This window comes from Euprymna scolopes, chromosome 46 (genome assembly GCF_053919585.1).
Source record: "Euprymna scolopes isolate OS-2025 chromosome 46, ASM5391958v1, whole genome shotgun sequence".
Taxonomy (NCBI): domain Eukaryota; kingdom Metazoa; phylum Mollusca; class Cephalopoda; order Sepiida; family Sepiolidae; genus Euprymna; species Euprymna scolopes.
This window is the reverse complement of record NC_136527.1, coordinates 38,727,188-38,799,276: the sequence shown is the minus strand read 5'-3', so window position 1 is coordinate 38,799,276 and position 72,089 is coordinate 38,727,188. Positions and strand designations below refer to the sequence as shown.

The window sequence follows — 72,089 nt, the reverse complement described above, 5'->3', positions numbered from 1 at the left end:
CGTTTCCTTGTCCGGCTAGTTGCAATAACTCGCAAAAATCATTGCCGAAATTTGGCCAGGCTTCCTTGTTGTTGACAGGAGGTGAAGCTTAAACTTAGAGTGTCTGGGAATTAGAGTGTGACCCTGGCCCTGCTCCTCCTTTCCAAGTTCTTACACCATCACATTGTATGCCCCTCTCCATGCACGCACTTCTTCCTGTCTTGGCGGATTCTTTGGGTTTTTTCTCTACTTCCTACAAATGCTTTCATTCGTTGAGGGTGTTGTATTTCTATTTGTTGTAAACATAAACCCCGCATGCGACACACTTATACGACAAACTTATCATACAAAAATCAGTAATTTAAAGCATCGTGCGATTCACACAAAATCCTCACTTCGTTAATCCTTCATTATGAACATTCAACGCATGAAAACAATTATGTTGGAACAATTTAAATTAATATTCCTCACACATGAACCAAATGTTCATTATGTTTTATAAATTTATGGGCATCTTACAATTGGTGACACCGCCATGAATTCGGAATCTGATGGACGCTAAGACGGAATACGGACCCTTCATTTCAATATAACATCGCTAAAATATAGCGACGGCGAACATTTTCTTTATTTAATACATCATAACTCCGCACACACATACACACACATACACACACGCATTCGCGTATGTGGATTTACAGACCGTTTTTAAAAAATGCGACACACTTATACAAAAATACAAATTTCAATCCTCGTGCTATTCTCACAAAATGCTCACTTCATTAATATTAATCCTTCATTATAAACATTCAACGCAAGAAAACAATTATGTTGGAAAAATTTAAATTAATATTCCTCAAACATGAACCAAATGTTTATTATGTTATATAAATTCATGGACATCTTACAATTGGTGACTCTGCCGTGAATTCGGAATCCGATGCACGCTAAGACAGAATACAGATCACTTCTAAGTCACAATTGATTAAACGAAAGTCGGATTCACAATAAAAGCGCCTCTGTTAAGTCCCCAAAGAAAAGGAGCAAGGTGATAGGAAGCTGGCTCAACGTTGAGCCCAAATCGTGTCTACTCGGGAGACGACACTGGCCAAAGGCTCGCTAACAAAATAATGGAGGTCACAGTATCAATCTCTCCAGTCGACCAAACTCCATCCCCGACCATCTCTCTTACTAAGACTGAATCGATGAAGACAACAAGGACGTCTAAGAGATGCTTAAGATCAAGCTAAACTCATACAGGAGTTGAGCAGTCAGATGCGGAATCTAATCACGAGGCAGCATATACCATATTGTCGATAACAGGACGATGTTTGTCGCCGAGGTTCTGAGATTCGAAACAGGTAATCTCGTCGAGAGTACAGACAGCGATGATACATAATTGTGCTTGTTTCATCGGCGTTATTGCCCAAATACTGTGAGATACCGAAAGCGCTGTGCATTTACATGAGCATCTAAATCGACAGAAAACAGCACGGCCAGGCGGCACATGCTACTAATACTCCTGGCTGGCTTTGTATGCGTCGCACTTTCTACGTCACTGACAGGAATTAAGACATACATTTTCTCACTGACACAAGAGCTGAAGTGAGCATTATCCCAAGCAAACTAATTAAGAAACGAGAAACACAGACACCGATCTTTTTACAAGCCGCGAACCCCTCTCCTTATTCAAACGCACATTTCGATGGATATTTACAGTGGCAAAGCTCACATTCACAATTCTAGGGGAAGCTTTTCTACACTGTTTTGTTATACTTGTCGACGTCAAGTGTAGGAGAATAATAGATAACAATAGCAGACTGTCAGTGAAATATGTGAATAATCAGCGAAAAAATGCCCAGTCGTATTTAAAAAACATTAAAGACGCATACACTAAAATACTTCGACGTTTAACAAACATTACGCAATATGGACGATACTGTTAAATATGATGTTACACATCATATACAGACTCCAGGTCCGACAGTAAACGCGGGAGAATGCAGACTCCGACCCAATTTCTTAAAAGACAGCTAAACAAGAGTTCCAACACATGCTGGATTTAGGCATCATTCACCCATCTCAAAGCAACCGGTCGTCACCGCTCACCATTGTTTCCAAGAAGATATTGGGTTACTTGCGCCTTTGCGGGGATTATAAGGCAAATAACAGACAAACAGTACCAAATTACTATCCAATAACTCATTTGTGTGATTTTTTTTAATTCACGCAACAGAAAATCAATTTTGTCCAAAATCCACCTTATGCGTGTGTACAATCATATCCCTCTCAACCCCAAAAACATCCAGAAGACCGCCATTACTACTCCATTCGGATTTTTTAAATTCATTAGAATGCCTTTCAAATTGAGAAACGTGGCGCAGGCTTTTCAACGGTTCATAGACAGTCACTCGTGAATTGCCTTTTGTGTACGTGTACATCTACCTCTTATTAGTTGCAAGCTCGGCTACAAAGGAGCATATTCAACACCTCAACAAATTATTTCACAGACTTTTGGATCATCAATCCGAACAAACGTGAGTTCAGTGTTCCCTCATTATGTTTTTTGCTGAGTAGGATTCGTCCCCTGCCTGAGAAGATTCAATCAATTGTCGATTATCCCGTTCCAACTTCTCTGGTTTAGTTAACTTTTACAATTTTTATCCAACTGTGTAAACTGCAAGGAGTCTTTGGTTTAGTTAACTTTTACAATTTTTATCCAACTGTGTAAACTGCAAGGAGTCTTTGGTTTAGTTAACTTTTACAGACAATTTTTACCTAACTGTGTTGAGTTAACCGTTCTTCTTTGGGATAGAAAAAGAAGAATAAAGCATCACATTAAGCGAACATGAATTGCAATTTTGTTCGCAGTTTTAAAAAAGACCTTAACAAATGCTGCATTGTTGGTTTTTCCCAAGACAGACGAACCACTTCTGTTATTCATGGATGTTTCTGATGTGGGCATCGGAAGAGTTTTACAACAATTCATTGATGGTTTATCGTGTCTTATGAATTGAAAATGAATTACTGACATATTTTTGTTTCATGTTTAATTTTTTATTTTAATGTAATGCGAAAGTTCGAACTGTTTTTTTTGTGAAAGTTAAATACATTTTTTACTAGATAAAAAAGTTACTTTTCTTGCCTTTGGTAACATTTGTTTTGTATTTACTTTTTTCTTTTTTTTTGTGGTTTTTAGTCTAGAAAGTTAACCAGCAGGCGAGAAATAAATAAAACCAATTTAAGAATTTAGAATTTAGGTCATTTTCACATGTAAATTTAATGTAAAATAAACCTCTATATCCGAGCTATTCTAGCGTTTTAGGACAGTTAAGCATAAAGTGATTTTCTTTAAATGTTTTGATTTTTCTATGGAAAAGTTTTTTTTTTTTGGGAAGTTTATTTTTTTAAAAACATAATTTTTTTCTAAAAAAATCATAATCATGCATGAAAAATAACGAAATGGAATGAAAAGCTTAACGAAAACAAATCAGCAAATCAATCGACTAATTTTGTTTCGATAAAATTCTCATTCTAGCAAGAAAAAACAACAATTAATAAAAAAGCATGTTTTAATTGTTAACTACTGTACTTGTTATATGTAAATAATGAAATGAAATAATAATGTTGTTGTTTCAACTAGACGGTAGTTTCACAAAACATTTTCATAAACAAAAGATAACATAAAAATTAAATTTTATTATCTGTATAATCATCAAAACAATGAAATAAAAAAATAATTTTTTCGTTTTTTACAAAATGGGTGAAACAATAAATAAACAAAATGGGTGAAACAATAAATAAACAAAATGGGCGAAACAATAAAATAAAAACAAATGTTACAAAAGGTAATCTAAGTTACGTTTTTTTTTACCTAATTAGATTAGTTTTTTCTTGTTTTAATTTATTTTATCTACATTTTTCGACACTATTTTATTCTTAACTAAAACACATTAAAATTGCTGTGTTGGCTATTCTGGAAAATTACATTCTTTTTAAAATTATTTCCTTCCATTATTTTTATTTTATTTTTCATTCCATTGTTTAGTTTTGGTAATTATGTATAAAAAGGATAATGAAATTCAACTTGTACGTTTTGTTTATTAAAATGTTATGTGAAACGACAATCCTTTTTAGAAACTATAGTCCTGTTTCTTAGTTATTTAACTCCATAGGTATATGTATATTCATGAGTTTTTATATGTATTTGTATATACATATTTCATGTTTGTTTTCATTTGAAAAAATATCGAAACAATAGGTAAAACTTTTTCTGGAGTAGTGTAATAGAGCACGTGTGTCAAAATCAGTAGCAGCTGTAGGGTCGTTGGCTTGTGAAGATGTGTGGAAATGAAGGCGAGAATGTTTGTCTGGATCAGCACTTCCACTAATTTTAGCCAGGAGTGGCCACGGTTTAGTTGAACATGTGTTATTATATATTACTAGTTGTTGGGTATATAAGTACGGGACAAACATACTAAATAAAACCAATGATTAACTTGGATAAATGTCGGTTTAGCACATAAACATTTTTGCTTATGTATTTTCCTTATGTATTCTTTATGTTGATAAACTTATTGTGTGATTTTAATCTATTTTTACTGTGCCATTTTTCCTATTAATTCACTTGTCACATTGTATTTGTGTCATTGTTCCCTAAATTAAATTTTGAAGCCAGATTATCGCCCCCTTTTTGTAGCTTTAGGTATCCTACTATAAACTGTGCCTAAACTTATTGTGTGATTGTTATCTATTTTTTCTTTTGCAGCCAGATTATCGCTCCCCTTTTGTGAATCCTACTATAAACTGTGCCTAACCTTTCTGCTATGATATACATATCAACAACTCATATATTAATTATTAATAACGGAGTATATTATCTGTGCTCCTTAAGCAAACTATCATCGCAAGCATTGCCCCGATCATACATAGTGTGGTTGAGTTTATTGCCTTTAACTTTAATAGCTACTTGTTTTGAAGAACTGCTAAGAGTACCGGCCAGGCTATTTTCGTAATTGGAACAGATTATCACTTTGCGGAGTATAAGATCAAGGGTGCGTCTTTTTGTGAAGCTGGGTTTCTTCTAGAAAGTGAAGTTGTTTCTAATATTGCTGGTATGGGAGGCATGTAAAAAGAAACGATCTCCGTTCCATCAGCAGAACTATTTTATTATTGCAGGTTATTTCATGATTGAAAGACAAATGCAAGTGTCACGTGATATGGCAAATAAGTATCTCACGTGTTTATGAATAGAAGAGAGTTTAACCAATTTAGCAATTCCCATCCTTCAGACTAAATAAAAAACCTTATTAAGAAGTAATTAATTAAATATTGGTGTTTCCTACCTAAAACAATATCCCTTTAAATAAAACATTAAAAAACAGCAAATCTTTATTGTACTTTACTACACATGTAGTTTTTTGTTTGATGAGTTTAATTAGTAAGAATCGTGGCAATGGGGCACTAGAATATAACGGCAAGTTAGGGACAATAATAATAAAACTTACTATAAAATAAAGACCTTAGTCGCTTGAAAGCAAAAACACATGTGAGGAAAAAAATATGCGTTTATGAAAAGAGTGCATATAAACTTTTGTTGAACATTAAAATGCTAAATTAAGTTAAATTAATGCCTTGGGTAACAAAATCTGATTTCTTCGAATTTCTCAAGCTGGTTGGGCTGAAATACTTAAGAATGTGTCTTGAGTTGGAGAGAGGCAAAAAGGAATCTTTAATAACTCGCATACACGCCTTCATCTCACGCACATATTCTTAGACATTAGCAAGAGAACTGAACATATTGACTCGGGCAGTTGTAGAAACAAACATGTTTTATTATATAATTTCGCTTTCCTCGATTTTTTCATAAAAAATTCTATTTATCTTTTAATTAGCACTTGTATATATTCTAACTATTTATCTTTTAATTAGCATTTGTAATATACTAACTATTTATCTTTTAATTAGCATTTGTAATATTCTAACTGGTTTCATTTATGCATGTCACCAAATGTAAAATAAAAAAAATGTAATAAAAAATTAAATTTAAAAAAATTAAAGTCTAACATTTTGTAAATTTTATTTCACATTTTGTTTATGTAACTATGGATATGGGATATGACAAAGGAAACGGTTTTGTTGATGTTTCCAAATATTATGTAATTTATAATGAGTATAGACACAATTAGATTAAGACATAAGATGTTTGTTGATGTTTCCAAATATTATGTAAGTTATAATAAAATGAGTATAGACACAATTAGAATAAGATATAAGATGTTTTGTTGATGTTTCCAAATATTTTGTAAGTTATAATAGAATGAGTATAGACACAATTACATTAAGACATAAGTGCGTACGTAGCTCATTAGAAGTTCACCAAAGTATTTTCATCAGATAATAGATCAATTATGTTATGTAAGTTATAATAAAATGAGTATAGACACCATTAGCTTAAGACATAAGATGTTTTGTTGATGTTTCCAAATATCATGTAAGTTATAATAAAATGAGTATAGACACAATTAGATTAAGACATAAGATGTTTTATTGATGTTTTCAAATATTATGTAAGTTATAATAAATGAGTATAGACACAATTAGATTAAGACATAAGATGTTTTATTGATGTTTTCAAAATATTATGTAAGTTATAATGAAATGAGTATAGACACAATTAGATTAAGACATAAGATGTTTTGTTGATGTTTTCAAAATATTATGTAAGTTATAATGAAATGAGTATAGACACCATTAGATTAAGACATAAGATGTTTTATTGATGTTTTCAAAATATTATGTAAGTTATAATAAAATGAGTATAGACACAATTAGATTAAGACATAAGATGTTTTGTGGATGTTTCCAAATATTATGTAAGTTATAATAAAATGAGTATAGACACAATTAGATTAAGACATAGGATGTTTTATTCTATTATGTAAGTTATAATGAGTATAGACACAATTAGATTAAGACATAAGATGTTTTGTTGATGTTTTCAAATATTATGTAAGTTATAATGAAATGACAATTAGATTAAGATAAAAGAGAAGTGTGTACGTAGCTCAGTAGAAGTTCACCAAAGTATTTTCATCAGATAATAGATCAATTATTTTAAGAAAAAAGTTTTCTTTACATAAATATAAAACAAGTATAAATAATCTAATTACTCATATGTTATGACAGGGATTCAATACATAATGTTCTGGTCTAATTTCTCATATAACAACGAAAATAGAACATTTATTAGTTTTTTTTTCTAGATAAGAACATCAGAGTTACACATTTCTCACATCGTTTAATGCATCTCCGGAGACAGTTTTTGCAGATGTAGAAATTCATACATAAGAGGGATATTTGCTGATCTGGCCCCATCTCTTGATTTTGATAGCTTCTTTAATTTTCTAAAAACTGAAGCATTATGTGCTACTGAAATTGTGGTAAACTTTGCCAGGAAATCTCTCATCTCAATTCTGGTAATAGAACAATGCAAGCATGGCGTTGCCAACAGCAAGTTGCAGCCTTAAATTTTTTTGGATATAGTCTGTTCAAGTGCTTCCAAGGCATTAACCAAGCTTTAGTGTCTGAATCACAGTAACAGACCCAGGTTTAATCCTATGCAATTAGTCTTACTTTTATAGTCCTGGGTGAATAAATCCAGAAAATACTTGTCACGATATTGTTTTGGCCGAACTTTCACATTTTATGTAATTAAACTTTTGGAGTATTTTTAACAACTCTTTTGGTAGCAGACTTGTTATCTATGCCTGTCATATTTGTAAATTAGACTTGATTAAAATGCCTGAACATTTGCGTGATTGAGATCGTTCTGTTGTTCTTGATTCATGAGACTGGTATACAATGTTGAGGTATCTATGAATTGATTGGTTTTGTGATGTTGTTGTTGTTCTGCTGGGATTTTTTTGTAATGCTAGTATACCATTTTGAGGTATAGATTTTGTGTTCATATCACGAAACAAATTTTACTTAAATGCAAAAGAAAAAGCACTTCACAATTATGTGGTTTGTCTCATCTATGTGTTTTCATTTGACACAAATTTGACACCTGTGCAAAAAATGTGTTTTTCTCTGTTTTAATTTTATTATCAGTGTGTTTTTCCAGGGGATAGGGCATTCTACCGGCTGCCAAATATTCTTTCTTTACTTTAATTACTCAAACCGAAAGATCTTTTTAAGATTCTAACCGTCCCTTGAACTGCAATTGTTGGTATTTCTTTTGCACTTGGTTCACCAGGTATATTAACCAGATAGTTTTTGAAAATCTATTTCATTAGCCTGGTTGCTCCTATAATGACTAATTTTCTTTTGTATGTGTTTGCATATAACGCAAGAAATATGCCTTCTATGAAAAAAACCCAACATAGTTCACAAGAATGTGGTTTGTCCCATGTGCGTTTTCATATGACACAACAAATTTGACTTCTGAGCAAAAGAAGAACCACATATTTCACAAGAATGTGGTTTATCTCCGGTATGCATTTTCATATGATGCAACAAAGTTGACTTCCATGCAAAAAAAGAACCACATACTTCACAAGAATGTGGTTTCTCTCCCGTATGTGTTTTCACATGACGCGACAAAGCTGACTTCCATGCAAAAGAAGACCCACATACTTCACATGAATGGGTTTTTTCTCCTGTATGTGTTTTCATATGACTCAACAAATGTGACTTCCCTGCAAAAGAAGACCCACATACTTCACAAGAATATGGTTTCTCTCCCGTATGCATTTTCATATGACTCAACAAATGTGCCCTCTGTGCAAAAGAAGAACCACATACTTCACAAGAATGTGGTTTATCTCCTGTATGTGTTTTCATATGACGCAACAAAGCTGACTTCCATGCAAAAGAAGAACCACATACTTCACAAGAAGATGGTTTCTCTCCCGTATGTCTTTTCATATGACTCAACAAATGTGACTTTTGTGCAAAAGAAGAACCACATACTTCACAAGAATATGGTTTCTCTCCCGTATGTGTTTTCATATGACACAACAAATTTGATTTCAGTGCAAAAGAAGAACCACATACTTCACAAGAATATGGTTTCTCTCCCGTATGTGTTTTCATATGATACAACAAAGTTGACTTCCAAGCAAAAGAAGAACCACATACTTCACAAGAGTATGGCTTAGCTCTCATGTTTACTTGCATCTTATTCCATAAAAGTATATGCAATGAAGGGTATGATTATAGGCACGCTAATAAATTCACTTTAGGAAGTTTATATGAAGAAGTTTATAATTATTTTAAACCTTTTTAAATCACACGTGACGAAAGGTCCTTCTTATGCATTAATGAATTCCTTTTCGTGTTCAAGTTCTGAAAATGTAAAATAAATTTTAGAAAATACATTGAATGTGATAAAACTGAATTTATTATGTACTAGCGGGGGTACCCTGCTTTCCAGGGTGTTTGGAGGTGTGTGTGGGGGAGGGGGTAAATCAAAACAAAATGAAAAATAAAGAATAAGTGAAGTAATAATTGTTTAAATATGCTAAAAAAAGAACAAACACCGATGTTAAAACTTCTTTAAAATATCGGAAAAAACAAAAAGAAAATGAACGTGTAAGTGAACGATGTTGAAACTTTTTTAAAAAATCGGAAAAACAAAAACAAAAAACGTGATGAAAAAAAAGAATGAAAAAATGGCATAAATAACCCTGTTCCAATATTATTAAAACTTTAAAAAGCGAAAAAAAAATAACGACTGAGCTATGAGCAAAATTGGGTCGTTTTTTTTTATATTTCAGCTAATTCAAGAAAAAACATTTTTTGTGCATGCGTATATGGTAACTTGTCATGAAGGAACATTTTTCTTGCTATAGAAAAGTGTACCGGTGAGGGTGAAGGAATTAATGCTTTGCCAATTTTTCAATATTTGTCGTCTAAAGGGTCGAGCTTTAAAATCATACAAATCTCGGGAAAATCTGTTGCCTCTGTTGAAAGTTTTTGCGAGACATACAAACACACACACACACAAACATTTTACCTTTGATATATACGTAAGTTATAATAAAATGAGTAGAGTTTTATTCAATACTAGTTAGTTAACAATTAGTTAATTAATTTGTTTCTATTTTAAATCACACATGACGAAAGGCCCTTCTTATCAATTAATGAATTCCTTTTCATGTTCAAGTTCTGAAAATGTAAAATAAATTTTAGAAAATATATTGAATGTGGTAAAACTGAATTTATTATCTACTGACTGAAAAACTATGGATGAAATTGGGTCGTTTTTTTAATATTTCAGCTAATTCAAGAAAAAACATTTTTTGTGCATGCGTACATGGTAACTTGTCATGAAGGAACATTTTTCTGCTATAGAAAAGTGTACCAGTGAGGGTGAATGAATTAATGTTTTTCCAATTTTTCAATATTTTTAGTTCAAAGAGTCGAGCTTTAAAATGATAAAAATCTCATGAAAATCTGTCGCCTCTGTCAAAAGTTTTTGCGAGACATACAAACACACACACAAACATTTTGCCTTTGATATATACGTAAGTTATAATAAAATGAGTAGAGTTTTATGCAATACTAGTTAGTTAAAAATTACTTAACAAAATTAATTTGTTTCTATTTTCAAAGATTTAATTAAAAATCTTTACGTTTCTTTATTTTTGAGATGAGGATTGATTAGTCATATTATTTGGATTGATAAGAGAGAAATCTCTTCTAAGGAAAACAACGCTGTCGGAAAATAGAAAAGACGGTGGCGATAGGAGATGGGTGGATCATGTTGAGCAGTATTTAAGCATGACAGGAGCAGTGGATGAGGAAAAATGTCAGATAGCTCTCTTAACCACATGGGACCTGGTCGAACAATTCATAAACACTCATATTAAACCATGAAAGTTTAACATGGGCAGAATTGAAGAGCTCTTTAGAGAACTATTATAGAATTGTTACAAAGCCTAAAAGACATATAGTCGAATTAGTTCACACGACACAGGGTAAGTTAGAAAGGATACATGACAATATATGCATAGATTAGAATAAGATAGTTGTGATGAGATTTTTATGGAGGATAAGGACTTGGGCAGAACTTGGACATGCATAGATTTTAAGGCCTTAATAAAGTCACAAACAAGTTTGCCTGAACATTACCAGTCATTGATGACATATTAGCCTCACTCAGGTTGGCAAATTTCTTCTTAAACTTAGATCTGAAATCAGGGTACAGTCATGTTAAATTGAATAAGAACGAGAAAGAAGAAACTTTGTTCACCTGCAACTAGGGTTTATTTCACTTTAACGTGATGCCGTTTGGACTCACAAACATCCCCGGGATCTTCCAGGAATGAATGTCCATAGTTCTACAGGGACAGAAAGATTATGCATTACTGTATTTGGATGATATTTTAATGTTCTAAGATACAATGTTAAGTTAATTAGGGTATTACTAGCCAATTTACATAAGTACAACGTCAGGTTGAAAGTTATATAGCGTGAGGTTTTAGAAGTACAGTATCTGGGGTTCAAAGTACGTGAACAGGGTATATAGCCAGACCCGGACAAAGTCAAAATCGATAAAAGCTCGAATCAAACTATCATGAGACAATTCAGAGATTTCATTGGTATGACATCATATTATCGGCAATTTATAAATTTTTTTCTAAGATTGCCAAGTTGTTAGTTCATCTGATGAGGAAATATACAAGGTCTAATATGACGACACGTCATTTTGCCTTTATAGCCTAAAACCGAAGCTCACAGATATGGTTATACTGGCTTATCCTGATCCTGAGAAGGACTAAAGACTGTCACAAATTATCTATGATTTGGGGGAGGGTAAATATGTTAAAAACAAATTTACGACTTATCCCATAAAGTTAGTGATACGCAGATGAGATGGTACTTGTAAATGTATGTGAGATAATGATAATGATGATTCCCAGTAGAAAGAGATGATAGCAATAAACTTGAATTGTTTTGTTTGAGTCAAAATAGTTTGCATTGTATGAGAAGGTTGTATGACCATTCTACGTTGTTGGATTTCTATTAAAGGGAACAAGAGTAAGATAAAATGTTTAGATTTAAAGAGGCGGTTGCAAAAAAGTTTATAGTGGACATGATAGTGTATTACTTGTCCCATCTTGACAACAAACTATTGATAAGGTTATATGTACCGTCGCATCTTAAAAAACGAGTGTTAGTACAGTACCATGACAATAATGGTAGTGAAAAAGACATTTCATGCAAAAATATTTTGGTCGTGTTTATTTAAGTAGGTGAGTGAATACATAGGAAATGTATCCTGTGTGAAACCAGAGATCTGAGGAAGCAACAACCTCGAATGCAGAAGTGCGATTTGGCTTCTTTTCCTTTCATAAAACTGGCATTGAGTATTTTCGGAGCTTACCCAAGGAAACTTTTGGGTAACCAGTACATAGTGACTTTCATCAAAATGTATGTTGGCTGGAGGCTTTTGCGGTTCCTAATAAGAAGGCAGAAACAGTGGTGCATCTGTTGTTGGATGAAATTCTCCTCAGATTTGGACACCACCCCAGCTGTTAAAAGATAATGGGTCGGAAAATGTTAACAAAGTGATGAAGAAAGCATTGGATGACCTCAACATACATCATGTGACCACGTCATTTTATCACCAAACAAAGAAAAAAGTAGAAAGATTTCATAGGATGATGCATGACAGTTAAGCAAAAAAGATCAGAAACAATGAGTTGTTATGGGATATTAAAAAAAAAAAATTACACAGGAATCACCACTTATCAAGGCCCAGAGACCACTCGAGGATAAGATTTAGTGAGTATACATTAGGCAATATATTTATAGGATAGTAAATATAAGTAGTGAGAATTTTGTAAATTGGATTACTTAGGAGGATGGTTCATCAAGAACTTGTTTACATCGGACTTGAATACAATCAGATTGTAGATAGCTGGAAAGCAGGTAATTGGAAAAGAGTTCCAAAGGCATGCAATTCTAAGAATGAAGCTTTGTTCCTGGAATCTGCATTTAGGTTTAGGCACAGATAAAGAGTGTGTTTTGTGAAAGTTTGGCAAGGAGGGACCATGGATTGAAGCTCAGCTGAGCATTTGCCATGAAAATAATGATAAAGCAGAAGCAGGCTAACAACGTCTCTTCTGTGGGAAAGAGGTTGCAGGGAAGAGAAAGGTAATCCCCCACTAAGCTACGACAAAGTCTATTTTGAACTCTGTCAAGGCAGTTCCTGCCTAGATGTGGCAAGAGTACTCCATCATTGGCCATTGTTGGCAGCTGTCAGATTTCATGTGAGCGAAACAACAAAAGTATCACCATACTACTTGTTCTACAACAGAGACGTGATCCTGCCATAAGATAATATATTAATGCCTTGTAGAGTATACTATGGTGATGAGCAACATGAGATCGCTCTAGAATAGATGCATCGATTTTTTACTTTGGTAAGGAATAACATTCAGGAAGTTAGGAAAAAACTGATAGAGAACAGGAATAAGAAAATAAAGTCAGTAGATTTTAAGATTGGAAATCTGTTTTTTATAAGAACCACCAGAAGGTGCATGTGAAACATCTGTGGGCAACGATCAGATAGTTATTGAGTCACAGAACAAACTGATATCCTAATATGAAGGAGTCAAGATCAACAGGAGAAACCGTTAATGGATCGTAGAATCATTACATATAGCATGACATTAAAAATTGCAAATAATTTGGACACAAATTATCTGCTGAATCATTGTTTGCAGATGTCAAAGACAGTAATAGAAAAGACAATAATCAGATCCATCTGGAAAGGCCTAGAGTTGGTTTGGAGTTTTGAAGTGGGGAAGAGGAACCAGTGAAAGGGAATTGTTTAGGTTGGATAAGATCTATATTCTTTTTTTAAAAAAATATTCTTTTCTCGAAGTTCATTTCATACGTGACATTTTGGAAGATGATTTCAGCTAACCATTTTGACAGAGTATGTGAAGTGTTAGGAATGAGTTATGAAAGAAAAGATTATGAGAACGACAAAAGAAATGAATTTTTTCTTGTTTATAAACTCGAGCATAGAAGTCATCAAGTGTCATCTACCGATGTTAATTTTAAATTATCAGATGGTATTCACCATGCATCACGTGTTCCCTGTATTAAGACATTTAACAAAAGAAAAAAGAAACTTATTCTTGGAAAGAAAAAATTGAGTTAATAAGATAATAACGAGTTTTCCAAATATTAAGCAATGTAATTCCTTATGTTATGAATGGTGGCCACTACTGATAACATAAATAATTACATAGTTTAATATCAATACAACTACTTGTTTGTGGCAATTTTAAATGTGATATTCGTTTTCATCATACCGAAAACCTATAGAATTCATCTAAAATATCACCATGTGGCCAGAAAGTGGGTGCTCATTTTATATTAAATTTATACAGAAAAGTCATCCTCATTTTTGAAAGAAATAATTTCCTTATGTCATGAAAACTAATTTTCTGCACCACTTTTGAAGTATTTATTCATTTTCAGCATCCTTGAAAACCTAAAAAGTCGTCATTCTAAATAATATTTATAATTTTGAAAGATTTTAGACATTGACCATTTTTTTATGTTTAAGTCAGTAGTGAAAACAAAATCTGATTTTTTGTAACTTGTGAAACAGTAGGTACCCCCAACGTGCGCCACAGTTTTAACCCCCTGTATGTAACACAATGTAACTGTAATTAATTTATTATTATCATCCTTACTTTTTACTATTTAAAAGAAGCTTCAAATAAACTAATATTTTTAAAAAAAATTTTACAGCTTACAAAAATAATGAAAATGCGAGACAAAAATCGTGTTTACATTTTCGACGCATAAAACAACGTTCCTATGTAGTAACATGTTTTAAGCTGTTGACCCACTTATGTTTTAAAAATCTACAAAAAATCAAATAATAGTCATATTTATCTGAAATTTTCGATATTTATTCATTATTAAATAAACTTACATATTAAAAGTAGGTTTCGATAAATATATTAGAGGATTTTTTGTAGGTGTTCTAGCCCCCCCATATTTTATGTTACAAAAACTGAAAAAAATAAATGTAGGTCGATAAAAATTTCAACATTTTTTAAAGATGGAAAGATCAAATAAATAAAAAATAGTTATATATATATATATATATATATATACATATATATATATATATATACATATATATATAAAATCCCATAATTTGTTTCACTTACCTCAAAGTTGTAAATAAAATTGGACATAAAATCATTAATATTATGTTAAAAACATATATATATATATATATATATATATATATATATATATATATATATATATATATATATATATATATATATGTTAAAAACATAAGATTAACCATTTTTCTGGATTTTTTTTCTCGGTAACATAATTATTTGAATTACAACAAAAAAGTCGAATTCTAAAAAATAATTATTTTTAAAAAGCTTTAAATTATATTAAATTCACATATTACGTGATATGAATTTAAACCGATTTTTTAAATAATATTTTTTATATGATATTTATATATTAAAAAAATATATTCATATAATATAATATATGATTCTTGAGATAATAAAAATTGAAAAAGACAAATCGACCAAAAAAAAATTCGTTTCGATTTGACTATTTTAAATGACAGAGGTTGAAATCAAAATTTGCGCTTTTTTTTTTCAAAGATATACGGAAGCCTGTAAGGACAAGCATTTGTAGATACATGTCTCAACAGAACAGGTTTAAATTAATTTTATCGTCTGTCTAGTTCATTATTAAAAATCTATTTGCTTTACAAAAGGTAAGTTTTATATTATTTTATATAGATTTTTATTGTATAGTTCATTTATTCAGAAATTTCTGATAAATTTATCGTTTAATGTATAAATTTTGAATTCTTTGCCAGGTTTTTTTCTTATATCTTCAAATCATTAACACGGACTAGTTGCTTTTCGTAATATATGAAAAATTACTTTTTTGTGAACTTATGCACTTATTTTACTGTTCTAAAATAATAACGATAGTAAAATAACGTTATTTGCAAATAATTTTTATAGTGCTAATGCTCTTCCATAGAAATTACAATAAACACACGAACTGATGACGTCGTGTTTTTTGTTTAGAATGATGACGTAGTAACACAACAGTTTGGAGGTACCTATGAAAAACATAAAATTTATAAAATTATTATTTTTTTTTTAGTATTGAAAAAAAAAAAACAATCGACAGCGAAAAATTTTCAACGATAAACCAACATTTTCATTAGGATAATTCGCATTTTTTTTTTCTGATTTCATGTTTTAATAAAACACAGGAAAATTAAAGAATTCTGTACGTGAAAACGCATACAGAATTGGCCACCACTGATAACATAAAGAATTACGTATTGACCATTTTTTTTATGTTTAAGTCACTTTTGAAAACAAAATCTGATAAATTAGTGACCATTCGATAATAATCCGATGAAAAAAAAGATGACAAAAAAAATACACATACGTGCGGTGCGTGCGCCATGTAGTAATACTTACGTTTTTAACGTATTCTGCAAATGCACAACAATCTATATTAAAATCATGTAGTAATACTTGGTTTTTTGTTTTATAATCTGCTTTCGATTAACTTTATCTGCTTTTATAAAGGAAACGATTTTTTTTAACTATGATTGACTTTACAAGCTCAACTTAAGATTCAAGATGACGAACAGAAAGCAAGTTCGCAGAAAACAAAATTGAAGAGGAAAAAAAAAATCATTTCGAAATAGAGCCGATCTATTTGGTGAATATCACGGATAAAATTAGTATTATTATATTTCACATTTTAATATTTATATGAGAGAGAAAATATTACAAGTTTCATCTTTATTAATTCTCTAATGATGCGTGCCATTTAATGGCGGAAATGGATAGTTTATAAAGCCGCTATTTCGTATTTTTATTTATTCATCTATTTATCTTTATTAATTCTCTATTTCGTTAACATTTTAATATTTACATGAGAGAGAACAGATGACAAGTTTCATCTTTATTAATTCTCTAATTCGTTGCACATGCAATTTAATGGCGGAAACTGATAGCCGCCTTTTCGTATTTTTATTTATTTTTTTATAATACAGATTTCCGATTATTTCTTGATTGTTTTAAAAGATTATTCTAAAGTTAATCTATACGATAAAAAATTAACTAAAGAGATTAAATGTAAAAAAAAATCACAGGGGGGAAATAAGTTATAATGAAAACTGTTATCACGTTGGAAGAAACTGAAAAATTCATCTAAATTGAAGCGGGGTGCTCGCTGGGCAAAACAACGAGCATCTCACTTACGATTAATTTTTCAAAACATTTATACGAAAGTAAACATCTGGAAAAATCAATTAAAAACAAACAAATCATCAGACTTAGTTCTTTGTAATAGATGTGAATTTATTTGCCTGGAATATCTCACTCGTGTTATTTTTAGTCCGAAAATAAAGAAAAGAAATCCTTCTTGACCGGTTCAATGTTTTCTTGACGTCACGTTGGAAATTAATTTTTTTAGGAAATGCGTCGAGTAAGGAGCTGAAGGAAAGATAAGAATGTTTTTCTTTCTTTTTGTGTGTTGTTTCATCAATGGGAAATCAGCACAAGTGTGTTGCGGCTGTTGCGCACAAGCGACGGAGCGTGACAGTAACGCGTCTTAACTTCTCGGGTGCCAAGCAAAAAAGAGGTCGAGAGAGTTCTTGAATTTTGGTGCCACGCCTTTTTTTGTCTTTTTTTTTTAGCTCTCCGGAAACGGTGAAATGTTCAAATGTCCTGACAGAATAAATTCCCGGGTAGACGCTACATACCCCCCTACTAGACAGTATGTCGAACAAAAGAGAGTGGAAAAGTCACTGGGTATACACAGCAAATCGATGAGGACGTTGCACTAATCTGCCCGATTTGGTAGAAGTTGTACTTACTGGTGAATCGCAGTTTCCGTTCTGAACTGCAGTGTTTTGTGTCCGTTTGCGTGCTAGCACATCGTCATCCAGAATAGCTTTCTTCAGGCGATCAACACTGACTGAATCTCGTCTTCCGTCAATGTCGATAACGAAAAACTTTGAGTAGCGTTTCAATACCTTAAAGGGACAAGAATACGGTGTTTGCAGTCGAGCTGTGCCTCCATTGTTCCGAACAAACACATGAGTCCACGATTGTATGTCTTTGGGGGCGTGAGTGCGTGTGTTCTGTGTTCTCGGGGCAACATTAAAAGGTTTCGCCAAGTATTCCCTCACACGAGAGGTATAACTTGTTGGGTCAGGCATGCGTGTAGGAGTGGTCGGTGTGACCATCTGTCCAGGAAGAGTTAGCGTTGTTCCGTAAATCATTTTGGCAGGCGTAAAGCCAATATCTGCTTTTATGGTGGATCTAATGCCTAATAGAATGAAGGGGAGGTACTCTGTCCACCTGTTAGGGTCGGAATGCGCTCTAATAGCTGCTTTCAACTGACGGTGCAGACGCTCGATCATGCCGTTTGCCGCCGGGTAGTACGAGATAGTCCTTATGTGTTTGATTCCCAGTAGGCGAGACAACTCAGAAAAAAGATAGGAATCGAATTGTCTGCCCCTATCGGTTGTGATGGTGTGAGGCACACCATAACGCGATATCCAATGTGTAACCAGGGCTCGGGCAACAGTTTCTGCGGAAATATCTGCGATGGGGATGGCTTCAGGCCATCTAGAGAATCTGTCGATGCAAGTCAATAAGTATGTGCAGTTTCTCGAATGTGGGAGTGGACCCACTAAATCTATGTGAACGTGTTAAAATCGTCCCTCAGGGGTTGCGAAGGTAGCAAGGGGACTTTTAATATGCCTCTGTACTTTCGATTTCTGGCAAGAGACGCAACTCTTGGTCCATTCGCGAACGTCTCGGTTAATGGCTGTCCAGATGAAACGAGAAGTCACCAGCTTCTGCGTGGAACGAATGCCAAGATGTGACAAGTTGTGTAATTGAAAGAAGACAGCTCGCCTATGCTTAAGGGGTACATAGGGGCGTTCATGACCGTTCGAAACATCGCACCATATTGTCTCGTTGGAACAAGGTACTGGGACTTGCTTGAAAGTTAGATTTTCGGAGTGACGTAAGCGATTAGTTCCTCGTCATCCCGTTGGTCGATGGCGATCTGGTGGAGGTCGATCTCGTCAATCGCTTGAATGGCATCGATGTGCATTCTCGACAATGCATCTGCAACTACGTTCTCCTTCTCTCTGATATACTTGATATCCGCAGTAAATTGTGATATGAAATCCAAATGGCGAGCTTCCCTGGGTGAGTGTTTTCCGGGCTTGGCAAGCAAAGCATGTAATAACGGCTTGTGATCCGTAAAAAGCGTGAAAGTGGATCCTTCCAACATATAACGAAAGTGTTTAACTGCGCAGTATGCGGCCAAAAGTTCCCTGCTGAAGGTGCTGTATTTGGTTTCAGCGTGCTGAAGACGCCTTGAGAAAAAAGCTAGTGGTTGCCAAGTATTATCCACTAATTGTTGCAGTACACCTCCAATGCCAACGTCGGATGCATCGACGGATAAAGCTAGGCGTGTATCTGGACGGGGAAAAACCAACATTGTCGCTTCTGTTAATTCCTGCTTGACCCTATCGAAGGAACGTAATTCTGTTTCGCTTAATGTAATCGTCTAATTTTTTTTGTTTTTATTTCTGAGTACGACGGTTAATGGCTGAGCGATTTCAGCACAATGGGGCACGAAACGTCGATAGAAATTAATTAAACCGAGGAATTCTCGAAGTTTACGAAGTGAAGTGGGAGCTTGGTAATCGACTATAGATTGGACTTTCTCTGGAAGGGGACGAATACCTTCTTTGTTGATTAAATGACCGAGAAACGAAAGTGAGAAAACTCCAAACTCACATTTTTGGGGGTTAATAATAACGCCATAATCTGTCAATCTGTGAAATAACTGCTGCAGATGCTGTAAGTGTTCACATTCTGATGCACTTGCCACGAGGAGATCGTCGATATATGCATAGACGAATGGTAGTCCTCGCAAAACTGCGTCGATAAAGCGTTGAAAAGATTGCCCTGCATTACGTAATCCAAAGGGCATGCGCAAGAATTCGAAAAGGCCGAATGGAGTTGTGATCGCAGTCTTAGAAACATCCTCTGGGTGTACGGGAATCTGGTTGTACGCGCGAACAAGGTCGATTTTGGAGAACACTGTTTTTCCGTGAAGCGAGTTAGAAAAGTCTTGCAAATGCGGAATAGGGTAATTGTCCGGAGTAGTGCGACTGTTAAGTGCGCGGTAATCCCCACAATGGCGCCATTGGCCGGCTGATTTTTTTGGCACCATGTGGAGTGGCGATGACCAGTTGCTATTAGAGGGTCGAATAATGCCTAAATCCAACATGTGCTGAAATTCTTGTTTAGCCGCCCTTAAACGATTGGGTTTAAGTCTGTGCGGGCGCGTGCTCACAGGCGGTCCCCTTGTTTGGATATGATGAGTGACATCGTGTTTGACTTTGTCACCGTTAAAGGTAGGACGAGTCAATTCCGGGAAACCTCGCAGCAAATCTGTATACGGATCCGTGGTGTCTTTACGTATAACTGGGCTGATCTCGGTCGACCCACTGATTATGCCTTGCACAGAACGTCCAGTGTTGTTATCAATGAGTTTGCCGCGTTTGACATCTACAAGGATGCCGAAATGTTGCAGAAAATCCGCCCCTAAAATCGGAACGGGTAGCTTTGCGACGATGAAGGCCCAACGTAGTGCGCGCTGTAATCCAAGATTTAATGTTATCGATGTCTCTCCGTAAGTAGGAATGGAGGAGTGATTCACCGCGTGTAGAAATAAGTTTGATTAAGGACGCTTCTCTTTCACAAACTTCTTAGGGATGATACTGACTTCCACACCGGTATCAACGAGAAATCGTATACCAGTGGTTCTATCAGTCACGTACAGGGTGCGACGAATGTTGTTCTTGCCAGGAGTGTCTGCCGCTCCTACTGCCTGGCCTGGGCGTTTCCCGAGAGACGTTTCTTCGTATATGAACATGGCTGGTGGCATCGGTAAGCTCTTTCACCGAAACGCGCGTGGTACTTGCAGAGCCCACCACTGTTCTGAGTGCTGCTAAATCGCCGGGGACGGACTCGCTCAGTGGGGTGCTTATGCATTTTTGGTTTGAGCTCGAGGTCACGTAACTGTTCACTCAGGTCGTGAATCATTTGAGCCTGTCGCTCTAGTTCCTTGCATATATCCGTGGAGGGGTTTGCGACGTTAGGCAGGGCATCGTTAGAGCTGTGCATGTGAACTGGGGCTATGGAAACGGTTACGTCCATAATTTTGTCGGCTAGGTCTGCTAGCTCCTCGATGGTTGTGGAGTCATTCGAAGAGGCGAGTATCGTTTGAATACTCGATGGCAGTCTATTAACGAAAAGTTGTTTAAGTATGTCCGGCGGTAGTGAGTTCTCACTCATCAACAGCTTCATACGTCTGAGTAACTGCGATGGTTTCCGATCTCCGAGTTCTTCTTCTACGAGAAGTTGACAAAGGCGTTTCTGCTGTGAATCGGTTGTCCTCCGAATCAATTCCGATTTGAAATAATCGTAGCTGATCGATCCAGGGGGTGCCATTATCAAGTCGCAAACCTCCGCCATTACTTCATGCGTTAATGCGGCCACCACGTGGTTGAATTTCGTCACATCGCTCAGAATCCTTTGCGTGTAGAACTGGGCCTCTATGTGTGCGAACCATAATGTTGGATCGTGCGTCCAAAAAGGAGGAATCCTCAAAATAGCCTGAGTAGCCGTCGTTGAAGGAAGCGCCTCACTGTCCATCGTGGGGAACGCGTTGAAGAGAACGATGATCGCAGAAAATCTCCGTGAGATCCTTTATGCCTAGAAAAACCGATGTGCCGCTAAGGTCGACATGTACGTCATTCGGTGTGCGCGTAGTCGCTGAGAATTTTCCCTTGTGTGATTATAGGTAATTCTTCCTTATTGATATCCACACTTCCTTGCGTGTTCCGCCAAAGTCTGACGAAGAAGAGGGGTCACCAGTGAAGCGGGGTGCTCGCTGGGCAAAACAACGAGCATCTCACTTACGATTAATTTTTCAAAACATTTATACGAAAGTAAACATCTGGAAAAATCAATTAAAAACAAACAAATCATCAGACTTAGTTCTTTGTAATAGATGTGAATTTATTTGCCTGGAATATCTCACTTGTGTTATTTTTAGTCCGAAAATAAAGAAAAGAAATCCTTCTTGACCGGTTCAATGTTTTCTTGACGTCACGTTGGAAATTAATTTTTTTAGGAAATGCGTCGAGTAAGGAGCTGAAGGAAAGATAAGAATGTTTTTCTTTCTTTTTGTGTGTTGTTTCATCAATGGGAAATCAGCACAAGTGTGTTGCGGCTGTTGCGCACAAGCGACGGAGCGTGACAGTAACGCGTCTTAACTTCTCGGGTGCCGAGCAAAAAAGAGGTCGAGAGAGTTCTTGAATTTTGGTGCCACGCCTTTTTTTGTCTTTTTTTTGGAGCTCTCCGGAAACGGTGAAATGTTCAAATGTCCTGACAGAATAAATTCCCGGGTAGACGCTACAAAATTAAGAAGTTAAATAAATTCCTTGTAAAACCAAAAAATCCCTTGAAAAATAAATACTAGTTTTCTGTGACTATTTCAAAGATAATCAGTAAAATAAAAGGTAATATAGTTCGTCTCAAAGTTGTATCAAGAAGCAGAACAGCAAAAACATGAAATCCTATCCTACGGAAACAAAACGAAACTTCTTTGTTTTTTGTTTGTTTGTTTGTTTGTTTGTTTTTTAATACTGCAATAGTTTTAATTATTTCTTCACTTTTCACCACAACAAAAAATAAAGTAGATGAGTATTTTTTAATAAAAAAAATATTAGGTGCATTCAAAATAATTAAAAATAACAATTCACCGTTTTGGAGAATTTTGTTAAGCAAACAAAAAAAAAGTGACAAAGCAAAATAAGTTACTCTTCTACAGTAAGTTACGCTCCGTCGCTTGTGCGCAACAGCCGCAACACACTTGTGCTGATTTCCCATTGATGAAACAATACATACCTGGATAATTTATGTATTTTAATGGTTTTATTCGGTTCGATAAGTTATGTAAATACATAGTTTTTGCAGTTAGGTAGAAATCTACCTGCAAAAGTTATGTATTTTAATGCTTTTATTCAGTTTGACAAGTTACTCTTCTACCTACCCGGATAAGTTATGTATTTTAATGCTTTTATTCCATTCGATGAGTTACTCCCCTACCTACTGTAATGTCTTTACCAAATAAAGGGAGACCACCGCAGGTGTCACAGGAGTTACGGCCCCTGGCGACATCCGGGGTAGTAGTCAGTCTGATATCCACCGAGCACGATATTCCTCGTTCGTTTTCTCTCTCTCGTCAATCTCCGTCCATCCTACAACCTCACTATGGTAATAACCGATATCTAGCAAGTATCGGTTACTTACCATAAGGATTATCACATTGGCGACGAGGATAGAGTAATTTACAAAAATAGACATAAGAAAACACGAAAACGCTGAGATAAAGTCTCAACTGATAACAGGCTGTTCATCAGAAAAAGTCCGGCAAAAGGGTTTAATAAATTCTAACATGTCACTACACGACTTGATAAATTATGCCAGGACGACGGAAACAATAACAGCGCACCTACAACAAATGCGCTTAGAGGACACGACAATACAAACTACTACTGCAGTAGTAAACAAAGTCACGTACGGACAGCGACAGACGCGTGACTGTCCCCGGCAAATTCAGTGCAGGAATTGCAACGGAAAATATCCACATGAACGAGGACCAACGTCTTGCCCAGCATTCCAGAGCCAATGCACTTATTGCCGGAGATGGGGGCACTTACTTCGCCTCTGTCTGTTTTAGAAAAATGAACGACGAGGACAGACAACGTAGAACAAATGGTCCTCCACGTCCACAAGTCCAAACCAGCCGCCGACCGGTGAACTGCATCGAGGACAACCAGCAGGGCTCAACCAGCGGCAGTGACACAGAATATGTGTTTCATACAGGTAAGATGAAACACCTTCCCTGTTTTGATATATCTTTTGGCAATAGCCACCAAACGTTCAATGTGTTAGCCGACTCAGGAGACACTATCAACATTTTGTCTGAAGCAGATTTCAAGTGTTTAAAACCGACACCATGTCTCCGACCGACAAAAACTGTGATATCTGGATTTGGGGTCAAGCAAACTACTCCAGTTCTAGGCCAATTTAGGACCCTCCTAGAGTTTGGGGGTATCTCCTGCCAAGCTAACATACATGTAATAAAAAGCCCAGAAAAACCTATCATTGGCTGGGAAGCATGTGAAAAGCTTAAACTTTTATCAGCAAAAAAGCTCCCAGTTAACCACATCAGCAACTCTGACACACAAATCCCGCAGACAACTCTTAAGCTTTTGGAGGACTATGCAGACCTATTCAATGGCTTAGGTAAACTTAAAGAGAAAAAAGTCCATCTGCACATAGATAAAAATATACCACCCATCGCTCAGAGATACCGCAGAGTCCCCTTTCATGTAAGGAAGGACATAGAAGAGCTAATACAGAAAGACGAGAAACTGGGGGTGATTGAAAAAGCGGAAGGAACAACCCCGTGGGTATCCCCTATTGTGTTGGTACCTAAGAAAGACCAAAGTAAAATCAGAGTTTGCATTGATATGAGAGCGGCAAACAAAGCTATCAAAAGGGAACGTCACCCTACCCCCACACTTGATGAGCTGAAGGCCATTCTATCGGGAGCCAGTGTCTTTAGCAAGTTAGACCTCAATCAGGGCTACAACCAGTTGGAACTAGCTGAAGAATCCCGATACATTACCACGTTCGCAACACACCTGGGCCTATATAGATACAAAAGACTATTTTCCGGTGTCAACTCCGCCAGCGAAATATTTCAGGAAGAGATTAGCCAGGCACTCGCAGGGATTGGGGGAGCCATCAACATCAGTGATGACATTCTTTGCTTTGGATTGGACCAGCAAGACCACGACGGAAATCTCCAGAAAGTATTTCAACGACTACGCGAAAAAGGCCTAACACTGAATAGCAGCAAATGTGAATACAACAAGAGGTCATTGGAATTCCTCGGACACACATTCGGTAAAGAAGGCATCAGCCCAAGTAACCGTAAAATAAAAACAATCCTCGAATTACCAAACCCCCAAAACGCATCAGAAGTAAGAAGTTTGTTGGGGATGACCAACTTTTGTGGTGCACAATTCATTCCAGACTACGCAACCCTGACTCATGTACTATCCACAGTTGAGCAAAGATACTCTCAAACAGAGCGGGAGGCCCTCGCCATCACGTGGGCATGTGAACACTTTCACATATATATCTTTGGGGCCCCATTCACGGTTCACACAGATCATAAGCCCTTAACATCGATCTTTAATAACACCCGCTCCCAACTATCTGCGCACATTGAACGTTGGGTTTTGAGAACACAGCCATACAATATGACTGTCACATACCGACCAGGTCATGACAACCCAGCCGACTATCTCAGCCGCCATCCAGTACATCTACCACCAAGCAACAGGGAGCAGAAAATAGCGGAGGAGTATATAAACTATATTCTCTCAACGTCGACACCCAAAGCAATGACAATTGATGAAGTTGCAATGGAAACTGCGAACGACAAGAAGCTCACTGCAGTCATTCAAGCCATCCTCACCAACAAATGGCAAGGTGCCAATGACGGCATAAACAAAGCCACGTTTCTCACCCTACATGCCAACCGTGATGAACTATCACTAGCACATGAGGACAGTATCATTCTGAAAGGGCGCCGGATAGTGCTACCTGAGACCCTACAAAACAGAGCTGCCAAAATAGCCCATGCCGGCCATCAAGGCGTCGTGAAATCCACGGCCCTCCTCCGGGAAAAAGTATGGTTTAAAAACATGCAGCCTTTAGTAGAAGAAAACATCAGGAACTGTCACACCTGTCAGATCAGCACTCACAAAACGGGGCAAGGGAGCCGCAGAAAATGTCCCCACTACCAGCAGCCCCATGGACAGAGGTTAGTGCTGACTTTGGACATCTCCAGAATGGGAAATATCTTCTTGTTGTCACAGACGAGTAATCACGCTACGTTGTTGTCGATATCCTGGACTCTATCTCAACAAACTCGGTCATACCCCGTTTAGACAAGATATTTGCCGAATTCGGGGTACCAGTATCCCTCAAAACAGACAATGGCCCACCATTCAACAGCCATGATTTCAAAGCCTACGCCTCCGTCACCGGTTTCAGACACAGGAAGATAACACCTCTATGGCCCCAGGCCAATGCTGAAACAGAACGCTTCATGCACACTGTAAAAAATCCATCAAAGCCGCCTTAATCAAAGGCCAAAGCTGGAAGCAGGAGCTATTCAAATTCCTGTTAGATTACCGAACGACACCGCACTGCACCACCGGTGTTTCCCCAGCCTCAATTCTATTTGGCCGGACCATAAAAAACCACCTGCCACACCTAGTTGCACCTATAGCTGGAGACCATAGCATTAGGGTACGTGACACTCAAGCCAATAAAACAATAAAGAAATATGCTGACAGAAAAGTATACGTAAAGCCCAATAATCTGAGTGTGGGTGACACCGTCGTTGTAAAAAGCGACCACACTTCAAAGGCACACACCCCCTATCAACCTAACCCATTAACCATAACAAAAAAAAAGGGATCCATGATTACTGCCACACACAAGGACAACCAAATTACAAGAAATGCCAGCTTCTTCAAAAAAATCCCTAAGCCACTAAGAAACCTCACACATGACCCACCTGAATACTCTTCATCTGAAGATGAGAGACACATGCATGTGACAGCATCACCAAAATCTAAATAAAACCAGGGACAACACTCTTCAAACCTCAGACGCTCAGGCCGCACAAGACGGTCACCCAAAAGATTTGATTGCTAAATGCTACAAATACCCCTGTACATAATATTGCATAATTATCATTTTCTTTCCCTTAGGTTGACAGATGCTTCCCTCCAACCCAGCAACGCAAACATTCCAGTCACACCACGCATGAACAAACTCCTTGATGAATATTAAAAAAAAAAAAATAATAAAATAAACTTAAAAAAAAAAAAAAAGAGAGCATTGTAATGTCTTTACCAAATAAAGGGAGACCACCGCAGGTGTCACAGGAGTTACGGCCCCTGGCGACATCCGGGGTAGTGGTCAGTCTGATATCCACCGAGCACGATATTCCTCATTCGTTTTCTCTCTCTCGTCAATCTCTGTCCATCCTACAACCTCACTATGGTAATGACCGATATCTAGCAAGTATCGGTTACTTACCATAAGGATTATCACATATGGGTCATTCCAAAGAGAGAAATCCCACTGACACCATGCTAAGTAGCGAGAAGCAGAGAGAACACTAAACCGATATTGAGTTAAGAATATGCCACAGCTTATTATGTAGCGTTTGTTTGCTTGGTGAAGTGTGTGGAAAAGTGAAGAGAGCTTTATTAGCAAATACTGTTATTCGATAGTGGGCTCAGATGAGTTAAACTCAGGTACGTGCAAAATGAATGGCCGATCCCCAAAATACATAAACATTTTGACCCCTACCTTCATTTAAAAATTCACCAAAATTCAGGAAATGAACTGATTTTAATGAAATTTTCAGTTTTTATTAACCATCACAGAATATACTGAGCTCGTTATTTTTTAACCTTTAGTGAAAATGTATAATTTTTTGTAAATCAAAACAATTTTACTAAACTTAAAATTTAAGAACTAAAAAAACAACTCATGAATTTCTGTTTGCTTCTTTTATATAAAAAAATAAAGAATTGTAGATGTAAACAATTAAAAATATTTTTTAATATTTCAAGAACATTACGATAAGCAGTATTCATTCAATATTTTCACAAAAAATAATATAATTTCAAAAATATTTAATGTGGTTTTAATGATAAAAATTCTCCCGAAAATTTCAAATGTAATATTATAATATTTTTCTTGCATGAATGATGATTGACGGTGTAGACATCAAGTAAGAATTTTTTTTAATCCTGAAGACAAAGGAAAATTAAAAAAAAAATATAAAGATTTGAATCAAAAACAAACAAAAAAAAAACAAAGAAAATTATTTTAAAAAAATTTAAATCCAGGACCATTAAGAAAAATAATCGAAAAATGGTATTATTTTTAATAATGAGTACATTTTTTTTAATTATTAATTTAGACGAATACAGATGCGTTGATTGATTGTACTTGCTTGGGCGAGGGGGGGGTCTAATTAATCTTTTTTACACAAACAAGATGTATTTTTTTAAAATCAATATTTTAAGACTCTACTAATTATCTCTGAAATAGTTCCAAAAATCTGATATTAATCTTTCAGATTCAGTTTAAGTTTCTAACGACGCCGTAAAAACATTGCACTTTTTTTTTTTTTCGTATAGATATTAACTATGGTTCTTTTTCAATATCTCCATTTTTAATGTGTTTAGTAAACTGCTCCAGAACCAGATTTACTTTAAGCTTAAATGTTTCAAACACAATTAAAAAACAACAACAGGAATCTAAAAAATGAATTAGTAAATAAATAAATAAAAATACGAAAAGGTGGCTATAAAAACTATCAGTTTCCGCCATTAAATTGCACGTGCAACGAATTAGAGAATTAATAAAGATGAAATTTCTATGTTCTCTCTCATGTAATATTAAAATGTTAAATAAAATAATATTAATTTTATCCGTGATATTCACCAAATAGATCGGCTCTATTTCGAAATATTTATTTTTTATTTTTTCTCTTCAATTTTGTTTTCTGCGAACTTGCTCTTCCGTTCGTCATTTTGAATGTTAAGTTGAGCTTGTAAAGTCAATAACATTTGAAAAATCGTTTCCTTTATAAAAGCAAATAAAGTTAATCGAAAACAGATTATAAAACAAAAACGTAAGTATGAATTTAGTATCGATTTTTGCGCATTTGCAGAATACGTTAAAATGTAAGGGAGATAACTACATTTATTAAGCGAATAATCCTAATGAAAATGTTGATTTATATTGAAAAAATTTTCTCTGTCGATTGTTTGTTTGTTTGTTTTTTTCAATACTGACTTAAATGTAAAAAAAGAAAAAAAAACAACTTCTTTATCGTTTACGAAAATTTTTTAATTAATTTTAAATATTTTGTTTACCAAAAAAAAAAAAACCCCAAAAAAACGAAAAACAAAAGACAAAAAAAAAACTATATAGATTAGGCACCGCCAAAACTGGGGGGCAGGTCAGTACTTTTTGACGGACCGTCTTTTTAAAAATCTACCAAAAATCAGGTAAGTATCCGATCAATAGGAAATTTTCAGCGATTATTAGGAGAAGAATGAACTTTATAACAGTGTACTTATTTTTCATAAACGATATTTATATATATATATTTTTTTGCTTACAAAACCCCCCCTTGTTTTGAAGTGGGAACAAATATGCTTAAAATAATCATCTGAAACTGAACAAAACATATTGTGTTGTTGTAAGGGACAGAATTATAGATTAAAAAAAAAAAAAAAAAAAAAAATTGTTTGCATACCTTATTTTGACGTCTGAATATCAGAACTTCGATTGTGTTTAATTATCCCGCTTTTGAGTTTTGAAGTGTGAAATTCGGTGAATATGTTAAGTAAAATAATTAATTTAAGTTAAGCAAAACAAAAAAAAATTTTTTTTTATATTTATACGAAAAAAGCCATTTTAAAATTTTTGATAAATAAATTAACAATTTTTTTTTTAGCGAGCCGAATAATGCATGACCATTATTAAACAGAGCATGCTTTGAATAATCGATACAAAAAAAAAATCGATAAATATTGTGCCCTTTGTGTTAAAAATAGCATCATTTTTTTCGATCTCGTTTGAAAACGTTTGCCGCCTTTCGACTACGGTGGACCAAACGCGCTGAAATAATTTTTTTTTATTCTGCTTTAAATTGCCCCCTCCCCCCATTTTGGGGAGCCTGACCCCCACACACATACACATTAAAAACCAAACTCATACAAATGGTCACCCATCTGGTACTGGCCAGCCTCAGCTTAATAATACATTGAAATTTTCGTCACTGAAAAATAAGTTTTTTTGGCCTGTTTAGTCTTCCATAGTTTTCGTCTCATCGAAAGAAAACGTAAACAGAGTCGATCTGAACTCTTCGACGACGCGAAATATCTGGTTACATATATGAATAAGTGGAATTATTTGAAATTCAGGTACTTATATTATAATATTTTTGCATATTCTCTTAGAAAATCATCCTAAATCTTAGTTAGACAATAAATGAATAAATAAATTATTTCAAAAACCCTTTTTTTTAAATATTTAAATACGTTTTTTGTGCAAGACAAAAAATAACAATTGTTAACTTTTTGGGAAAATTTAACATTTAAAATTGAATTAAAAATAGTAGAAAAAGTTTTACATTATTCTGTTTTCTATATAATAAAATTCAGGGTTTTATCTTTCTGGAAAAAAAAAGTTACTCAGAAATAATGGATTTTAATAAATGTAATTTAGTTTTAAAAAACAACAACAACTTGATTTTGCGGCCATTTTTGGCGGTGTCTAATATAGATCTTAAATGGGTATTATTTTACTTTAAGGCCCGTCTCACGTTCGTATAGAAGAAAATGATTTTTTTGTAGATTCCAGTGTGCTGAAAAAATATGAAAACCGTTTCCATCGGAAATTTACCGTTTGCATGGTATGAACCTCGGAATGTTGGAAGTACGCGCGAGTGCGCGGAAACATAAGCGAGCTTTTTTAATGGCGGAATCGCGCGCGCACTCGCGTACCTGACGGCCTTTTCACAGAGCAATAGTAATGTTTGGCGGAAAATTTCAAAGTAGATGAAAAATAAGAAAAATAAAACAACTTTGCGGGGGAGGGGGATGTCGGAAAGACCTTTTTTTGTGGCGGACAAATCATTTTTTTTTTTGGAGGGGGGGGGTGAAGTTGGAATAGCATTAATAATCTCGGAAAGACATTTTTTTTTGTTTTCAAAACAATTCTTGGTAAATATCCAGATACGCTAATACAGAACACCGACCACTCTAATTTGTTTTTTTATAGGTAATTGAGGTCGCTGACAACGAATCTGATAGTCAAACTTGGGGCAAATTTATCGTTTGCATGGTATTTACCCCTGAACCCACGAACTACTTTTCACCATTTTGCAGCTTCCATTTATGCTACGCGCATGCACGCTGTAGCATAAACTACGGCTTCACCAAGCAAACTACATTGAGGGGGGGGTTCCAGGACATAGAATTTTCTCATTTTCAAAAATATATTATAGCACTTTTTGGGTGGAAAATTTAAAATTAGCTGAAAAAGAAATAAAACAAGAAAAGGAAAGCACTCCAAGTTGGAGTAGGGGGGGGTAATTTATCTTCTTTTTTTTTGTTTTTTTTACCTGGAACATAGAATTTTCAAATTTTCAAAAAGTAACGCACCGACATTTACCAATTAGAACACCATTTAACATTTTCCGAAGATTTTACTGTGTACATTGGGGGCGCGAGCGGGGAGGGGGGCAGATGTGATGTTGGGGCTCGCGCCCCCAATGTACACAGTAAAATCTTCGGAAAATGTTAAATGGTGTTCTAATTGGTAAATGTCGGTGCGTTACTTTTTGAAAATTTGAAAATTCTATGTTCCAGGTAAAAAAAAACAAACAAACAAAAAAGAAGATAAATTACTCCCCCCTACTCCAACTTAGAGTGCTTTCCTTTTCTTGTTTTTATTTCTTTTTCAGCTAATTTTAAATTTTCCACCCAAAAAGTGCTATAATATATTTTTGAAAGAATCAATAATTTCGAAAATTCTTTAATTGATATTCTTCCGCGTATATATTGGGGTGGGTGGGGGTGTGGGGTTTAATTTGCGCCGGAAGTTATATTTGTTTATAGCACCCACCCAGCCACCGGTTACACGCGCCAAGGAACATTTGCCAACAACGGAGATAATGTAAGTGTATCATTTTGACATTTTTTATCATTCTGATTCCGACTTATCCCCCCCCCCAAAAAAAAGTAATTTTTCCGCCACTCCGCCACTGAAGAAAAAGAATTGTTTTGAAAAAAAAAAAATGTCTTTCCGAGATTATTAATGCTATTCCAACTTAACCCTCCCTAAAAAAAAAAACTGATTTGTCAGCCACAAAAAAAGGGTCTTTCCGACATCCCCCTCCCCCGCAAAGTTGTTTTATTTTTCATCTACTTTGAAATTTTCCGCCAACCATTACTATTACTCTGTGAAAAGGCCGTCAGGTACGCGAGTGCGCGCGCGATTCCGCCATTGAAAAAGCTCGCATATGTTTCCGCGCACTCGCGCGTACTTCCAACATTCCGAGGTTCATACCATGCAAACGGTAAATTTCCGATGGAAACGGTTTTCATATTCTTTTTCAGCACACTGAAATCTACAAAAAAAAATATGTTTTTCTTTAAGAACGTGAGACGGGCCTTAAAGTGAAATTTTACCCTTAAATGTTTTTCATTATTTAATGGTTTTTGTTTTCATCTCTTTTTATATATAATCTTCCCAGTGGATTATAAGGGACTGCCAAAAGTCACCACAGAATTAGCCCCACCCTATACGTAAAACGACGTAACTTTATTATAAATGAATATTATTAATATAACTTTTGTACCATTTAAAAGAATGGCAAAATAAACCAGGAATAATTAAAAAAAATTTTTTTTCATCGAACAAAAATAATGAAATTGCGAGACGAAAATCGTGTTTACATAATTGGCGCTTTAAAATAACGTTCCCATGTAGTAGACATTCCAAACGTGAAAATATACCCATATTTAATAAATCTAACAAAAATCAACTAATCGTCAGATTTTCGTGAAATTTTCAATACTCATCCATTTTAGAATGAAATTACATATAAAATGCAGTTTTCATAAAATATACGAGGGGAAATATTTTTTTAGTGCGTGGTCCCCCCCATATTTATTTTTTCGAAATTGTTATATTTAAATCTATCGAAATTTCTTTTTATTACGAAACATAAGAGTTCAAATAAGTAAAAAAAATATGTGTTTTTAAAATTTAAATTTACATATTGAACAAAAATTTACCTTGAAGTTGCAATTAAAAAATTAATATAAACTTAATATTATTATGTTTTTTTAAATAGTGTTTTTTTTTTCGAATTAATATATGCTATAATCAGTTGAATTGCCAAGAAAAAAAACTCCGTAAACATTATTTTATTTTTAAAAGATTAAAACGATAACCATTATTTCAAAATGTTCCATTACAACATAGATTTTTAATTAATTGTGTTTAATTTTTTTTTAAATAATAATTTTTAATATAAACATGACTCTTGTCAGCTATTTTATCCCCAGATTAAAACCAATTTGAAAATATTATTGCACAAATATTAAGCATTTTGTAGCCCCCCTCATATTTTGTTGGTCTGTTTTTACCGAACAAAATATGAACCTCGAAGGTAACCAAATGAACATTCAGTAAAACCGTATTTGATATTTAATATACAAATGTTTATAATATTATTAATTATTAAACTGTGTAAATCTTAAAACCTAATAAAATTATAACAAAGATTAATTATTAATTGTAGTTTGAAGAAGATAAACAAAGGTTTTAAAAATATCATTAGGTCGCTTCTGCTTTTCCTTAGTTCATATAGTTAACACAAATCTGACGTCACGGAAACATGCGATCCATTTTTCACAATCGTTTGGCAGACCCTATGGATTATTATCATTAATCTATTATTTTATTTTCAATACTGAAACATAAAAAAACAACGATCAATGTCTCGAATCTGACATAAAGCCAAAAAAAGTCTTTACAATAAAAATAAAGGTGTGCTGAAAACGAATATATACTTCAAAAGTGAATTAGATTTCATGATATGAGGAAATTACTTTTTCCAAAAGTGGGGATCAACTTTAATTTTAGGAGGGTGCTTTGTACCTATTCTGTACTTTAACCTTACAATTTAATAAAAAAGATCTAGAACTTTAATTAAAAATAGCAAAATTAAACTTGAAAATACTATTTTAAAAATAGCACGGATCAATAAGTGCACTAGCACCAAATAAGCACCCACTTTCAGGCTACACGATGATAATATTTTTAGGCGGGGGCTGCCTGAAAGCCATTTTGGTAAATTGTTATTACTTTTGACCTTAACAATCATCTTTAACATGACGATTTCTATAGTTTTTTTTGTATGCTGAAAACGAATATCCCATTAAACTTTGTCACAAACAAGTCGTTTTCCGAATATTATACAATGTAAAGAATTGGCCACCACTAATAACATAAGGAATTACATTGCTTAATAATCAGAAAACTACTTTGCAGCAAAAATATGTATATGCTTACACATACAAAAATGGCCACCTCTGATAACATAAGGAATGACACGTATCTGCATGCAGATTTTTCTCTTTAATATCTTTAATATCCTGGGCTTTTAATGAAAGATGAAATTAGAAAAAAACTTTTATCTCCACTCACTAGGTTGCCATAAAGTGGGTGCTCATTTTGCATTAAATTCATAATGAAAAGTGAGACCCCACTTTTTAAAAAAGTACATTTTTAATATCATGAAAACTATTTCTCTGCGCCACTGTTAAAGTATATATTCGTTTTCAGCACCCCCGAAAACTTATAAAAGTGGTAATCATAAAAGTCTTTTTGGGAGGAGGGAGGGTTGAAAGATTCTAGACATTGACCAGTACAATTTCTTCATAGTTTACAATGAAAAAAAGTATGAATTTTAAATGATTTTCACTGGTTTAAAGTAAAAAACAAAAACAAAATGCTCAACACTTGTGTAGAAGTGGTATGCTCGTGTGTACTTGTCACTAATCTTCCAGATTATCAAAAAAATTTCAATATTTACAATTTTTAAGTTGTGCTCTGTTTCTAATACAAAATTCTAGTAAATCGATCCCCCATTTTGGAAACATCGACTTTTTCAGCCAATTTTGCGAATTTAGCCTTTTTTAAAGCTTTTTTTTTTAAATATTAGTTGTTGCTTTCTCCTTTCTTTAATTAAATGTTTTTATTCTCGTCTCGTGTTTTCAATATGAAAGATCGATGTATTAGTAACTGATTCCACACATAAGTATACCAAAGTGTTTTCCTGTTTATTTATTTTGAAATGCAGTTATCAAATGTTCTATTCGTTTGGTTAAAGAATGCTGATAATTAAAGAAACTTATTATGTTGTATTTAAAAGTTCTATCAAAAATACATTCAACAAACCTTACAAATACCTTGGAATAAATTATGAAATAATCATGATTCTTAAACAAATTACAATATTCTGTTCTAAATGTTTTTAGATGAGGAATGATTCTTTGTATTATTTAGATTATTAAGACTACTGTTCTCATCTTGAGTGTTATTTATTGTGCAGACATTGTAAAAATAACACTTAAGATGAGAACAATAGTCCAAATAATCCAAATGATACGAGCAAATCACATTTTTCTTTATTTACATGTATTTTTTAGATGTTGAAAAATTGTTTTTGTTTTTCCTTTTAATAATGGAGATTCCATAATTACTTACCAGATTGTGATATGACCTTTTAATTTTAATTCTGTTTTGAAAAGTGAAGATAACATAAAATTAAATTATTTTGTATTTTGGCAACATTACCTGTTATAGATGAAAAGGAAGTTATTATAAATGGGGCTTTCATGTTCTGAATTTGTGTATGGAAAATTGTAACTTACTTTGCTAGCATGTGTGTGTGTGCTTCAAAGGATTGGTCAAAATAGAAAGGAAAGAAAGAAAGAAAGGTTAAAATGGTTGACGGTCACTTGTGCAATGCAGACTTTCTATTTTTGAAAAAAAGTACTAAAAAGGGCATCATTTCTCAGATTAGAATGAGAAGAAGCTGATCATTTTCTGACATGTGCAAAATCATCAAAATGGTTTCTGGTTTCCGACTCACAAAAAAATCTCCTCAAATCATGAGAAACTAGCAAAAGTACTTTCTCTTCCCTTTCTCATTCCACAGTCAACTTTATGCTTGCATAGGTTAAACTTCTTTCTTGAAAAAAGAAGAACAAGAGAAAGAAAAAAAATAAGAATATGCAATCAAAAATGCAAATTGAACAATTCGAGTTATATATACAGCATTATCGTGTTGACACACCAGTTCTCGTCAGGCCACCAAAGTTAAGCAACATTGAGCCTGGCTAATACCAGATAGGTGACTGTTTGGGAATTCTAGACGCTGTATGTACTTTCTGCTTATCTCTGCATTGTTTCCTGTCGTCCTGAACCTCCACTTGCCACTGGTATTCAACAACGTCGACTCAGGAGAGGTGTGGTTGGAGATTGCACAACTCTCATCACAAAAATTTCACGCATCGTTACAGTGGCTATCCATAGTCTGTCAGGATTGAAGGAAGCCACTACTATATATACATATTTTGTGACCATATGCTGTGGCACATATAACTTTCACAATTGTTCATCGTCGGGTTGCAATCATACACTATTTCATTCATCACCATAAAGTTGTTGGTTCCATTTTAGACGCATTACCGTTCTTCATCTGCATCTTTAAATGATCTAAGTTTATTGGACTTACCGAGTAATTCCTACCATCTATTTCTACCAGGAGACGTCATTGTCTCTGCTTAAATCCACGGTGCATAATAAAAGCTCCACACAAATATTTCCCTCTCCTTCAAAGCTCACCTCTGTATTTTCCTATTCTGTATAGACGAGTTTAATATTAATATTGAATGAATATTCTAGAGGTATTTTAAGCTGACTGTCTACCCTCTCGGGGATAAATGCTTTTGTTCATCAAGTATAATAATCACAGTAATGTTACAAGCCACTCTGAACTTAGTTATTTGGCAACCCATTCTCAATGTGACTGGTTGATAATGTTCTTTATTAGCAATCGAAACTTACAAACTTACAACAATTTCTCAAACCCTCACGAATCATACATGTATGCAGATGCTGGTGTTTCAACATAATTTTCTGTGCTGACCTATCTATTGATTAAATATGGGCATCATCTTCCAGAGTATATACTCGTCAAATATTCTAATCGTTCCTAAACTGAAGTACATCCTCACCTTATTTTTCTTAAGCCAGTAATGGTTTAATATCATATATTTATTACTGACACCTATGCTCCTCTATAATTTTTCCCTGAATTCTAATCAATTCTATGTGCGTTGGTACGCCCTTGTTTAGTAACACCTAACTATATACTTAGCTTTTTCCTTACTTTAGTTTTAAATACTAGTCCTCTACTATCTACTTTGTTTCTTCTTTTACGTCTGTCTCCATATCTTGTAGAATCCGCTATCTTGTGTGACAAACCTCCATGCGCTCGTCTTAATACTCCTAGCTTGCGTCAATCCATTTCCATTTAACTTCTACTATAGCTTTCTGATTATCCGCTTGAAGATCTTGTGGCTTGTGTCTCATCACACCCATTTTCACTCTCCTATCCCTTAAACCTCTAAAAAAATCTCAGTACCTGTTTTCTGACTTGTCTGCTTCTACACTATATCCCACTATAAATGCCTTCTGCTAATCTATCTTTTGCATATAGGCCTGTATCCATTTTAAGCTACCCTACTGATTTTTTTTAAAATTCTGACCCTACTGCTTAATTTTAATTCTGAAGTTCCAGCACAAAATTAGAAACAAGCTGCTGCTTCATTATAACAATAGCAAATGCAAATGACGAAAGAACAAGATAAAAAACAACTCAAAATCATTTTTTTGTTAAGAAACACGAAAGAGAGAAAAAAATTAGCTTATAAAATTTTGAACATATATGTCTGTTTTTATTATCTTATGCACATTACATATATGGATATATATTTATTTTTTAGCAGAAACAGGAGGGTCAAAAAATGAAATGTCACGTACCTCATTGTTTTTTTTTTGCTTTCCTCAACTTTATAGGACCCTTCTTTGTCGTATGTTTAGAGTTCATCAAGATTCCTGTATTATTTGTCAGAATAACTTATTTGTTAGAATAACTTATTATTTGTTAGAATAACTTATTATTTGTTACAATAACTTATTATTTGTTAGAATAACTTATTATTTGTTACAATAACTTATTATTTGTTAGAATAACTTATTATTTGCTAGAATAACTAAATATTTATTAGAATAACTTTATATTTGTTAGAATAACTAAATATTTATTAGAATAACTTTATATTTGTTAGAATAACTTATTATTTGTTAGAATAATTTATTATTTGTTAAAATAACTTAATATTTGTTAGAATAACTTATTATTTGTTAGAATAACTTATTATTTTTAAGAATAACTTATTTGGTAGCATAACTTTTTATTTTTTAGAATAACTTTTTATTTGTTCGAATAACTAAATATTTATTAGAATAACTTTATATTTGTTAGAATAACTTAATATTTGTTAGAATAACTTATTATTTGTTAGAACAACTTATTATTTGTTAGAATAACTTAATATTTGTTAGAACAACTTATTATTTGTTATTAGGTTAGAGAAACATTGAAAAGATGTAATATGTGCATGTACAGACGTTTGTGTAAAAATCATGACTAATGTAAATGTGGAACATTATACAGCGGTTAGCCATGTCATTCATTGAAAAGATGTAATATGTGGAGAGATTGAAAATCAGTTATGGTGAAGTATATATGGATGGAGAAAGGAAACCGTTGACCCTGATAGGATAAAGTAAATGATTATAGATTCCAAAGAACAGTGACAAGTAAACTGTCTTAAGGAAACAAGCGTTAAACTTTGAAACAAATAAGTTTTAAACCAGCTTAATATACCACCTTTTAGGCAACAAAGCATCTCTAATCATAATTGTTGTCATTCCAGTTTAGACAACGTAACACCTAGTCCATATCGCTCAATTTCTTCTTGTGATTGTCAAGAGCTCACTACACTCCACCTTTCTGGTATATTTTTTGAGAAATCCGCCACATATTGAAATTTGATTAGATAACTACGAGTGATTGTGCAAAAACACCAAAAACTGGCAATGTTCGTAATGCCCCGAAATCTGGTCATGCTAGAGTTACTTCTTACACGGAAGATAATGCTGTAGATAGAAACGTCAGAAACAGGTTTGAAACGGTTTCACAAATCACACAACAATGTAATCTTGGTAAGAAGTGTTCTCTTTCTACAGCTAACAACAGATTGAAGAAATTTAATTCATGAGACTCTGTTGCAAGATGCAAGCAAATGATTACTGTAAAGAAAAGTGCCGCCTGAACACCGTCAGATGCATTGAAGATCATGACACTTCATATTGGCTTAAAGTGATATTTAGCAATGAATTAAAATCCAATAGGCAAAGCGTTGGTTGCAGGCATTACATCAGTCTAAGGGAGGATGAAGAATTTAATCCCAGCTGCACAGTTTAAAAGCTACAAGGTGTTTGAGGTTCAGTATTATTGTGGTATATTATTAGTGTCTATAGTTTGCTTACAAGGTCGAATACATTCGACCATGTACATTAATATGTTGACTTAGCATATTCTACCTTACTTTGGCCGAAATTGGGATGATAATCCCATTTTTATACAGGATAGTGCTCCCATTCACGCAACTGACACAATGATAAAATTTCAAATCGGGAAGAATTTGGGACAAAAATGAAAGAAAAATGCGATGCTTTTTCATCCGAGAATTGCTGCAGAGAAATTCAAGGAATATCCAAAATATTGCAGATTGTCTAATTGCAGAAGAGCTATACTACTAAATATTTAGTTTATTGTCTTCCTGTTGTATTTGTGTTAAAGTAATGTTCTAAAATTATATTAAAATACAATTTTCCATAGTGCAGAGTGTCTTTATGCCTTCTCAATTTGAAGTTAATTTTTAAATTGGCATGAACACTAGGATACTTGCATGAACACTACGATGCTTCAATTAAAAGTCAAATATAAACAGGAAAACTTAAAGAGGAATAAAAGATGAATCAAATGAGGTATAGGTTTTCAAACTGTTACACTCAATTTAGCTTAAATTTGCAGGTTTTGAAAAAATAAGTTCTGACTTTTTTGTGCCATTATATATATATATTATTGGTAGTATTGTTTAGTCATTTAAACAAAACAAAAAACATAATGTGCCTACCAAAGAGTGCTCAATGTTTAGACAGAGCAATGTGAATATGTTGAATATGAAAACTTGTGGCTACACATATGCAAACATGTTTCAGTTACCACCTTGCTAGGGAAAATCACATCATCAGTCCAAGAATATCTCATAATATATATATATATATATATATATATATATATATAGTGATGACACACAGAAACAAAAATGTTCACAAATTTAATACTAGAATTGTCTGCTAGGACCCGTGGTGCTATGGTTAGAGTACTTGGTAAATTCAGATGTAACTTAAATACTTTTGAACGTTGAAGTTGTAACCCTCAGTGAGATTGGAAATAGAATTTTCAATAAGGCTTTTTATCCAGTCATCACTTATAATACCTGAATAAGATCGGGGGTAACATAGAAACATTGTGGAAATATCACCCAAAATTAGAACAGTATTCTGAAGAATCCAAATAATGTGAATAATCAATCCTCATCTCTTAAATGGAGAAACGTTAAGATTTTTAGTTTAATATTTGAAAATAGAAACAAATTAATTTTGTTAACTAACCAGTATTGCATAAAATTCTCATTTTTTAAATTTGATTAATAATAGATGATTTGGATATTTTAACAAAAATCAACATTAGAAATTGCAGTTAACCAAATGAAATATATTTTTAAAATATTTATTTTATATTTTCAGAATTTGCAGCAATATAAAGAAATTAATGGATAAGGACTTCATTGGTGATTAAGAAAAGGTTTAAAATAATTATACATTTTTTTCATATAAATCTTCTCAAGTTAAAATTTACTAGCCTGCATATGATCATACACGATATTGCATATACGTTTTGTGGAATCAGATGCAATTAAACATGACTGATAAAGCATATTTTGTGAATTATGTGGTTCTTTTTTGCATGGAAATCAAATTTGTGGAGTAAAAATATGAAAACATGGTAAAATATCTTTACTGCAACACCTGAATATCCAATGTAGTAGTAAATCTTTGGGAGATGTACCAGAAAAAAAATTGGAAATATCCATTATGACTTCGAATTTCCTACAGTTACTTGAAAGTGAATGTGGCACCCTAGTTGAAATAAGCATCCCTAATGATGCTGGCCTTAACAGCTGTGAGGGGCAAAATTACAAAGGACTTATGTATGACATAAAAAACTGGAATATTAAGAAGGTATCAATCATAGCAGTCATTATAGGAGCAACCAGACTAAGAAAAAAGAATTTCAAAAACTATCTGGCAAATATACCCGGTCAACCAAGAGCAAAAAATACAAACATTAGCACTTAAAGGAATGGTTAGAATCTTAAAGAGACCTCTCGATTGGAGTAACTGAACTAATAGGAATTTTTTGCATCTCGTAGAATACACCATCCCCAGGAAAAAACAAAGTGATAAGGAAATTAAGACAAAATATATACAAACTACATTACAGAAATCACATTTGTTGCGTCCTATAAAACACATCGAGGGGGAAAATGCACTCTTGTGAAGTATGTGATTCTTCTTTTGCATAGAAGTCACTTTTGTTGAAACATATGACAACACATATGGCAGTCAAACCATATTCTTGAGAACGTTGTGCTTCTTCATTTGCACGAAAGTAAAATTTGTTGAGGCATAAGACCACATATGCGGGAGACAAACTACATTCTTGTGAAGTATGTGGTTCTTCTTTTGATTGGAGGTCAAATATGTCCGATCATATGCTAACACATACTGGAGAAAAAACACATTCTTATGAAGTATGTGGCTCTTTTTTTTCAAAGAAGTCAACTTTGTTGAGTCATATGAACACACATACAGGAGACAAACCACATTCTTGTGAAGTATGTGGTTCTTCTTTTGCATGGAAGTCGAATTTGTTTAGGCATATGAGAACACATATAGGAGATAAACCACATTTTTGTGAAGTATGTGGTACTTCTTTTGCACAGAAATCATATTTGTTACGTCATATGAAAACACATACGGGAGATAAATCACATTCTTGTGAAATATGTGGTTCTTCTTTTGCACAGTAATCAAATTTGTCCCGTCATATGTTAACACATACAGGAGATAAACCACATTCTTGTGAAGTATGTGGTTCTTCTTTTGCACTGAAGTCAACTTTGTTGAATCATATGACAACACATACAGGGGACAAACCACATTCTTGTGAGGTATGTGGTTCTTCTTTTGCAATGAAGTCAGGTTTGTTGAATCATATGACAACCCATATGGCAGACAAACCACATTCTTGTGAAGTATGTGGTTCTTGTTTTGCACGGAAGTCAAATTTGGTGCGGCATATGTCAATACATACGGGAGACAAACCACATTCTTGTGAAGTATGTGGTTCTTCTTTTGCACAGAAGTCACATTTGTTGGCGCATATGAAAACACATACGGGAGACAAACCACATTTTTGTGAAGTATGTTGTTCTTCTTTTGCACAGAAATCAACGTTGTTGAGCCATATGCAAACACATACGGCAGAAAAACCACATTCTTGTTAAGTATGCTGTTCTTTTGCACAGAAGTCACATTTGTTGAAAACATCATTGCTGTAAATATGTATTTTTTGCACAAAAATCAATTTTTTTAATCCCCAGGAAAATATGTTGGTGAAGTATATTGTTGTTGTTTTGCATAAAAGTCAGGTTTGTTGAGTCATATAAAAACAGATACGGGTTAAAAAACCCATTCTTGTTAGGTATGTGTTTCTTTTTTGCCAGGGAGTCAAATTCAAAGCAGGCATACTAAAAAGAGCTCTCGGGTTGATTCAATATTAAGCATGGAAATATTTGCAGTTGGTTTTGTTGCATTACAATCTTCAAAGAAAGCAAATAAAAAGAGAAAAAAGATTCTTGTGAAATTTGTGGCTCATCTTTTGCCCCAATGTCAAATTTGTTGCATCATATGCTAACACAAGAAACTCAACATTCAGTGCAGTATAAAATCCTGGGAACATATACCCGAACGAACAGTTGGGAATGACGACTACACCATTCATTATGACTACATAATCCCGACTGGTACATATCTTGAAAACGCAGCTGCTAAATCAGATATAGTGATTTGGGACAGAGCAAACAAAAAAGCGACCGTAATAGAGGTCAGTGTACCCAATGATACAGGGCTTAACAGAGTTGAGAGGGAAAAGATAACAAAGTATCAAGGACTTATATATGATATGAAATGAAATTGGAAACTAAAAGATGTTTCAATTATACCAGTCATCGGTATAGGAGCAACTGGGCTGATGTTGAATATTAAATATGACTCCACAATTCCGTGCCTGTAAAAAGAGCTGTAAAACATGATATATATATGAGACAATAAGTAGAAACTAAGAATGATATAATTGTCTTCTAAAAAGAGTGAGAGTAAAAATAAAAAAATACCAGGTTTTATGTACGACGTGAAAAAAATTGGAATCTTTGGAAAATCTCTATTTCAGTAATTATAGGGCAATTGAAATTAGACAAAAGAATTTTAAAAACTAACTGGCAAATATACCTGGTGAACCAAGTGAAAGAGAGATTCAAAAAATTCCCCAAAAAGAGATGTTAGAATCTAAAAATGATTGTTCACTGGAAATGTATGAGATAAAGCTTTAAAAAGAGACAAACCATTGATGTATGTGGTTTTTGCATAGAAGACATATTTGTTGTGTCATGTAAAAACATACGAAAGACAAGAACTTTAACAGAACATTCAAATATCTATGTATTTCACATAGAGTTAAATGTGAGCTTTCTGAGAACTTCAACTGATGAAAATTGAAATAAAAGAGAAAAAGTGTATGAAATATATTAACTGGTTTAAATGCGACACTTTGTTGTCAAAACTTCTAATTTCAAAACTCGACACTCTTATTTCCAAACCTCCAACTCAAAACTCAACACTCTTTTAAGTTGAGTTGCACACAACAACGTATGTAGCATGCCGTCGTCCATCAACAGCAAGATGTAAAATGATTTTTTTTTAAAAGGTAAAAACCATATTGTTATGTGTATGGGTATTCTTGTGTTAAAAATGTGTTATTCTCTCACACAAGAACGTGAGAAACGAATATGATACTTTATGTTAATAATTTTCTTTTAAAAACAAAGTTTTTATTCTTGTGAAAATCTGAGATCACGTCTTAACAGTTTTTCCTTTTATTTTTAAATTCATTAAAACGTCTATTTTATTTCGAGTTTTTATGTTTAAATATCTACTTCATGTTTTTGTCTTTTGTCATTATTTTTATACAAATGTTTATTGTGCAAAATATTTTGAAATACGATTGATGTTCAATAATTAATGACTCTGACCCATTTCCGTTTGATCTAGTAGAAATGTTGTATATGCAAGGATTTATATCTTTATGGGTCATGTGGAAAATTACAACTCTGAATTAATTGTTGTCCCTGATTTAAAAGTGTTTGACATTAGTTAAGTGTGAAATGGAACCTGTCAAGTGTCATACAGTGATCAGTTGTCTTATTTGAAATCATGCTCATCACAGGAAAGTTTTGATGAAATTAAAAGAAACGATGTCACATCATATTATTCTTGTAAAACGTTGATATTGTGATTTCCAATATGTCATGAAATCTGTAGCAGCAACACCGAGACTTGGTTGATGAGGTAACTGTCAGCCACTGTGAGGCAATCTTCTTTGAAGATCCATGCTTGACTATTTGTCAAGTCGCCTGAAAGCTCATGATTAGTGTGTGGGGAGGATTAATAGGTTGGTGACAACTTTCCAAAAGCAAAACCGTGTTGATTACCACAGTGTACCAAAGAAGCATTCACTCTATATTTCTTAAACTGGGATCCACAATTTAAGGAGCTTATTACCCTTCAATTTACAGAAAATATATTAAATTATCAAAATCAAGAAGTGGGGCTAGATCAGCAAATATCCCCCCTGCAAGATATGACTCTGATGCACAACACATTGTTCGAGATCAGAAGCGCAAACGTCTATGAAATCCTTTCTTGTGTATTTTGCATCACCTTGCCCCATCCGATTCTCACATTTTGAAGCGAGAAAACTGTTTTTGAAAGGAAAGCCTTTGTCAGATGATGCAGCTTCATTTCTATTATAAAAGATGCGAGAAAGGTGTTCTCATCTAGAAAAAAAAACACTAATAACTGTGGCAATTTTCGTTGTGCTACTTATATGATAAATTAGACCAGGGAATTATGTACTGTACGCCTGTCATAACAATTTTATATTTTGGCGAACATTTTAGGGACAATTTCTTCGAAATCATACGATAAAACAAGCGTGTTGAACAACATCCGATTATCATTTACTGCAACATCAGATATCGATAAAAATTCAACAATTATAAACTGATTAACCATATACAGCATCAACATAGGAAGTTTTATAGCAGTTATATTTTTTGGGACTGTTTTATATTTATGTGAACGAATCTTTCTACTTAGAATAATTGATCTATTATTATCAGATGAAAATACTTTGTGAGGTGAACTTCTATTGAGCTACTTAAACACTTCTCTCATATCTAAATCAGTTGGCTTGGAAACATTAATAAACCGGTCGGTTAGATGCTCCAATCCACCAGCGATATGACATAGCATTTGTTTACATTATTTCTTTCTGCTGTTTGGTGAGCGAAAACGAAAAATAAAGTTTTTAAAAAATTGAGACATTTTTATTGATTTAACTTTGGCTTAAAAAGTTTTATTCAGCATGTTTTTTATTCTTTTCATTTGCACACGTAATTTGTCATTAAAAAATTGTGTTTCTTTTTTCCGCAGACCATTGCTAGATTAGTTGTGGAAGAATAAATTGTGACGTCATATTTTTTATAAAAGAAATTAAACATTAATGCATATTACGATCACCAGTTAATAATTTTGTTAATTTAAACATAAATAGAATTTTTGAAATAAAAAATTGAATAAAACGAAATTTTATAACAAAACATGTTTATATCTACACGTTTATAATAATATAATTGTAATGTTTAATCAGTAGGGATTCTTTATTAAAAGTCGTGTTTGGTACAGAAAGCAAAGTAAATAATCACAAAGCTTTGTAGATGTGTCATCCAAAATTGTTATGGACGTACGGTCACAATACATCACATTAAGATTGTTAATTTTACAGTTTTAAACCATTGGCAACGCTTAACACGTTCTTTTGAAAACTAACTTACTTTTGGAAATGACCATAAGAATTAATCACCACTACAAAGTATACGTAGGTGCTATGGTAAGTTGTTTATTCTGCAATCCTCAAATATAGCACGCTCTTCCATACACACAATAAGAAATCTAATCACCCTAAGAAACTCAGTGGTAATAATTTTGTGGTGGAATTTGCTTATAGTTAAACCCTTCTGCATGGAAAACATACATAAATTTAATTTCCTTCCAAAATCTGCATTGTTTCATATTCCTTACAAAATGGCAAATTCATTTTATAATCGGAATCTTGCTTTCCGAATATGAAACAAATGCTGATTTGCTGCGATAGAAAATAAACACAATCTATTCGCCCTCTGAAAACAGGAGGTTTTACCTGCGAACAGATCCTTTTAGGACAGAAAAAAACACTGCACTGATATACTACCACAAAAAACTGATTTGTTTACATGCTTTCTACGACATAAGTAAGACACAAGGTCAATTCATATTCAGAATTAAGTTCTGGAAAATATCGAATTAATAAAGCTGCAAACATCCTTTTTAGTACCTTGCCATACTTTACGCAATAAGTAATATAAAATTTGTGATCCGAAATAAGTAGATAATGCCTGGGATAATGCATTCATGAAACAAAACATATACTTGACTTTGACCTTCACCAATCGCTTATTATAATTATTACTAATACACGACGTATCCTCGGCATATTTTGCAGGCTAACCTGCTCTTCCACTTGAACCCTGACTCTTCAAATCCTTGTTTCCGACTCACGCGTTTCATTCCTCAAGCAGTTTCATTGGCTCAACCGGCAGAGTGCTATTTGTCAACAACTGAAGTCTCATTCTTTACATTTAGCCACACACGAGACTTCGTGATGACGAAACATGTGTCTGTCGAGATCTAACAGAATAAAAACATTTAACGGACATTTTATAAAATTAATTCTATTCAAAAATTGTTAAGACATTAAAAGATAAATAAATAATTGTTTATAAAAATATTGAGGCGTTGTCATGCGTGTAAACCATTATTGTGCCCCCCCAACTTTCATTCTTTATTTTTTATTGTTTTAACATTTTTTAATGGAAATGATTAATTTTGTAAAATAGCTGTTGTAATCTTGCTTTAGATAATGTTCTTTACTTCTGGGTATTGCATCATTCTTTTGGAGAGTGGATGTATTTGCGTCTTATTGTCTTAGTGTTATATTGTTATTATTATTAGTATTCGACGATACCACTTGTGCGCGTATGTTATGTGGGTTCTTATTAGTAAAGATATGAGTCTTAGTGAGAGTTCTTGCCTTATTACATATGATGTTGTATCTTAGAGAGAGAGAGAGAGAGATGTTGTTGTAATGACATTTTATAACACAGACATATAATAACAATACAATTTACCTTTTTGTAGAAATCACAAACACAAAGATGAGCTTTATCACAAAACACATGATGAATTTATTTCTTTACGACCGGTCGTGATTTCCTCATTAACAATTCAAAGTTTCACATTTTAGTTTCTGAAGTGACGTCTCGCGTCAGACGTCAGCCTGTCTCTGAGTTTTCTCACTGACCGTCTCCCCTGACTGTCTCTCCGACCAACTAACTCTCACTTCCTATATTGAGAAATCCATGCATCCCGGCCACGTGAGCAAAATTCACGTGTTTCAACATGCGCGACTTTGCACGTTTCCGACATTGATTTCCCAATAACCTATTTTTCTTGTGCTGTTTCCACAAAGGAATTCAACCTACATATCTAATTTATTTAACCCATATTTTATTATCCACCTTCTTTTAACAATTGAATAGTTTATTTATTATTTATTTCATTCGAATTAACAATTTACTGGACATTCCATTTAAACCTATTGTTCTTTAAAACTTATGTCCAGGGTTCGATTTCTGCTTTCTCTTATTTTCATTTTAACTAATCTCTCTATTTTTATACTTACATGAACAGGGGACAGCCCTTATCATGTAACATTAGTTGCTGTCAGGTTAAAGGAAGTGCAGTCAAAACCATTGTTGTGACATCCGAAAACTTTTATTGTCTTCACAAGTTTTTAATTAATTTTGTAAAATGGTCGGTGTCATATTGCTTACATGATGTTGTATAGTCTTTTCTACCGGAAATTGCATCATTATCTGGGTCTCATCGTCTTAGTTGCTGTCATGTCAGGCTATGACAACGTAATTGTGTTAAGTTGGTAATTCTTATACGTGTAGAGCTAGGGTGTCAGAAGTCGCCATTAAAAAGGAGTGATTAATTAGACTCGCTATCTGTCGAAGCTTATACCAACATGAATACTGTAATTTAAACCGTAATTTTTTTCAATAAAAGGAGCAAAGACGAAATTTTAAAATAATAAAATGTTTAATCGAAAATTATACATTTTTTAAATCGGTTTTCTTTACAGAATATTTAATGTAGTTATACGAATTTTAACTTAATCTAAATATATAAATTCCAAACAATCATTGATTTATATAAAATACTAATCAATGGTTGCTTCAATTCTTCATTTATAAGAATTTGTCCAAATTTATATTTTATATTCCAGGTACTTGTTTAAATAAAAGGATATTTTTAAGCAAGAGTCACAGAAGACTGCATTTTGTAACTCGTTCCCGCTGTTAGCAAAAGCGGTGTTTCCTCTATTTTTCTAATTGTTAAATACGGATGCCCAAAAGGGCAATAAATTATCTTCCTTTTGTATTTCTGACATATTTGTTTTAATCTACAAAGTTGATCAAGATGCGTCATCGTACTTGAAAAATGATCACATTTCACTCATCAGTTTTGGCCTTTTTAAAAGAAACCGCTCAACCAATTTTCCATTTTTCTATTCTCTTAAAAATACATGAGTTTTTGATTTAATATATTTAATTTAATCTATTTGATTTAATATATTTTATTTCTTATTTATGGATTGAATTTTGTTTTAAAATATCTAAAGAAACATTGAATGAAATAGAAAAAATTGCCGTCGGCGTCTGATATTTACTGGAGAATCTAACCAATACATGAGGTTTCAATTAAAAAAAAATCAACGTGTTTTTTGTAAGTTTTAAACTTTGGACTTTACAGTTAAATTTGCAAATAACTTTTTTTTGTTTTAAATTAGATTATTTTATTTATTGATCTTTTGTCTTCAATTTGTGATATATAAAACTTAGGTGAGGAAATTTTTTAGTTTCATTTTAATAGACATTTGAAAATGGGTTTAATGAAAAAAAAAAACGTTTGTCTAGAATATTATATTCAGTTTATTATAAAGAGCATAAAATTTCACATTGAACCTGAAAATATCGTAAACATTGAACCATTAGAAAATTTTCGATAGATTTTTAAAGTTTAAAAATTGAAAACAATTAACTCGTAAAATTCAATTAATTTCATTACGCAGAAAAAATGTCTTTTAGTTAAAAATTTAAAAAATGGCTTTAGTTAAAAATGAAGATTTTTTAGTTAATAATGAAGACAACGAAAGGAAGTCTAATTTTAACATTTCATAAACAACTTTATTTGTTATTTTCCTTAGTTGGGTTTATCAGAAGAGTACAAGAGAAAAAGGTATGAGTAAGGGAGTTCAGTGTTCATACGCGCTTGTATTATAGTAGTGAAGAGTTCGTTGATAGAGAGAAAAGTGTTCCATGTATTTAAAGATAGAATTAATATATTGCCGGCGTGTTGAGGGAGACAATAGTTCAGTGTTCGTGCGCGCACGTGTTTATAGCTAGTAGTCGTTGGAACAAAAGAGAAAGAAAAAGCAAAGTCTTCAGTGTGTTGACGTGGGTGAATACGAGTTGTATTGATGTATGTTCTTTAGCGTGATAAAGAATGTTCCTTTCAGGGTACCACATGTGGAAACAAATAGTAGTTAGAAGAGAAGCATAGCTCGTTGTAGTCGCGTCCTGCCTGGGGCAGTAGCCCCAGGTGAAGTCTGCTCCCAAGCAGGGCAAGGATCAAAGAGAGTTAATGGTTTCAGGTTTCGCCGTTTATATATTCTGTCGTCACGTGATAGAGAGCTGACTTATGATTGGACAAGCCAGGAGGAAATGAATTTCAAACCTCGAACGTGTGAGATGCAGTCTCTGCCTATTGGAGCGGGTGTTGGCTGCTACAGGCTGCATGAGCGCGCGCATGAACTTTGTGAACACTTTTTTTAATAAAAAATAATATTTCTATTATTTTTTAAACTTTAATGGTTCATTTTGGAAATATATTCCATGAAGAAATAAAACAACCCACTTTAAAAAGAGAAATTACGAGTTTTTTTTATATTTTATTCGCAGTTTTGTGTTAAGAGTGTCAAAAATCCCCCCCACATTCTGACATACTTAGTGTAGAGCGAAATATAAATTGAATACGATTAAAAAATAATAATTAGAAAATCGAAACAAGTAATTTTATTAAGAGAAGAAACATTCCTAACTAAAAAAAAAAACAAATAATTCTTTTTTGGCACGCAAGCAGGCCAAAAAATAGGCCACACGCCAAATTTCATTCCGTCATCGAATAACTTTCTACAGAAAAAAAGCTTATTTTTACACAAGTTTACAAAACAAAAGTCAGTTTCGTTTAAGAAAAAATAAAACCAACTTCGTACCCGGTGCATAATTTTTATTTTTTTTCTTTGTTTAATAATAAACGTGTTTTTCATATATGCTTATTCTCTAGGTAAATGTCTAAACATTCTTCTAAAAATAAACTTTATTTAATTATATATATATATATAAACAATAATTCGGTGGTACACCACACAGAGATTTATCAAAAAAAATATTTTTGTTTTACAATCGAAAACATCGACTTCAACTCCGTTGTTGGAATTAAAAAAATAATAAACGCAGTTTTTTTAGATATAATTTTATGTTTATTCGCTAGATAAAAATGTAAAAATAACTTTTTCCTGTGGAAATTTGTTTTATGACGGAATGAAATTTGGCGTTGGCATACATTTGGCAAGCTGATGAGGTAACAAGAATTACCAAAAATTAACTCGGATTAAAGATCAGTAATTATTTTTTAATAATAATACAGAAAAATATTTTTTTCGTTTTTATCAAGTGAATAAACATAAAATTATATGGAAAAATCATGTTTATTATTTTTTAAATCCAAAAATGGAGCTGAAGTCGATGTTTTCGCTTGTAAAAAAAAATAATTTTTTGATAAATCTCTGCGTGGCGTACCGCTGAATAATTTTTAAGCTAATAAACATAAAAATATATTTGAAAATCTAGTTAATTATTAAAAAAAAGAATTATGCAATGGGAATGAAGATCGCTTCTTTTTTCTTAAACAAAACTGACTTTGTTTGATAAATGTGTTTTTGGCGTACTGCTGAATAATGTTTTCTTAAGAATAAAATTGAATAACGTTTATTTTTACAAGAATGTTTATGAAATTTGGCACGTGGCGTACTTTTTGATGTGCCAAAAACGATTTACCCATTATAGGTAGGAATTTATCTGTAGCAGTTATATTCTAATGGAATTTGTCTTCTCACTTTGATCAAATTCCTTTCTTCTGTTATATCTCCATGGACACATGTTTCGTCATCTCTTAAGTCTCATGTTTGGTTAAACGTACATAGATTAAATAATGAAACTTCAATTCTTGGTACATATCGCTCTACCGGTTAAGCGATTGAAACTGCTGGTGACAGTGAAACTTGAATGAAGCTCATCATCTTATTCTCTTTCACACGACTTAATGAGACACGTGTTATGGATGTAGCAATTACAGAGAACTATTTTCGCTAGTAAATTAATACCCCCCTCTGAGTTCTTCGACCACAGGTGACCTATCAGCTTACAGGCTCATTGATTCATCTATTTCCTAAAAAGACTTGAGGGAACGTCAGTCAGTCAGGTCTGGACCTTCAGCCAAGCAAAACCTCTCCTCTTTCGTCCCCTGCCCACCAGACATCTTGATCTAGCATTGACGGTCTCCATTGAAAACAACTAATAATAACTGAGGACAACACAGGAAATGTACTGACTGACCGATAACGACCTCAAAAAGAACATTCTTCCTTTATCTCCGTTTGACATTCAAGTTTCTGCTGCCATTTTGCGTTGTGTTACCTTCCTAAAAATGGTGACCCGATGAATACACACTTTTTGAAAACATAAAAGAACTCGTAGAACAAGCCTTCTTTGAAACATTCAAAAATAAATGAAGACCACACAAAAGATCGTAAGAAAACTTCTCAGCTTCACACACATAAAATATTTAATATCTTTCGCAACAGATACAGAACTCTTCCCTCTTTTTTACCAACAAAAAAGAAAAAAGCAACAGATACATTTCCAGTGGAACAATAACACCACGTGTGCACAAACACGATGGCATGCTCGTGTTTGTGTGTGCGAAGAAAAAATCCTTTTTCATGATAACTTATAAATATTTCGTTTCGAAAATAGAAAAAGGTGACATTCTAAACATTTTTAAGTGATTATTTTTTTTTAATTATCAAACTCGGAGGTGTGAGAATATTCCTCCATTCAAGACACATTCAAATTCTAATCGTCGCAGAGAAACGAAACACAAAAGAGAATTATTCCTATAAAAAACTTATATAATTTTTTTTCTTCTTCTTTGACCAAAACTTATCTCGCTTCACTTAAGAGCACACACACTCACACACACGCACGCACACACACACACATTGCGTCCGCACTTTTACCACTGGCCTACCTTTTAAAAGTATATTTTTCTATTTTATTTTAATTTTTTTATTCACCTCTTATTAAGTATTTCCGCTATTATTTTTGTCTCTGGCTAAATATGTTCCTTGTTCCTCCACGTGGTCCCACAACAATGTTCTTTTTACATTTTCTTACCCTTGATTTTTTGTCTCTTGTTGATTTATATATATATATATATATATATATATATATATAAAATAGTTGCTGTGAACCTTCATAATAATGCCACAGCCTAACATCTTGTCTCCACTTATATAGGCAATCCAACCACTCGTGAATATAGCTATTTTAAAAGCCATTGAGAGTTACACTCACGAGGTGAAAAAAAACTTGGCAAGCTGGAGCCGTAGTTGAACAGGCGCCAACTCCAGACTAACTCCTTATCTTCAAGCCACTCAAACCGAAACTGTGGCCTTATCACAGTTGATATGGCTAATCACTTTATTATTGTTGATTTTTTTCGATATCCTGATGCTGCAACAGTAAATAATAATGCCACAGTCTAATTTTTAATATAAGTAGAACACCGAAAAATGACACAGTTATTATTTTTTCTAGATAAGAACATCACAGAATTACACATTTCTCGCATGTTTTACATAAAACATCAAGCTGCATCTTCTTGAATTGCTTTCCTTTCAAAATCAAATTTTTGGCTTCAAGAGGTGAACATCGGATGGTGCAAGGTGATGCAAAGTGCATGGGAAAGGATTTCATATATGTATGTGCTTCTGATTTCAAACGATGTGTGTTGTGGATCAGAGTGATATCTTGCAGTGGGGATATTTCCTGATCTGGTCTTGGCTCTTGATTTTGATAACTTTCATATATTTTTTCTGAAAATTCAAGCGTAATAAGCTCCTATAAATTGTGGATACAGGTTTAAGACACACAGACTGAATACTTCTTCGGTACATTATTGTAATCAATGTGGTTTTGCTTTTGGAAAGTTGTCGGCAACCCATGAATGCATCAGATAGTTTCTAGAGACCTTACACTAGTCATGTTCTTTTCGTCGATCTTGCAAATAGTTAAGCCTCGATCTTCAAAAATGGTTGCCACGAAATTGCTGACAGTTGCCTCATCCATGACAGATGGATGGCAACCAAATCTAGGTGCTGCTGTTACAGATTTCATGACATATTGGAATTCACAATGGCAACGTTTTAAAAGAATATGTGAAATTTCTTTTAAATTCATCAGGAGATTCCTGTGGTGAGCGTGATTTCAAATAAGACAACTGATTACTGCATTACACTTGACAGGCTCCATTTCATACTTAACTAATTTCAAACACTTGGAAATCAAAAACAACAATTCGTTCAGAGTTGAAATTTACCACATGAGGATATAAATCATTGCATATGCAAAATTTCTACTAGATCAGACAAACGGAAGTAGGTCAGGGTCATTACTTATTGAACGTCAATCGTATTTAAAAAATCTTTCACAATAAACATATATATATTTGAAAATAACAATGATAAAAGGCTAACACATGAATTAGATATTTAAACATGAAAACTCAAGATAAAATAGTCGTTTTATTGAAATATATTCAATTTAAAAATAAAAGTAAAAACTGTTAAGACATGACCTCAGCTCTTTTGGATGGTTTTGAAGATTTACATGAGAATAAAAACTTTGTTTTAAAAAGAAAATTATTAACATAATTAAAGTATCATATTCGTTTCTCACGTTTTTTCTTGAAAGAATGAAAGTTTCTTTACACAAGTTTGGTTTTCTAGGAATTGTGTGTAAATATTTCTAAAGATTTTTTATTAAACCAGTTAGTATCTTTCATACATTTCTCTCTTTTGTTTCAATTTTGATCAGTCGAAATTCTCAGAAATCAATGGGCTCCCTACATGAAGGTCGCATTTAACTCTCTCTATATATGTTATAGAGGAAAAAACTACGAACTGACTAACTACCCTGATGAAGATATTTTTAGCGAAATATTGGACTTACAACACCAACAAAAGGACATAAAAATGATATTATCATTTTCTTGACACCTAAAGTTTTCTAAACATTCAAATTTCTATTCAAAACAAGTGTCTTCAAATAGTGTGCAACTATTTTCTTATTTAATATTCCTGCTCGAAACTGGCGCAAACGCACACGTCAAAAACGTCAGCTCGTACTTTTCAATTTCTTCTCCAGGATTACTTCCTCTATATCAACAAAATGAAGAAAAAAAACACTACGAACTGACTAACTACCCTGATGTAGCCATTTTTCGTGAAATATTGGACTTACAACACAAACAAAAGGTAATAAAAATGACTTTATCATTTTCGGGACACCTAAAGTTTTCAAAATACTCACATTTCTATTGCTTGTATTTATTTTACACTTGGTTCACTCGGCATATTGGCCAGATATTTTAAAATCCTATGACATGATATGATTTATACATTCGTAAGATTCCAATTTCTTTTTATGTCGTACATAAGTCATTGATATTTTGTTATTTTCTCCCTCTCTGCTCTGTTAAGGCCAGCATCATTAGAAATGATTACTTCAACTAGGCTTGCCATATTCTCCTTCTTGTCCCATATCACAATGTCACGCTTAATAGCCACATTTTCTAGGTATGTAGCTGTAGGAAGTTCATAGTAATAGTGAAGGGTGTATGACTTATTTCCAACTGTTTCATGTTTGCATGTCCTTAGGATTTGCTACTGCATTGAATATTCAGGTTTTTACAGTTTTTCTAGTGGGGATATTTTTCTCCCGTATATGCATTCATGTGAATCAAAAGAGTTGACTTCTGTGCACAAGTAGAACCTCATACTTCACAATAATGTGGTTTGTCTCCCATATGTGTTTTCATATGACGCAACAAATGCGACTTCTGTGCAAAAGAAGAACCACATACTTCACAAGAATGTGGTTTGTCTCCCGTATGTGTTTTCATATGATTCAACAAATTTGACTTCCATGCAAAAGAAGAACCACATACTTCACAAGAATGTGGTTTATCTCCTGTATGTATTTTTATATGACTCACCAACTGTGATTTCCGTAGAAAAGAAAAACCACATACTTCACAAGAATATGGTTTCTCTCCTGTATGTGTTTTTATATGACGCAACAAACTTGACTTCTCTGAAAAAAAGGAACCACAGACTTCACAAGAATGTGGTTTGTCTCCCGTATGCGTTTTCATATGACTCAACAAACTTGACTTCTGTGCAAAAGAAGAACCACATACTTCACAAGAATGTGGTTTCTCTCCTGTATGCGTTTTTATATGACACAACAAACGTGACTTATATAGAAAAGAAGAACCACATACTTCACACAAATGTGGGTTGTCTCCTGTATGTGTTTTCATATGACACAACAAATTTGACTTATGTGCAAAAGAAGAACCACATACTTCACAAGAATGCGGTTTCTCTCCCGTGTGGGTTTTCATATGACACAACAAACTTGACTGATGTGTAAAAGAAGAACCACATACTTCACAAGAATGTGGTTTGTCTCCTGTATGTGCTTTCATATGACGCAAAAAATGCGACTTCTGTGTAAAAGAGGAACTACATACTTCACAAGAATGTGGTTTGTCTCCCGTATGTGTTTTAATATGGTTAGTCAAAGTTGACTTCCGTGCAAAAGAATAACCACATATTTCACAAGAATGTGGTTTGACTCCTGTATGTATTTGGATATGACGCAAAAGATTCGACTTATCTGCAAAAGAAGAACCACAGACTTGACAAAAATGTGGTTTGTTTCCAGTATGCGTGTTCATATGAGTCAACAAATTTGACTTCTGTGCAAATAGAGAGCCACATACTTTGCAAGAATGTGGTTTCTCTCCTGTATGTGTTTTCATATGACACAACAAATTTGACTTCTGTGCAAAAGAAGAACCACACACTTCACAAGAATGTTGTTTTTCTCCCGTATGTGTCTTCATATGAATCAACAAATGTGACTTCCGTGTAAAAGAAGAACCACATACTTCACAAGAATGTGGTTTCTCTCCCGTATGTGTGTTCATATGACGCAACAAATGTGACTTCCGTGTAAAAGAACCACATACTTCACAATAATATGGTTTATCTCCCGTATGTCTGTTTATATGACTCAACAAATTTGACTTCCGTGTAAAAGAAAAACCACAAACTTTACAAAAATGCGATTTGTCTCCCATGTTTGCTATGTAATGCAATGATAGTAACTTGTAACTTTAGAACATTCATATGAAGAATAATTTTAAATCACCAATGAGGTAAGTTCCTTCTCGTCCATTTATTAATTTCTTTTCATTTTTTGCAAATTCTGGAAATATAAAATAAATTTTAAAAAATTATATTTCATGTGGTTAACTTGAATTATGTTGATTTTTATTAAAAATATCCAAAACATCTTTTATTAATGAAATTCAAAAAAAGAAAATTAGTATAGTTTTATGCAATACTGGTCAGTCAACAAAATGAATGTGTTTCTATGTTCAAATATTTAATTAAAAAGAATTACGTTTCTTCATTTTAGAGATGAAGATTGATTATTCATATTATTTTGATTCTTCAGACTATTGTTCTTATCTTCAGTGTCATTTTCACAACGTTTCTGTTACCTCCGATCTTATTCAGGTCTATTTTGTGAAACCTTGGAACCTTTTTCTTGAACTAAGAAATATGTAGAAAATTTTGAATGAAACCCTTTACTTAGTAAGTCATTTAACATATGCATGTATAAAGTTGGCTGTTGAAAAAGTGAGGGAAGAGAAAGAAATTTTTATTACTTTCTCATGGTTTCAGGGGAAGTTTTTGTGGAGTGGAAACCAGAAACCATTTTGATTATTTTGGACATGTCAGAAAATGATCAGCTTCTTCTCATTCTAATGATGCTTTTTAGCATTTTTTTTTCAAAAATAGAAAGAGTCTGCATTGCACAAGTGAAGGTTAAATGCTCACCAGTATCACACGAACATCATACGTTATTGGGTTTTGATTTAATTAGGAAACAAGAGGCAGGTAAGGACATCTTTAGATTTAAAGATGCAGATGAAGAATGGTAAATCGTCTAAAATGGAACCAAAACCATTTATGGTGATGACTCATGTATTCCATGCCAAACGAGAAATATAAACGAGTAAAAACCTTGAATGCAGGGGTACAATCTGCTTCCTTTTCCTTTTGCAAAACTGGCAATGGATATTTCTGGCCCCTACCTTACATAGTGATGTTCTTTGATATGTATAGTGGTTGGCCGGAGGTTTTTGCAATCCCTTACAAGAAGGCTGAAACAGTGGTTCATCTGCTGTTGGATTAAATTTTCCTCAGATTCGGGGCACCACTCTAGTTGTTAAGAGACAGTGGGCCCAAAAATGTTAACAAATCGATGAAGAAGGCATTGTAGGACCTCAACATGTGAGCACATCATTTTATCACCCCAAAGTAACGGCTGCTCTGAGTTGGATAGTGGCAGACATCAGTTTGGGCGGATCACAGAGAAAACCGTAGATAACGTGCACCTAAGCTTAATATAAAGCAAGTTCCTCAACATGACACGTTTAAAGTCAACTCAAGTATAACTCGAGTATGTTTTCAAATATACTGACTCTCAAACCCTGCAAAATCCGACAATCAAGTCTTCCTCATTCATACGAGCTGATCTGAGTTGGCTAAGAATATCAATAAAATATCGCATAGAAATTGGCCCATTTTAACAGTGATCATATCACACTAGGACTGACCACCAATACCTATAATGGGTGTCAGTTTTAACGTTTTGTAAAAGTAGTCATGTATTTTAATTAGAACCGAAGAGAATTAGTCAATTTGTATTTTTGATTGCATATTCTTAATTTTCTTTCCTTCTCTTGTTCTTCCTTTTTGAAGAAAGCCATTTAACCTATGCAGAAAGTTGGCTGTGAACAGAGCGAGGAAAGATAAAGAATTTTTGTTAGTTTCTCATGATTTTAGGGGAACTTTTTTTGTTGGGAGGAAACTAGAAACCATTTTGATGATTTTGGACATGTCAAAAAATCATCAGCTTCTTCTCATGCTAATCCGAGAAATGATGCCAATGACGAGAAATGATGCCTTTTTAGTGACGTTTTTGAGGGTGCTAAAAACGAATATATACTCCAAAAATGGTGCAGAGAAATAGTTTTTATGATATGAAAAATTTACTATTTCAAAAAGTGAGAGATCAAATTTAAATACAAATTAAACCTAGAATGAGCACCTACTTCATGGCCATGTAGAGAGGGGGTCATTTTTTGCCTTTATTTTTTTGGCAAAAAGTATTTTTTGTTTTTTATTTTGATTTCCTCTTTCAATAAGGATACGAGGACATTAAAGAACAAAAATAAAGTATCATCTGTATACAGACACGTATCATTCCTTATGTTATCATTGATGTCCATTTGTGTATGTGTAAGTGAGCACATATATTTGTCACAAACAACTAGTTTTCCAAATATTAAAGAATGTAATTACTTATGTTATCGGTGGTAGCCAATTCTATATGTGCAAGTTAATACTTAATTGGCCACCACTGATAACAAACAATTACATTGATCAATATCCAGATACTTACTCGTTTGCAGCAAATTTAAATGTGATATTCGTTTTCAGCATACCTGAAAACTTATCGAAGTTGTAATGTTAAAGGTGATTGTTAAGGTGGAAAATAAATAACAATTAACAATTTCAGGTTAACAAAAAAAAATAAAACCAATTATCACCATGTGGCCAGAAAGTGGGTGATCATTTTACATTAAATTTATATAGAAATATGATCCCGACTTTTTGAAAAAATGAAAACTAATTCTCTTTGCAAGTTTTAAAGCATATATAAAATAATAATCCGCTGAAAAAACAAAACAAAAGACAAATTTTATACTTAAACCTTGTGAAATAGTTAAAAAACATTTGAAATTTATAATTTTTTTGTAAGCAATAAAGAAGTTATTTTTATGTTTAAGTCAGTATTGAAAACAAAAACATTTGTTGGAAAAAAAGGTCATATAATTAAGAGTAGCTAACCTGAAGTGAGGTTGCGAAAAAAATACAATCTTCTTCGCGACCTTCTTCTCAGGTCTTGTAACCACAGTAACCTACTAAAAATAATGATGACTCCAGTATTCCTATAAGGAACCTCAAATTCGACACGAGAAGTTGGTAGATTGGCCATGTTCTCAGGCAGCACCGGCCTAGAATTGTATCTTTTACACCTTGTGCAGGAATTCAGGGCATTTTTGACTGCCTGCCTCCCTTGAGGCACCCAGTATCCTCGACATCTCAATTCCGTTAAGGTCGATCCTGTACCCAGATGGGAACATTTATGATGGCAGTCTAATATTACAAGTCGGGTCAGGTGATGATTCTTGCCCAGCAACAAGGGATTCTTAACTTCATAAGAAAACTGAGAAGACCTGTCCAGCCGTCCATGCGAGCGGATTAACCCTTCCTCATCCAGAAAAAGATCTAGTGCTCGAACACGATTAGGTGCAGGCTTTACCATAGGATTCCGCAGGTAATTCAATTCAGCCATAAATTCCTGCTGTTGAGAACATTTTATTAAGTAAATTGCGGCTTTCTTGTTGTAGTTGTCTTCCCTTTTCCTCATCAAGCCGATGAATCGGAAGACTAAAGAAGTTACCCTCAACAAACGGGTAAACGTAGAGAACCGCTGCATGGAGATCACCGAAGCACACTCCTCATCTACAATTGCAGCAAAATTTGTTGATGAACGAACAATCTGCTGGCCCCTATCATCAAGACAGGGCAACTCCTGCTCCGGCCAAGTCAAGACCCCATCGTGCAACCAAGAAGGGCCATGGTACCAAAAGTCAAAGTTGTCTCGGAACTTCCTTATCGTTAATCCACGAGTGATCAAGTCAGCCGGGTTTTCGGTGGTAGAAACATACCTAAAGGTCGGCCTGTTGCCGTAATTCGTTTCCAAATCCAAGCTCATTAGCAGCACATCCTTTAACCTGTTTCTAGCAAAGATGCTTTTACTCGTCATCGTTTCTGATAAAATCCATGACAGTACTACTTGTGCATCTGTTACCACACACAACCTAGAAGGGCGGACACCCTTGCATCCTACCAAGGTAGTGGGCAAACACTTCAGAGCAAGAAATACCGCCATTAGTTCTAAAGTTGGTAATGTCTTATCCTTCACTGGAGCCACTCGTGCTTTGGCAAAGATCAATGCAGAATTTTTGTCCTGAACATAGTAGGCTGCAAATCCATATGCTTCTTTAGAAGCGTCACAAAACAGGTATAACTCTCCAGTTCGGTTCCCGTCATGGGCCTGTCTGCAGAAATGCATGTCACTCAATTTAGATAAGTCTTCTGCTAGGTTCCTCCAACAAGACTGAAACTCTGGAGAGACTTCCTCATCCCATTGCACGCCTCGCTTCCATAATTCTCCCACCAAAATCCTACTCCTTATAGTCACAGGCAGGCAAAGAGATAAGGGATCAAATACCTTTGCCGATTCCGAAAGGATTTACCTCTTAGTAGATTCACTCGGATCACACTTAACAGGAGCAGTGCGGAGCTTTTCTGAAATAGGATCATACCGGTACCCGAGCACCATCTCCCATCCGGCCTCATGAGTACTCAATGTACCATCTTTCCTCATCTCCTCCCTAAGGCTGTCGCAGTTTGAGTTACAGGACTGCACCACAAATCCACCTTCCTGCAACCGCCTCCTAACCTGCGAATACAGCCTTACAAGCTTTGCTGGGTCAGACTCAGTAACCACCAGGTTGTCGACATAGAATTGGTTCTCCATCGCAACTCGACATTCATCAAAGGGATATTGGGCTGCATGAAACTTCAAGATACTTCCCAATATAAAGGGACTCGAGGTGAACCCGAAAATCAACGTGGCATAGCGGAAACATCGAAGGCGATCACCATCCTTCACAAAAAACAGAACCTGTTCTTGTCTGTCTCCAGTGCAAGGCGAACCATCAAGAAAGCTTTCCTGATGTCTGCAATCAAGACAAACTTATTCGATCTAAAAGACATCAACAGGTCCAACATATCTCCTGTCATATTCACACCAGAGTATGCAGCCTACTATGTTCAGGACAACAATTCTGCATTGATCTTTGCCAAAGCACGAGTGGCTCCAGTGAAGGATAAGACATTACCAACTTTAGCACCTGTTAGTCCCCCTGCAGGGTCACGCCAACTTAGTTTTTTTTATGAAGATATATATATATATATATATATATATATATATATATATATATATATATATATATATAAAATGCACTTTTCTTTTTTTTTTCTTTTGTTGGGAGAGTGTGGTGAATAATACATAGCTTACCTGAGTGTAGCTGCCGGAGGTGAGGATGGTCTTCCAACAATCAAGAATAACAATAGCCTTGTGGTTATTTATGCTAATAGAGTAAGGTAAATTGTTATAAAAACCTTCCTCCTTTGTGAAGAGTCATCATTATTTTTAGTAGAGAAAAAAGTGTCCACCTCACCAAAGGGAAGCAAACCAGCAGGAACAGAGAAAGCCCGACCCCCCAAACAAGGCACCAACTGTAAGGGGTCCAAATGTTGCACCAGATCCAGACCCATAATTCCACTTATAGCCACCGCATCAGTGCCAGATTCAAATTGCCCAGCCAGAGAACATCCAGTTCGCTTGAACTTCTCCAACAGCAAATGCCAATTTTTTAGATATAAGAATAGGTCCAATGAGTGGGAAACCAGTACCGGAAAGTGCCCCACATGACCAGACCCCAAGTCCACATCCAATTTCACCTCTCTGTATACTTGCTCACATTCTCCGAGAAGTGTAGTCAGCCTCAAATGACAATTCAAACCGTCAGAACTCAAGGAACCCAAGGAGTGCAAGACATCACCAGGCAAATACGTTCTGCCACTGCCAGTATCCAATAGGCAGTTTACAGAGATGGTTCTTCCTCCTCGACCGAAGGTAACACAAATCAGAGGAGGTAGTTTACTCGAGTAACCAGAAGGAGCCTGACAATCTGAATCTATGCGGAAAGAAACATCTCTGGTTGTAGTGGCTCTAGATTTTGAAACGGTTACCCGAGAATTGTTTCGATGGATATCCGAAGAACCAGGCAACCCGCCGCCTTTAATTAGCAAGCGTTTAATAGCCTCACTAGTGTCTCGCATTAAAACTGACAGAGAAGGAATTCTAGAGCCACATAACTGAATAAGCTCTCCCTTCAATGCTCTCGGAAATTTCAAAAAAAGTATTTTGGCCATTAATTGGGCCCCTGCAGAACCATCCTCAGAGAAATCACAATCGAGAGAGCTGGCCAGTTCTTCCAGAATGGAAGCTGTTCTGCAGATGAAACTACCAAGATCCTCATAAGAACTTCCCCCCTTGAGGGAGAAATCAATAATATCTTGGAATATCTTATCAATGATGTCACTCACATCTAAATATTCTCGTTTTAATACTGCCAGTGCTTGCTGATAATTTGTATTGATGCAACTTAAGTGATTAATCAGCAGCAGAGGTCTCCCAGACAGAGAGCATTTTAAAAAGTTTAACTTTTCTGCGTCATTTGCCATGCCTGCTGCACAGTTTTCAAATCGAGATAAGAAATTGTAAAAACTCATTCTATCGTTTTCCATTTCACGACCACTGAACGTTGGTCCAGTGATTTGAACTTGAGGAAGTCTAACAGTGAATGATGAATTAGCTCTATCCGTAGAAGGTCCAGGCGTATATGGAAGGGAAGGTCGCTCCGAATAGCCACTAGCCTCTGGAGGATGTAACAAGAGTAAGAGATCTTCTAATTCCTTCCGTAAATTCAGCTGGTAACTTAGCCAATCGGACTCCATAAGCTCTCTTTTCTCTTCAGAGACACAGGAAAGTTGCAACTTGCAGATGGAGATTTCAACTTCGTTGATATATTCCAAAATTTCCCTGTGGAATACAGAAAATACAGCAGGAGTGATCTTTGTGCCACGGGACAAACGAAGCCTACCCTTGATTTTCATCTTCAGAATGGAAATCTGGTTACGGTGTCGCTCCCTGTAATCTGCCACAGTTGAAGTATCAGAGGTCTCCATATCCTTGTACGGGTAATCGAACAATTTCCAGAGTTGTCACTAATTGCTGTTACTAATGACTCAAAGTTCTGTAAGAAATTGTGTTGAACTAGTGTATTTTTTTCACAAATTGTTGGAAAAAAAAGTCATATAATTAAGAGTAGCTAACCTGAAGTGAGGTTGCGAAAAAAATACAATCTTCTTCGCGACCTTCTTCTCAGGTCTTGTAACCACAGTAACATAAAAAAAATAATGATGACTCTTCACAAAGGAGGAAGGTTTTTATAACAATTTACCTTACTCTATTAGCATAAATAACCACAAGGCTATTGTTCTTCTTGATTGTTGGAAGACCATCCTCACCTCCGGCAGCTACACTCAGGTAAGCTATGTATTATTCACCACACATTCGACAGCGAAAAATTTTCAACAATAAATCTACATTTTCATTAGGATTATTCGCTTAGTAAATGTAGTTATTTCCCTTACATTTTTAACGTATTCTGCAAATGCGCAAAAATCGATACTAAATTCATGTAGTAATACTTACGTTTTTGTTTTATAATCTGCTTTCGATTAACTTTATCTGTTTTATAAGGGAAACGATTTTTCAAATGTGATTGACTTTACAAGCTCAACTTAACATTCAAGATGACGAACGGAAGAGAAAGTTTGCAGAAAACAAAATTGAAGAAAAATAAAAAAATAAATCATTTCAAAATAGAGCCGATCTATTTGGTGAATATCACGGATAAAATTAATATTATTTTATTTAACATTTTAATATTTACATGAGAGATAACATATTACAAGTTTTACTTTTATTAATTCTATAATTAGTTGCATGGTACGTACAATTTAATGGCGGAAACTGATAGGTGAACATCGTTTAAAAAGCCGGCTTATCATATTTTTATAGACATTTTTATTTTTTTATCGTCTTTGAAAGATTAAAGTCGAAACTTAATTTCTGTATTAGAAAAAATTACACATGAAATAAGTTTATAATGAAAAATGTTTTCACGACAGCTTCAAAGATAAGTAATAAAGTAAAGTTTAAGATATGGAATAAAAAAAAAAGATAGCTTTATTAGCCGCTCATCTCAAAGCGAGAGTTTAGTGACAGATCTAGCTTCACACAACCAAAACAAGACACAACATATTTGGGTGTCATCAGCTACAATCGAAACCAAAATCAAAACGGTAACATCCAAAGCTGGTGACGTTACCACTGTACAAACGTAACACGCATATGAACTGATTAAAAATAAACTAAGATGAATGCACAAGATGTATTACGATTTTTTTTTAAATTCTGACCTCATAGAACTCATAGAAGTGATGCTAATTTGTAAAAACTGACCGTGGAGTCACTAACTTCTACATGTGTGACTCTGTGTTTTCCCATTCATAATTGGGATCTATCAATTTTTAAGACCGAGGTTGCAGGAATCTCTTGAAGTCAAAAGTAGGACCGTTAAAGGTAAATTTAACGAAATCGATTAATAGAAGGTTTCCACCAAGGTAATCCTCACATACATAAAATAAAAATATAAAAATAACTCCAGAAAATAACGACACTTGAAATAGAACTCGAAATCAATGTATTCATGCCAAATAACAACATTTACATGTTAGAAATATTAATTCAAATCGCTCCAACATAAATGTTTCTTGTAACGAGTGTTCATTATACAGGCTTAGTTAAATGAGGATCTCGTAAGAATAGCATGAAGTTTAAGATTACTGATTTTTATGAATAGAGTGTCACACGTTGCTTGAAATGAATGTGACTATTTTCTGAGAGAAAAACGGTCATTAAACCATGTAACCGAATGTGTTGTGATTTTTGTTTTATTATCCAAACCACATTAAATAATTTTTAAATTACATTATTTTTGGAAAATATTGAATGAAAACTACTTATTGTAAAGTTTCTGAAATATTAAATGTATTTTTTATGAACAGAGTGTTACACTATGAGAGAAACACGGTTATTAAACTATGTAATCGAAATTTCTGTGATAATTTTTATCATTAAAACCACATTAAATATTTTTTAATATAATTTTTTGTGAAAATATTCAATGAATACTGCTTATCGTAATGTTCCTGAAATAATAAAAGTATTTTTTAATTCTTAACATCTCCAATGCATTATTTTTATATAAAAAAAGCAAACAGAAATTCATGTGTTATTTTTAATTTGCGATTTTAGTCATCATATCGGTGTCACTGGACACATGTATCCATAAAAATAAAACTTAGTTTTTAAAGAAAAGGAAATAATAAAATTCATTCAGTAATTGATATTTTAAAGTTTATTATCCATTTTTATATTAAATTAAATGAAATGACAAAAACAATAAATAAACCTTTAAAATATAAATTCAAGATGACGAACGGAAGAGCAAGTTCGCAGAAAACAAAAATAGTTTGAAGTTTATTATCCATTTTCATATAAGTTAAATGAAATGACAAAAAAAAAAAAAAAATACACCACGATAAAATATTTAGTTTAAAATACAAATAACGATTTACTAAACGACGTTTTATTTACTGGATATTTTTTCAGCATTCACCGGAAGTTATTTTCTTCCCTAGTAAGTTCGATTTTTTATTTTTAATCCTTTTAATTAACACACGCATACTGAGAGTAGATATTGTAAAACTGAATTAAATAATAAAAAAATAAATAAAAATCAAGAAGTTATAAAGACTTAATGGTGAGTAGTATGCGTAAGGAAATGAACAACACAACTAGAAGTAAGGGGGTCGGACATATGAGTAAAGATAATAAACAAAATTCGTAGTTAAGATGAAATAATATTAAAAAAAAAATAACGTTAAAAGTATTTTAAAAAGTGTCTTTAAGAAGGAGATATATAATGTTTCTTACCGGAGATGACTAAAAACGGCGAAGGACAACAGAAGATAAAGGACAGAGACATGTGAGACTAGAAAGGGAACTGACTCTGGAATGAAACACCGGTCAACCTGCCGGTTTCGATTCAGAAGAAACTCTAAAAGAAAAATGTCCGGCCAAGGGAGATAACTGTTAAAGGGACATAATACATGCAAAACAGACAACTATTTTAAAAAGAAAACTTTTATAATTATTGTAATTTTTTTATATTTTAAAACAAATATGTTGTTTTTTAATCCAAAAGAAGTTTAATAGTTTTTCTTGGCACTTAACTCTACTGTTTTGTTAAGTAAACTACTTTTAATTTATTCGATTTCGAAATTTATTTTCACTTAAAATTATTTTTTGTATTTATGATTATATGTGTGTGTGTGTGTGTGTGTGTGTGTGTGTGTGTACATATGTATACTTCTAAATTCTACACTAAGTACAACCATTTGTCCCATATAACTAATTACTGTAAACGAAAAAAAAAAAACCAACTCAATCTTCCTCTACCTCTCCCAGATACGGTAAAAAAAAAAAAAAAAAAAAAAAAAAAACTGAAAGGAACAAAACAAACAAACAAACCAATAAACATTGTTGATAACACAAAGAGAAAAGATAAGAATCGAGAAGTTATAAAAGGCTGCACGGGGAGTCGTATGTGTAAGGAAATGAACAACACAGCTAGAAGTAAGGGGGTCGGACATGTGGGTAAAGAAAATAAACAAAGTTCGTAGTTAAGATGAAATAATATATATAAAAAAAATAATAACGTTGTCGAGTCAGAGGAAACTCTAAAAGAAAAAATGTCCGGCCAAGGGAGATAACTGTTAAAGGGACATAATGCATGGAAAATAGGCAAATTAAAGAAACTTTTATAATTATTGTAATTTATTTATTTTAAAAAAAGAAACAAGTTTGTTTTTAATTGAAAAACGGTTTAAAAGTTAAACTTTGTCAAGTAAACTACTTTTAATTTATTCGATTTCGAAATTTATTTTCACTTAAAAATATCCGTGTATTTATGTTTATATATTAGGTACGAGCAAAATGGGCGGACACAGATAAAGGGACCTAGTTTTGAAAGCCGATTTATCATCATTTTTTGTAGGTTTCCGACTACTTTTTGATTGTATTTAAAAGTGTAGAGACTAAAATTAATTTCCAAAAGAAAAACAATATATTTGTACACGTGAAAAAAAGAAAAGTTATGATTTTTTTTTTCACGGCGATCGTCAGCTAAATTTTGAAGTTAAATATATTCATTGTAAAAATCCTTTAACAGATAATTATTAGTTTTCTGTGTTTATTTAAAAGATAAATAGTAAATTAAATCCCAAGATATTGAATTAAATATAAAAAAAACAAAGAAATTGTTTGTGCAAAAAAAAAAAAACAAAAAAAACCAATTAGCCCTCAAAAAGCAAGTAATTTTATCGTCCGCCGAAAAAACGCAATAAATAAAGCTTTATAAACACGATTATACGAAGGTCTAAAATTACAGGCAATCGAAACGCTGTTTCAAAATGAAGTCATGATAGTAAAAGGAGGTGGGGGTGTCAGGTTTCTTTTTTTAACCCAGACGTGCATCCGTATATTCCTATTCTGAACGTTTGTATCAATTTTTATCATTTTTTAATTTAATTATTTTTATGTTTTTGTTTTTAAATTATTTTTTTTAATTATTGTTCGAGATGACATAATAATTATGTTACGCTGAAAGTTTCACAGTCTTGCGAAAAAGGAAATTATTAAAATATTGCACATAAAAATCATGCGAAATCTGTAATTAAAAAAAAGTAGAAATATTTTTGCTATTATATATATATATATATATATATATATATATATATATATATATATATATATATATATTGTGAAAATATTAAATAAACAATGCTTAATTCACTGATGATATCGGTAGTTCAAGACATTCATTTTTCTTCGAATTATAATGAATTCATTTATACGGACTTTTTTCGTAATGTTCCTGTAAATTTTTATTAATTTAAAAAAGTAAAACTATTTTGCTATTACAATTTTTTGTGTGAAAATATTAAATAAACAATGCTTAATTCAATGATAATATCGGTAGTACGAGAAATTCATTTTCTTCGAGTTTGTGCCAGTTGGCACAGTTTAATATTCAAATTTAAAATTGTTAAATACAATTTAGGCGCGCAGTGCAATTGATTGTTTCGGCGCGTTAAAAAAAATAAAAAAATGACACCCACACAAATTCCGGCGTGACCTTTATATACCAAAGGTGCGGACCTAGTTGAAAGCACCCCATGTGATGTCTTCCGTTCAATGGAATTCCTCCTAGGACACATTTTAAAACTGATTTTCTAGAGCTCGTTTGGAGCCGATCAAATCGAATATAAACATGCACAAACACAAAATCTATCTCTTTAGTCTCTTAGCCTTTCGAGCATTCTTTCGTCTCTTTAAACTCTTCCGACTCATTCAACGCTTTCTCATTAGGACTTACCACGCGTGCAATCATCAATTATTTCATTTCCACTGCTCCGCGCATTAATACTCTCTTTTAACAGACGAACATTAATATTGTCTCTGTTACATATTTGAACATTCAAAGAACACAAAAAAAGAGACTCTCCATCTTTCATATGAACTCAAAAAAAGGAACTCTGAAATATTGAGAACTATGTTTTAACTTGTTATTGTTTGTTATTTCTATTCCGGAAATACACCTCCGTTTGTGTTGCACATAGGATTTCTTATTTTTATTTTTATTATTTGTGGAGGAAGTCAGTTCCCAAAAAAAGGCCAGGCGACCCCCCCCCAACGGAATCTTATAAGCTATTAAACAACCATGACTCAGCAGCAAAAGCGACAATTTTTCTTCGACCACAGTTTAAAGCTCCGCGTCATCGGAAAAGGTCAATTGACAGTTTAAAGGCTTTGAAATCACTTTCGAGCGAAGAAAACAAACATGGAACCTTCCTGTGTTGAAAAACCTCTGGCAACGTAAACGGTAAATATACCAGCATTTAATCCTACCAACATAAAGACCTGGTTTATCCAAATCCAGGCCCTTTTCGTCGCAAATCGGATAACGTCTCAACGAACTAAATACTGTTAATTGGTGGAAAAACTCCCGGCAGACGTCGTTGAAAAGGTGGCGGATTTATTGGAGAATGGTCCAGAAGACAACCCATATAACGAACTTAAGGAGGCCATCTTACGACGGACAGGCTTTTCAAACGAAACAAGGTTATGCAATCTTTTCACCCAAGTAGAATTGGGAGATCGCACTCCGTCACAACTTTTGCGATACATGCGTACATTGCTAGGGGACAACAAAATGTCCGAAAATATAATGAGAAGTCTGCGGCTGGATAAACTTCCAGACACAACAGTACAAATTCTAGCACCACAACGGAAGAAACAAATATTGAAAAACTCGCCGATATGGCAGATCGAATCCATGAAAATCTGAGGCACCGCAAAGTAAACTCAGCACAAGCACAGCAGAAACAGACGTGCGACGACGATATATCGGGACTAAAAATGACGGTCGAAAATCTCACTCGACAAGTGCAGGAATTAAGGCAAATAAACCATCGTTACTCATTTAATAAACGATCGGACTACCGAAAACGAAGTCTTAGTAGAGGTCAAGCAACACACGGGAACGAGCGAACGAAATCTGTTTTTACCACAAAAAATTCGGCACACAAGCTCAGCGTTGCACTTATCCTTGTTCTTTTAAAAACAAGAATCAGGGAAACGATTATTCCGGCCAGTAGAGACGACGACTGTCGCTGGATTTTCCACTAAAGGTCGTCTATTTTTTATTTGTGATAATAATCATGGATTTAACTTCTTAATAGACACTGGAGCTGAAATCAGCGTGATACCACCTCTACGTAAACAAAAAGCTATTCCACAGCCTTACTACCTCCAAGCAGCTAATGGCACACAAATACCGACATACGGTGAAAAATATTTAGACGTCAATCTCGGCCTGCGCCGCACATTTCCGTGGATTTTTACCATAGCCAACGTGACGACACCAATAATAGGAGCAGATTTCCTAGCACGGTTTAATCTATTGGTAGACATGACTAGTCGCACACTGACTGATAACCAAACAAAAATCGTAATTAAAGGTATCACCACAAGATACCAGTCTACTGGGATTAGTTCTGCCTTACCTGAAGAGATACATTCGTCGGCTGTTTCAAAAATACCCACAACTTACTCAGCCATTCAAAGTCACGGATAATATTAAACATAATGCAAAGCATTATATTAAAACGAATAGACAACCCGTCTACACCACCCCCAGATGTCTGAAGCCGGATAAGTACAAGATCGCAAAAGACGAATTTCAACGCATGTTGCAACAAGGAATTATCCGACCTTCCAAAAGTGCGTGGTCATCTCCTCTACACATGGTACAGAAAGCAGACGCGACAACATGGCGTCCATGCGGCGATTTCAGGAGATTAAATGCACAAACTGTACCGGATAGATACCCTATCCCACACATTCACGATTTTGCAATCGGACTGCAAAATGCCACGATATTTTCCAAACTGGATTTAGTAAAAGCGTATTACCAAATACCGGTGGCGGATGAAGATATCCACAAAACAGCACTGACCACACCATTTGGACTTTACGAATTCGTCAGAATGCCATTCGGACTTAGGAACGCTTGTCAAACCTTCCAAAGGTTAATAGCCGAGGTTTTTAGGGACCTTCCATTCGTAGTCGCTTACGTGGACGATGTCCTAATTGCTAGTAGAAACCTCGACGAACATAAACAACACTTGGAACAAGTTTTTCAAAAACTGTCCCATTACGGTTTAAAAATAAACTTGGACAAATGTATTTTCAGTCAGCAAGAAGTAAACTTCCTTGGACATTCAATTGATAAGGATGGTATATCACCATTACCCGAAAAAGTAAGCGCCATTACGGATTTTCCACAACCTACGTCTGTTAGACAAGTTCGTCGCTTCATATGTATAATTAATTACTACAGACGATTTTTACCCAACTGTTCCACAATCCTTGCACCGTTAACGTCATTATTGAAGAACAAAACGAAAAACCAACAATTAAAACTGGAAGGATCAGCTTTAAA

General features: G+C 34.0%; 2 long non-coding RNA genes across 2 annotated transcripts; one reads left to right on the top strand and one right to left on the bottom strand.

Moving 5' to 3' along the window:
- The first annotated feature begins 28,823 nt into the window (after positions 1–28,823).
- On the top strand, positions 28,824–41,019 carry LOC145270701 (uncharacterized). The gene is made up of 2 exons (XR_013865525.1): positions 28,824–28,926; positions 40,830–41,019. It is a non-coding gene; the product is annotated as an uncharacterized LOC145270701 (long non-coding RNA).
- Positions 41,020–54,554: 13,535 nt separating this feature from the next.
- On the bottom strand, positions 54,555–67,559 carry LOC145270691 (uncharacterized). The gene is made up of 2 exons (XR_013865516.1): positions 66,959–67,559; positions 54,555–57,325 (listed from the first exon to the last, which is right to left on the bottom strand). It is a non-coding gene; the product is annotated as an uncharacterized LOC145270691 (long non-coding RNA).
- Between the last annotated feature and the right edge of the window lie 4,530 nt (positions 67,560–72,089).